Below are 67,298 nucleotides of genomic sequence, written 5' to 3'. Positions count from 1 at the left end.
CAACAATAGAAACGTACCGCGGACTCCTCCAGAGCTGTGTTCTCGCCAACTAATTTGGTGTTGGCCCTCTCGATCTCTCTGTTAGAGCGTGCCAGCTCAGTGTTGGCAACACACAGATCTTCGATCGCTTTGCCAGCTTGAGCAATGGCCCCATTCTTCTCCAGCAGCTCTCCCTTCAGACGGTCGATGTCGTCGGAGAGGCTGCGGGATCGAGCCCGCTCTGCCTCGAGGTCTTCGAGGGCCTTCTTCTTGGCTTCTTCCATGGCGCTCCTGGCGATCTCGCCGTTCACATGCTCCACCTTCATCCTCTGGAAGGATTCTCGAAGGGAGTCCAGGTCAGTCTTGAGGAGGCCCTTCTCCTTGTCCAGATCAGCAACGACGTTCTTGTAAGACAGGGCCTCCTCCCGAGCTTTGGACGCAGCCTCCTCGACCGTCAGAGCCCGCTCCCTCAGCAGCACGGCCTCTTCCTCAGCCTTCTTTGAGGCCTCTCGAGCCTCGGCCAGGGCAGCCACCCTCTCCTTCTTCTCCTCCGCGAGCGCCAAGAGATCTTTATAAGCTTTGAGGAGTTTCTCCTATGACTCCAGGAGTTGGTCTTTAAGGAGGGGGAGCTGCTCCCAGCCGCCCCTCGTGGCATGAATGAAGCTTGACTTAATACGAGAGGTCTCTTTCAGGTCCTGAGAGCCGGCGATCGAGCAGTTAGAACCCAAAACCAACAAGTTCTCTAATGATTAAAAGACTAGGAGACTTACAAAGTAGGCTGGCCCGAGCCCGTTGTTTACAACGTCCGACAGGAGCCCCACCACGTGCTTCATCCAGAGGCGGAGCTCCTCGACGTGCTCCCACTTCTCAGCCTCCTTCCGATCGTCCAGGAAGATGTTGGGCTCAGACGGATCGGTGGAAGCCCGGATGCGGATCCGATCGGGACACCAGTTCTCCATCTCCTGGTCAGCCCGCGCCTTGACACCACGAATAAGGTCCTCGACGGTATCGAGGGACCTCCCATGGCGCAGGAACAAGTCGACGAGGGAGGGGAACCGCCCGTCGTCGTCCACCATCTTCCAGGTGCTCGTTTTGCTGCTTCCGCCTCCGCCCGACGTCCCAGCCTCGTCCTCCTCGGCGGGAATGCGGTCCTCCCACGCCCGACGCTCTCGGAGGAATCCCGGGGCGATTCCGTCCATGCCGTAGATCGTCCTCTTGATCTCGGAATCAGGGTCGACAGGGGTGCGCATCATGCAGGCGAGCGCTACCACACCATCCGCCCGCCCCGACTCTACTGGGATCGCGGCGGGCGCCCCTAGACGGAGCCACGCTGGGGTTGGGGGTCCAAAAACCGGCAGACCCTCTTCCTGGTCCCCGGGCTCTTGCGGCGCCGGTGGTACTGGATGGGGCGGACTGTGAGGAGGAGGCTCGAGCGGTTCCTCCAACGGCTGGCCCCCCTGCTGCTGCTGCTCCTCGAGCTCCTGCGACTCTTGTTGGCGGTCCTGCTCCTGCAGCTGCCGTTGCATCTCCTGCTCATGCTCCTCCTCTTCTTTCTTCTTCTGCTCCTTGATGGAGCGAAGCCCGGCAGGCCAGGGCGTCCGTCTCACGACGAGAGAAGTCTGGGCCTCCTCGTCCATGGGATGGGCATCCCTCGAGGTCCCATCGCCGCCAGACCCATCACTAATGGTAATGGGATCCCCCTCGACCCCTGATCGGGAAGGCTCGGGGACTCCCTCCTGCCCTTGGGGCCGAGGCGCCTCGGCTTGTTTTGGCGACGACGAGGCAGGCTCACCCGCCAGGGGATGGGGTGGGGCGCTCTCGGTGCCGATCGACAATTGCGGGTCGGAGGAGCCTGTAAAACAAAAAACAAAGGCCAGTCACTATGATGACCAACGTAAGAACAACACAAATCCCATGAATAAGCTACTGACCTGGCTCCTTGGAGGCTGCTCCCACCTTAAGCCTCTTCGCCATCGAAGGCTGGGCCTGCTCAAGCGTCCGCTTCAACCTGAGGAGGGAAGAACGGGCGTAAAGAAGACCGCTACATGAGAAAACGCAAAGAACCAGGAAAACAAGAATAACAGCATCGGAGAACTTACCCCACAGGGAGAACGGCTTGCCTACCGGTGCCTCGACTGATGGGCCTCGAGCCGCCCAGCGTCAAGGCCCTCGACCCCTCGAGGACAGGCGCCGGTCTTGGCCCCGCATCTCCAACCTGGCGAGCGCCGGGACTAGCGCTCCTGCGGCCGGTCTCCCCCTTGTCGGAGGCCGCGGCGCGGCCACGGGTCAACGACCCCGTCACCTGGGGCTTAGCCTGGCTACCCGCCTTTGATGTAGGGGGAGGTTGAGGACGCGGGACGGCTCGACTCGGCGTAGGTGCAGGAGGAGTGTCATCGCGGGGGCGGTGAGATCCGCCTGGCCCCTCCTTTGGCACTCCCGTCCGCGGGGCATCGGCGTCGCCTCGAGGTGGACCCTCGAGGATCCGGTCAAGGCGAGACGCCATCCCCTCGGAATCGTCGCTATCATCATCGCTGTCCCCACCATCATCCTCACTAGGGGATTCTTCTTCAGGCTCCCCCCTCTGCCTGGATTTAGCTCGACGCGCTTCTAGCGCTTGGCGGTCAAGATTCTTCTTCCTTGTCCCTTTCTTCTCAGAGTCCTTGGCGGACTTCAGTTTCTCGGCAGACTGGCGCCGTTTGTCGTGGTCGACCTCGTCCCCCTTTACTGGAGGCCTCGAGGACTGGACATCAATCCGTCCCTGCCAGAGCAAAGGTAGGCTTAAAAAGAGATCGAACGAAATCCAGAATCGGAGCGATGTATGAGAAAAGAGCGTACCAGGTCGATCGAGCCCTCGTCAGGCCTCATGGGGAAGCCATTGATGTGCTCCGACTTAAAGTCGCCGGCAATGGCCGCCCTAACCCGGGCAGCGGTTTCGTCGTCCGCCAGAGCCTCGTTGGACATCCGGCATGCCTCGAGGTCCCGAGACGAAACGCCCGGCCCCATCTCGTCCATCCTCAGCGGCCGAGACATCAGCGGGAGAACTCTCCGACGATGGACGGCCGAGAGGACAAGAGCGGCGGACAGGCCCTCCAGGCGCAGCTTCTTCAGGGCGTCGAGGAGGGGGTCGAGCCGCGACTGGTGGTCTTGGATGACGCTGTATGTCTAGTTGTCCGGGCGCTCCGTAATCAGACGGCCGGTGTAAGCAGGAAGAAGATCGTCGTCGTTCCTCAGGTAGAACCACTAGGAGTCCCATCCAGCGTGGTTCGATGACAACCCCACCGGGATGTACTCGCGTGGCCTCTCTGTCTTCTTCGTCTTCAGCACCAGGTTGAGGCACCCGGCCCACACGGGTTTCCTCACGCCGGTGGTCCCGGTGGGGGTGTTGAAGAGCTCGCCCCTGTAGAGGTGGAGCCACAGCTCCCAGTGGGGCACCATCCCCAAATAGCCCTCACACACCACGGCGAAGACCGCCGCAACGGTGATGGCGTTTGGGGAGAAGTGCTGGAGCTCCACCCCGTAATGGAGGCAGAGCGCCCGCATGAAGCGGCTCGGAGGAGCGCCCAGGCCGTGGCGGTGGAACTTGGCGAACGACACCACGTAGCCCTTGGGCGGTTTGGGCTCCCGGTGGTCCGCTGGCGGCGCGATCCACTCCGGCGATGACAGCGAGGTGCGGCGGCGCAGCAGTCCCTCCCTCTCAAGCTCTAGCAACCGACGCTCCGTCATCGACGACGGGTGCCAGTCGTCGACGGCGACGAGTCTCACAGGCATCTTGGACGGAAGGAGGGCGGTTTCGCTATTGCTCGAGGAGGTGCGCGCGCGAGAGATGGCAAGAGAGCTGAGACGGCAAGAAGGCTAAGGCAAGAATGGAGACGGAAGGCAGAAGGGAGAATGGCAGCCATGCCATAGGATACTTATAGGCAGCGACCCACCAACGGTCAGATCTGATAAATGAGGTAACTCCCCCCATAAATGCGTCGTCTAACGGTCCTTTTCCTAATCACAGACGGGACGCTCCAAATTCTGCGCCAACACAGTGCCGCAACGGCTCCCACTCGAAAAGACGCGCCCAACGGGTAGAAAGGCGAACCGCCACGGCCTCTTCCTTCCTTTGAAAGCTAAGGTACGCGCCCACCAAAGCCTCGAGAAGTCGCAGGCTGACCCGCCGAAAGGGTTCGACAGCCGATCTCGAGCCCCAGAGTCAGGGATGCCCAGCGAGTGGTCGAAAATCGAGGCCCGCCTCGAGAACTCATTGGGGATGTCCAAGGTAGGGTCGAGACAGTCGAGAGGAATCCCCCCGACAGGAGGCATCGAGCCACTGGACTCTATCGAACGAGCCCAGCATCCCCGACCACGTCGACCCCACTTTATGAGAACGCCTCCGGGCTACAGCTGACCCCCTCGAAAGGGGCACAGGTTCTCACTTGGATTACACGTTAGGAACTCAATCTGGGGTGGATGACGCTCGCTCTATCGAGAGTACGTTGAAACCCTCGCGCAAAGCGTGCCAATCAGGACCTTCCACCACCGGTGTCGACAGCGTTTCTCAGAATTAGGCAATATAACCCTCGAAGGAGTCAAAAACTCCTCCAAGGGCTCGGGGGCTACCCCCGCGGGGTCGCTCGCGCGCCCCCACGGAAATTCGACCGCAAAATAAAGCCTCCACTCGAGCGCCAGCGCTCAAATGGAGACTCGGGGGGCTACTGTCGAGGGTATCAGTAAGGGGTGCCCTCACCGATGCACATAATGAGATTACCCGTACGCAGGTCGAGGCCCTCAACTCGACGCTCTAGTCAGACATACATACGGTCATCGACGTCCGCAGCCTCGAAGACAAAAAAGGCATCGAGCGAATCGATCAGAGCTCGAGCGCGAGCTACGTCGAATACAGAAACAGGCTCGCGCGAACCGGGAGGCGTCGAGCGCAAGGACGCCACCCGCCGCCTGACGCGCGCACGGGAACCAGGGCATTTAAAGTGCCTGTCGTGTTCTCACCTAACGCGCCAGTCACGGGAAGCGTGATAGGGAACAGGCACCCGTCCCATCATCCTTTTTGCAGCCTTCCCCACCAAACGACTCACATCATGCCAGGACGCGAGAAGCAGGGATGGAACATCTAATCAGAACCCCCTCGAGACATCCAAGGTCAACGTTTTGGACAACAAGGCGCTACATGGCGTCTAACCCTCGACCAGATATGTTCCCTTCCAGGAGAAGGGTTGGGCGTCGACTGACAGCACCGCAACCACTCCGCCGGATCTGCCGCTATACCGTACAGGCGTGCAACCGGTGAACCAGTCCAAGACGACGCGCAGGGCGGGATACAGGGGCACGCGCAATCATCATCAAGCTACCAAGACGAGACGGCTCGAGACCACGCCGGTACGGAGGCCTCGAGTGGGTCCGCGCGCCATGCCCCTATCGACCCCTACTCAGATACCTACATATGTACCCTGGTCTTCCCCTTGGAACTATAAAAGGGGAAGCCTGGGAGCGACCACGGCAGGACATCAACCACACAACACTACACTCATATGCAGTAGAGTTTCCATACTCCGCCTCGCTCCATACCACGCTTGTATTCACCCCTGTACAAGCACTTAGGTGCAAAATAATACAAACTCTCTCCCCCCGCTGGACGTAGGGCCTTCTCTTGCCCGAACTAGGATAAATCTTTGTGTCTTTTTGCATCACCATATGGAAAAGGGAAGCACGCATACAAATTCACTCGTTGGTGTGACCCCCATGGGAAAAACACCGACAAATTTAATTTCTATATATTGTTGATCATGAATCTAGCTTGCCATAGACACTTAAGTGGATATCTTATTTTACAGTATATATCTACGTGGAATAGATGCCACACATATTATAAGTGAGTATAACACTTTGTTTTAAGTTTTTGTGAAAGTTTTTTCAATGGATGCAGTATTACCCATGTGATAGGCACTAATATTTATATATATACTCAAACTTGTGTGACAGAATAGTACGAAGATGTGGCAGAACTTATTATGGATTTATAATGCATGAAAAAATGGATATTAGAGATTTCTTCCTGACGCTATTAAACATTATCTTATTCGCATCATAGAAAGGTCTATGAAGTAGAGTTTGTAAACCTACGACACCGCACCCTTCGTGACTATGTTTGATTTTAGATAATGTCACTTTAACGTTGGTGTTTAATTTTTACAGTATTATTATCTTACCGTGCGATCCATATGTATAAAATACAAAATGTAAACTATCTAGTAACAACTCACAGGCACGCTACCTAGTAGAGAAAGAAGAACATGGGGACTGGAATAAGGCCATGTTTGGTTGCCTTTGTTAAACTTTACCGCATGTCACATCAAATATTTGGACACATGCATGGAGTATTAAATATAGTTTATTTACTAAACTAAAAACATAGCTAGAGAATAATTTGTGAGATGAATCTTTTGAGCCTAATTAGTCCATGGTTGGACATTAATTAGCAAATAAAACAAAATTACTACAGTACCTGTTAAACTTTAACAACCCTAACCAAACACCCCCTAAGAAGGGATGGCGAGCGAGTCAGTCACTGCTCCCTTCCCTCCTCTTCCTCTCCCACTCCACTCCACTCCACTCCACACTACTGGAATTGAATCGAATAAAGTAATAGTTAAGAAAAAGAACAAGAACAAGAACAAGCAAGAAAAAAGGAAATTGTTTCACTTGTGACAAGCCTAGACACTATGCTAGAGAGTGCGAGGAGGCTAAGTGAAAGCCAAACAAAAAACAAGAAACACAACTGAGACTGATATAGAAACAATGGGGTACGATAATTTATTGCTTACTGTTCTTTCAATTTGTCATTTACCTAATTAATAGATTGATACTAATGTAAATATACATGTATGTGCTAATGTTTCTTTGTTTTCTTCTTATGAGGTTGGATGGACTTGCTCCTTGTTGATAGAAAACAAAGCGTGTGCGACTATATGTGGTGTTGGTACAATCGACCTAAAGCTTACTTCATGAAAGACCGTACAACTGAAGAACACGCATCATGTTCTCTTAATAAAGAAAAATTGATTCTTAGTTCTTTACTTTGTTATAATGGTTTTAAACTTTTGTTGGAAAAGGATATGAGAGCGGAGGTTTGTTTCGCTGGTCTTTGACTAATACTTGTTTTAATTTCGTGAACCATGTGAGCCACGATAATGAGATGAATATTTGGCATTCACGATTAGGTCATATTATTTTTTGTTGTATGAATCGCTTAGATAGTTTAATTTTGAAATTTGAATGGTCAAAGGTTCTAAATGTCATGTTTGTGTTGAATCAAAATAACCTCGCAAGTCTTACAAGGCTGTTGTGGCGAGGGACTTGGCACCGTAAGAAATAATCCATTATGATGTGTGTGAGATGAATGAAGAGTTGACCAAAGGTGGCAAGAGATATTTTATAACATTCATAGATAATTGCACTTGATTTTTTATGTATCTATTAAAAATAAAAGATGAAGCGTTGCGTTACTTTAAGATCTATAAAGCTGAGATACAAAATAAACTTGAGAAAAAACTTAAAACTTTACAGTGTGATCATGGGGAAAATATTTTTATCGATATTTTACCACCGATAGCCTGCCATAGGAATACCCGGGATAGTTGTTCAGGGCGGCGTATGCTGAAACTCGACTGTTAATGCAAGAGAGAGTCGATTTATCCTAGTTCAGGCCCTCAAGTTCAATCTCGAGTAATAGCCTTTACGTCTAGTCGGCGTTAGCCTTTGCATTGTATTGAGTGTATTGTTTAGATGTTCGTTGTTACAAGGGGTGCCCTCAGCTTCTATTTATATCGATAGAGAGGGCTGAGGAACGTTTTCTTATCCTAGACGAATTCATGGATAGTGTTCTATTTCTAATATAGAAGGTACTTTCTATAAGAATCTGGCTAGTCCTGCCTGATGCTCGAAGTCGGAGACGTGCTTCGCTTCGCTTTGCTTCCTTCTGGAATCGTGGGGCCAGGCTAAGATTCACCTTCCTATATCCTGTCGGAGAGGAACCCTGGAGATCCTATGCCAACAATTTCTAAAATAAAATTGCTGAGTTTTGTGTAGTGTATGGAATTATTCATGAGAGGACGTCACCATAATCACCACAATCCAATGGGATTGTGGAGAGAAAGAACCGCATTCAAACTGAGTTGGTTAACGCCATGTCAGAGATTGTGGAACAATCTAAGAAAAATAATGAGGTTAGGCTACATTGACAGCGTGTTATGTTCTATGGGACAATCTAAGAAAAATGATGAGGTGAGGCTACATTGACAACATGTTATGTTCTGCATAGGGTATCCACAAAGAATAAAAAAATCAAACCATTCGAAGAATAGAAGAAGAAGAGATTAAATCTCTTACCTGCGAACTTGAGGTTGTTTGGGAAAGATGAATGTGCCACTAAAGAAAAAACGAAAGCTTGGACCAAAAACTATTGATTATGTCTTTCTCGTTTATGTTATTCATAGTGTGACTGTGGGTTATAGATTTTTAATAATAAACTCTAGTCACTTATACTTTGCATCCTTCTATGTGCCTATGGAAGAGGCCACGCATGTGCGGCTCATGTAATTGTAATGTTTAGAGAACTATTGTGTTTGAATATGTGGACTTTGCTATGTTTATACTAGTACTGAAGTCAGTGGCGGACCAAGAATTTTATCATAGGGTATGCCGCTCAAAAAAATTACACAATTCAGTAAAACCACTTCCAATTTGGTAAAACTACTTCCAATTTTGTAAAACCATATGCGTCAAATAACACGATAAGCCTTAAATTTAAAGATTAGCTAAAAACTATAACAAATTATGATATAAAAAAGAAATACAAATAATTCGAAATAATAGCCATAAAAGAGACTTACAACAAGATTGGATGAAAAGATAGCAAAAGAAAGGATAAAATATGTTATTTGTAGTTATAATATTTAGAGGCGATAAAAAAATAAAAATAAAGACACATAGGATCATGGGATACAACAGGAGGAGATAAAAAAGAATAGAAAAAACTAATTCATACTTAATTTTAAAAGTTATAAAAGAAAGTAGAAAAATTAAAATATCATTATATATAGCTATTAATAAGTGATAATAAAATGTAGCTGAAGTTACATTATTTTTATTTATTATTTTTTCATGATGTGTCCCATAACAAACAACAACTTGGGATATATAAAGCTAGAAAGTAAAGGACAAAACATATTATATTAGTTATTAATATTGAGAGAGGATAAAAGACTAGAAATTAAAAATTATTTGCAGTGAGGTTTTACAGGACATAACAAGATGGAATAAATATAAAAACTAAAGAAAAAATATATTAGATATAGTTAACTTTTAAAGGGGCAAAAAAATAGAGAATAGATAAATACAAAACGGAAAATGAAGACAAAAATTACAGCCAAAAGGTTTGAACTTGCGACCTCTTGGCTAGAGACCAAAAGACATACCATTGGGTAACAAGGCATAACAATATTAGCTGTTACAAATCTTTATATGTAGTGATAATACGCTGTTAATTAAGTAGAAAGTTGACCCACAGGGTATGTCGTGGGTCCACCCCTGACTGAAGTTCTTGATCCTTCTTTTGGTAGGTGGTATGGTGTTCATGTGAGTGGTAAGCTTAATTACCTACATTTTCATATTATTGTTCTTGGCCAATGAATTTGTGAATAGGAGAGGTGATTATATTGGGAAGTAGATCCACCGATCATAGCAAGGGGTGAGCATATCATGCTCCAGTCAGATAAACGAGCATGATCTTGAGGTGGTGGTTGATGGTAGTTATGCTAGAACCTAGCTCTTATGTAACCAAATAAACGAGTCCTTCTATGTGAGACATGACCACCAAACAAGTCCTTTTGTGTCCTTAGAGGTTGGCTGGGACGTCTTGGTCTAACTCATTTTCACAAACTAAACATATCTAGGCAAATAAAGAGGCCCTAGACTTCTATTTAGATGGCTTTTAGAGGATTTTGGTGAGGGGCTAAGTTGTTTCGCTATGTCCCTCAAATATTGGTAGTTATCTACTTCACCTCCTTATCTATAGAATCAGGTATCTACCCTCAAATTATTGAAAACCATCTAAATAACCCCTAAGGTAGTATTGAAGGTGGTTTTGTTGACGTAGCATATTTAAAAGTCTATATAACCCCAAAACATATCAAGGGTTGACTTCATGACCCTCTTAACTACAGAATATGATATTGTAGCCCTTAAATCATCAAATGATGTTCAAATTATGGTGGAGATCACTTGACGAGGTAGGATGGGTCACGATAGGCGGAACAGGGAAGTAAGGGTGGGGTTAGGTTTTGGGGCTCCTTCATATACGCTGACAGATATCAGATTAGGATTATATATCCACCATGTCACAATATACATTGCTTGTATTGGTGTACTGATAGTGGCATTCTATAAATCCATCGTAGATTACAAGGTTTGTTGTGTGCGTGTTTAGGCGGGATACAGTGTCCAAAGCACCCTAAAGACCATCTGATGAATCATTTGGATATTATTTGATGCTTTACGGGCTATAATATCATGTTTTATAGTTAAGGGGTCATGCAATCAACCTTTGTATCATGTCAACCAAAACCACCTTTAAAACCACCTAAAGGAGTTATTTAGACGGTTTTCAATAATTTGAGGGGTAGAATAACTAATTTTATAGGTGAGTGAAATAATAATAACTAATAGTTTAGAGGGTTAAGTAGACTTATCATTCTGATGAGATAAACAAGAAAAGCACATCCAAAATATTAAGGGTCTATTTGGCACAGCCCACAACCGTTTGTCAACGTCTTCTTTTCTAAAATAGCTTCGTGGATAAAGTTATTTTTCTTCTTCTCTTAAAGATATGAGTTAGATTAATGCTGAAAAAAGTAGTTTATCCTAACTCTCTTCTATTTTTTTATTCTTGTATGAAGCTGTTGATGAGATTATTTTGCTAAATATTTTTTTCAAAATAACTCAACTTTATAAAAAAAATTACTTATGAAGTTTTTTAAAATAACTTTAATAATAAAACTGAGCTATGCTAAATAAAACTGAAACGTAAAGATGATTCAACAGCCTCGCCTCAGTCGTCGGATGGTTCACAAACTGTCTGATCCCTACCGTTAGCGCTCGGACTATGTCTGAGCGCTAAAAGCATCTTTTAAAAACATATACGCCGTCTGCTTCCGTCTGTTCTTCCCCTCCAACACCCACGGCGGTTCTTCCTCTCCGACTCCGAGTCACCGCTCGCCGGACCTCTTCCGAGTTTCGGAAACTCGGGCGCTATTGACCATGAAGCCTGTATAGTTTTAAGCATGGAGATTGCCTTTAGCCTGCCTATTATACGTGCTAGCTCGTACTCTTGCACACAGCTTGCTTGCAGCCACAGTTGGCGTTTCTATTAGCCTTGCTCTCCTCGCAGCGCCGACGCTCCGTCTTCTGCTCCTTCCCCCACTCGCGCTCAGCGGCGCTCAGTCTCGAGCCCTCAGCGACGGAGGGGCGGTCCCAGGCTCGGCGGCGGCGTCAGCGGCTCCCCCTCCCGCTTCTCGCCAGTCACCTCGCGCCCTCGCCTCCGTCCTCCGCGCACCGGCCGGCGACCCTGCGTACGCACCTCCCTCTCCCCTCCCGCCTCTGCTGTACCGTGGAAGCCCGGCCAGCTTCCCAGGGTGGCCGGACTTTGGCTCCGCCGGTATCCATATTCTGACCTTCAAAAAAATTATCATTTTCTGATGCTGTTGTTTGTGCAGGCTTTGGAAGAAGCAAGGATTCACCCTCAGGCGCAAACTGAACTCAACTCCTGAAGACGCGGTAAATTTGACGCGGCCATGTCTGCGGGGAGAGGCGATCCAAACACCCCTGGCAACAGGCCTATGTTCCTGAGTGCTGGGGTGCCCAACTTAGGCTGTCACAATCTTGCGGCTCCAGCTGCAGCATGCAACACCGGCTCGATCGCCTCTCAAGTCTTGTTCTCCCCATGCTCCACGTCTGTCCTGAATACCATTCAAGAGGTTTCTGCTCCACAATCTGATCAGTTGAGTCTGATAAGCCGTGCAACTGAACAAGACGACGTCCGCTGCATCCAGCCATCCTGGAATATGCCTGGGGGTTGCACGCAGGTGCCTATTAATATCGTAGTGTTCCATAGGCAGCTCACTGGAAGGGGTTCGAGGGCGCAGTTGCCACCGTCGGCCACCACTGCCTTGCCTGATGTTTCAGAGGGTAAGCATGTCCTTATCTTATTATTCTTTCTAGGTGTCATGTTAGTTCAGTTTTCTGTGGCTGTATTATGAATGCACTGAACCCTCTCTTTTTGCTGTTGCGCTATATATTCCGAAGGAGCTTCCATTCGGCTTGCTGGGAGTAATTTCTTGTCACTTGGAAGAACATCAAATGTCGTTGCAGGTGATATGACAACGAATTCTTCACAGCTAGCCACTCCAGATAAATACAATTCAGAGCATCTTCGGTTGAATTGTATATATGATGAAGCATCCAAGACTGAAAACGGAACAGAAACTAGCCAGCTTCCACAATTAGCAGCAGCAATTTTCCGCAACAGCTGCAATGATTTGGAATCGGTGATTCCTGCAGCTACCTGGGAAACACGAGTTCAACATTCTCAAGAATCAACCACCCTTCTTGCAGAAAGTACCACTGATGACAACATTCATATGTACCAATCTATGCAAAAAAGGCTCAAGACACAAATCAATCAAAGTGAACACACACCATTGTCAACACCAACTGTACCCAAGGAGAAAACACTAACTCAAATTGAGATGCAGATAGCAAGTGCTGAGAAAACTGAAATGTTCAGGAATGAGGAAACCCCAGCACTGAAAATGAAGGCTCGGAGGAAAAAACATAGACCAAAGGTAATCAGAGAGAATAAGCTAGCCAAAGTTCAAAAACCTGATTCAACACCGGATGGAACATCTCCGAATCAAAAAGTCAAGAGAAGTTATGTCCGGAAGAAAAGAAATCCCAGCTCTCTGGAGAAGTGCTCTGATCCTGTTAGTGATCAATCAATCTCTAGAGCAACAGGAGTTGCAGATAGAAGCCGAACAGCATCAGTTCGACGAAGTCTGCAATTTGAACCCAAAGAACAAGGATTGCAAGGAGGCCATTCGTCAATGACCAACTCACACCATCACAACTATGAGAAACCTGACCATGCTCAAAGTTCTTTCTACTCAGAATCAGAAGTGCAGACTGGACATGCGCTGCAAGTAGGTATGGAGAATTCACCAGGAGAATTAGCTTTCGACATGAGTCTCAGACTGAACAAATTTTTAGATGAGTACATGCATTTGCCAGAGATGCCAAAACCTACACAAGAAGTTCCAATTGCAACTTCTGGGTCTTTTGGTACTGAACTAGCAAGGGAAGAAGATAATCTGGGAAGAACTTGCCTACCTGATGGCAAAAGTAAGTGTAGTTTGTTTACTGAGGAAAGGGTGGTAAAACCCATAATAGAGGGGAACAAAAAAGACCTGGAATTAAACTATTCTGATGCAGATGGTCTTATTTCCTCAGCTAAGTCCTTACCTGAAATGGAACCCACAGGCAGTCAGATGGGTAAGGTGTCGGAAGTGGAGAACCCCACACACCATAGAAACGGTTCCCTACCTGGCACACGGGACTCTGTTGTCTTGAGGACTGCAGCTGAGATGCTATCAGTTTTCCATGCTGGTGCAATAAAGAAGAAGCGATCTGCCCGGCTCCGCAGAAATTCCTTCTTTTCTATTATGGATCTTGAGAATAATACTCTACAAGCATCAACAAGACTGCCACAGCCATGCATGGATGCTCTGTATAAAAGTTCTTGCATTAAGTTTATGACCAAAAAACGTTCAGAAAAGGCACGACCACACTGTTCCAGTTCCATTCAACCAAATGATGAGCTGAAGAACAGGCTTTCAGCTGGAAGCATTTTTTATAGTGCATCTAATGCATCCAAAATATCAGAAGACAGTTCTCCAAACTTTTCACCTCAGACCCTGGACAATGAAAGAATCAACTTTGATACTCATTGTGAAATAGCAGAAGGGAGATCAGCAAATACATCAACAGGACCCTATATGGATTACCTTCAAGGAGTTGCATCAAAGTTGAAGCATCTTGATTTGAATACTGAACAGGTGCACAGAAATGAGATGCATTTCTCTCTGACCGCACCTGCTGTTATTTCTTTTGAGGGAACAAGTGGTCCTTCAAATGCTCTTGTCCCATACGGTGGTGCAGTGATGGTTCCATATGAAAGGCCCTTGCAGTTAGTAAAAAAGCAGCGGCCTCGAGCTAAGGTTGACTTGGATTTTGAGACGACAAGGGTTTGGAACCTTTTGATGGGGAAATCAGCTGAGCCTGATGGGACTGATGTTGAGAAGGAGAGATGGTGGCAGCAAGAAAGAGAAGTATTTCAAGGCCGTGCTAATTCGTTCATAGCACGCATGCGACTCGTTCAAGGTACTTCTGTAAATAAGTCTAATGTCTTTAGTATATGCTAAAATAAGTTTCCCTTTCTGCTATTAACACCTGTCTCGGACATGCCAGCTAAAGAGTATCTGTTTACATAGTCCTTGAAATAGGAACTGAGCCTATAGAGTGGGTGTGGTTTGAGTCCTCTTTGATTTCAAATTTGGGTGCCTATTTATTCTTAATACAATGCTGCCTTGTTCCTGCTAGGCTGGTCCAGTTTGCATAGTCTTTGAAATGTTTCGATTGAACAATCTAATTTTAAAAATATCCTGCATGTGATTTACTTTCAAGTTTATCTTTGGCAATATATTGCCACTTGAAGTGTTAGTTATGTGAAAGTGAAATCATATGATTGCAACAGTGTAGACTTGGTTCTTGTTCTTGGTTTGACCATATAGAGTTATACAGGAAAGAAGTGCGAGAACATGACATCTACGAGTGACAATTTGGAATTTACTTGAATCCATGGCTGAAGCTTGTGGCTAATTTCTCAACCACTTGTTTACCAGGAGACAGGCGTTTTTCTCCTTGGAAAGGATCTGTAGTCGACTCTGTAGTAGGAGTGTTCCTCACTCAGAATGTAGCTGATCATCTTTCAAGGTATGACATTCACAACAGGTGTCTTCAAAAATATATCTTATGTACGAGCTCTCTTTATGACTACTATTTTGAAAATCACAGCTCTGCCTATATGGCCCTTGCCGCAAGTTTTCCTTCACGGTCAGTCAACAACAGTTGTAAGGATGATGCTACCACAGAAGACAATGAACAAACTACCAGCACGAGTGCACTAGTAGGAGAGAAAAGTGTGTTTGACCTTTTCTACAATGGTGCTAGACCTGATCTAGAAGTGGGCTGTGAGGAGGTATCAATGACCTACAAGAAGACACATATGGAACCAAAGGACAATACTAGGGATAGTGAATTGGTTGAAGATGAAACCTATTCCTTTGATTACAAATCAAAATATGGAAGCGTTTGCAATCACCAAGGGACAGGTATAGAACATAAAGAAAAAGAACAACAACTACCAGATTTCTCCTCAGTAGAATTAACTGCGTCTACAGAACTCATGCAGCAGATACAAATCCAGAAGATCTCATCCTCCCAGATTTTAACTTCAACAACTATTCAATCAAAATTATCTTTGAGTTCTGAGATACCTAGAAATTTTGTTTGTGGTGGTTCTGCTGCAGCTTATAAGCAACTGGGAAGCAATTTCGATCAGGGAAGGTCATTAACAGGAAATGATACCACAGTCAGGGAAATTGAATGCCACAGACTCCAAATGGCTGCAAGGAATGATTATGGATTTGGTAAACCTGAGATTCCTTCTAGTTCTGCAATGCCATTTTTCTTGACTGTTGATCCTCAACAGCTGAAATTGAGAAATGAGACAAATGTTTCTTCAACATCTTCCAACAGCCCTTCAGATTCTGCATCACCAAACTTGAAAAATGGCACGAGTCCTCTTTTTATGCCATTTAATTCCTACATGGCACTCATGGCAGAGTGTAGCAGCAATAAGATCGCTTACACCACTCTGAACACTCCAAAAACAAGCACAGAACTTCCAGGTCAGTATGCATCTCTTTCTTCCATTATTACTTAAATGAAATTTGTCTGACAGCAAAAACTTAACCATGCAGTCAAGTTACGCCATGACAAAAGGAGTAGTTTTGAAGCACCAGACTTAAAGGAGCATGAATCAGTCTTTCCAACACATGAAATAGCAGTAGAAGCAACAAGAAAAGAATATGAATATACATCGAAATCTGGTTTTACTTCCTGCAATGGAGTACCAGATACAGCTGCACAAGCACCAAAGGCAAAGAAAACAAGAACCGCAACTAAAAAGGATGCAGAGAATTTTGACTGGGATAAATTACGAAGGCAGGCTTATAGTGAAGGGCAGATGAAAACAAGAAGTGTTGAAAGAAGAGACTCTGTAGATTGGGAAGCAGTAAGGTGTGCAGATGCACAAAGAATATCTCATGCCATTCGGGAAAGGGGGATGAATAATATTTTAGCAGAGCGAATCCAGGTAATAGTTCAGTAGTTACTAGGATTAATTGTGATTTATATGAGCCACATCGAAAGAAAATACTCTGTAGGTTTTGAGCAAATCCAGAATAATATTTTATCTGGTTGACATTTAACCTCTCCCTCCCCCTCCCCCTCCCCCTCTCCCTCTCTCTTCATGAGGTTCTATCATTAGATGACTTTACCATAAGGATATCTTCTACTTCAGCATAATAAGTTTTATAATTTTCTTAACAGTAAATCTGGTGGTGTTACAGAATTTTCTGCCTTTTCTCTCTCTCTCTCTCTCTCTCTCTCTCTCTCGCTTTTCATAAGTTTCTATCATTAGATGACTTTACCATAAGGATATCTTCTACTGCAGCATAAGAAGTTTTATAATTTTCCTAACAGTAAATCTGGTGGTGTAACAGAATTTTCTGAATCGTTTGGTTAGAGATCATGGGAGCATTGACCTTGAGTGGCTAAGATATATTCCCCCAGACTCAGCGAAGTAAGATCCTATGTTTGCATCGACTTACCTCTCAGTGATGACATTTCTTGTGCTGTATTTTTTTGTTCATTTTATTTTTAGTCACGATGAACATTAGACCAGAATCATTAATGTCTGTGAGCAAATTAAGTAGAGCAAGAGGTGCGACATTTTGATGTCAGCATTGAAAATCAGCATATAAAATTCATCAATGTGCATTATAATTGAAGTTCTGTGAAATTCTAACTTTATAACTAGTATACAAATGGTTAGAAGTTTTAGTTGAAACTAAAACAGCAAAGGATTCTCTACGAAACTACATGCATTTACGAGCCTTATGTACTTACCAAGTGACAAGTGTTTTTATTAAAATATATTTGGTTTGATGTCAGGGATTACCTACTAAGTATACGTGGACTGGGGCTTAAAAGTGTTGAATGTGTTCGTCTTCTCACACTGCATCATCTTGCTTTCCCTGTAAGTTTATTTCTTTTGTCCTCTGATAGATGTGCGGAAATCAGCAACCCACATACTTGAAGTCTTGAACCATTAATACCTTTTTAGATTAATATTACTATTATTAATTCATTTCTTTAGTTTATATAAGTTGTTTTCCTTTTTGGTGGAGGTTTCATCTCTAGCCTTCACCAACTTGTTTGTGGAGTATTTAATCTGTCTCTAGTAAATTTAATATTTACATAGCAGTGCTTTTACTGCTCAGGTTGACACCAATGTTGGTCGTATATGTGTAAGACTGGGATGGGTGCCCATTCAACCTCTTCCTGAATCTCTACAGTTACATCTTTTGGAGCTGTAAGTGTTCTTCACTGTCCATACCGTTTAGGTCATTTATGGATTTTTGCCATTTCGGTTTAATCTGATTCTACCACTTTCTTTTTTTGCTTTCTCACAGATATCCTATCTTGGAAACTATACAAAAGTATCTTTGGCCTCGCCTTTGTAAACTCGATCAACAGACACTGTGAGTTACAAAAAAAAAACATTTGCTTCAAAGTGTGAATAGTATTTGGTTTTGTGAATCAATGTGAATTGCATTTAAATAAGTTCCACAAGTAATAATTACCAATATTATTACATTTTCACAGGTATGAGCTACATTATCAGATGATTACATTTGGAAAGGTACTTAATGAGCATCTGTTTTTTGAAACTAGCTGAATAGGTTGTGCATTTGTACAACCAAATATGATTTTACAGTTGTATTCATTATATAACTATAATGCCTCTAATTTAAAATAAAATTGTGCTTACTATAAGACTATAATTCCTACGATTAATATATACTTATATTTGTTATAGAACTTTAAGGTCTTAATCTACAAGAGTTGTAGATTATTTCTATTTTGTTCTTTTTGTCCCAGCTCAGACTTGAATGTTGAATCCCAAAATAAGAGGTGCCTTGAGTCCCACTTGTTGCTTTTATATGTTTTCCAATCAACCGTGCAGGTCTTTTGTACCAAAAGCAAGCCAAATTGCAATGCATGCCCAATGAGGAGTGAGTGCAAGCATTTTGCAAGTGCTTTTGCAAGGTACTGTTACACTTTCTGTACACCTTCAACCATACTGCCACAGTAGCTTATACTCATAGAAAGGAGCTTTGTGGGGGTCAATTGCTGAACTTAAAGACCCACCAACTGGCCTGCATAGTTAACTTTCACATTGTGCACACAAAAACCTTGTGATGGGTGCCCCACTTCCATTGGCTGAGAGATACTGCAATTACCTCCACTAAAGCAATATGACAATATATCCTACTGGCTCAGGGTGAAAAGAGCACTGTGCCCTCACCCCTCAGGGTCAATTTGATTTCATGTGACAGTTGTGAATCTATATGTCCTTATGCACAGACTACACAATTGTATCAATTTTGTATGCATCTCACGCATATTAGCTACTTCAGTTGATCTTGCTCAGGAGTTTTACTTCTGTTTACCTGAATATTGACTATTTATTGTTTTCTTTTATTGCATTTGGAATGAAGTGCAAGGCTTGCACTTCCTGCTCCTCAGGAGAAAAGCTTAGTGAAGTTGAGCAATCAATTTGCTTTCCAGAATAGCAGCATGCACACTATGAATTCGACTCACCTGCCTCGCCTTGAGGGGAGTCTCCATTCAAGGGAGTTTCTTCCTAAGAACTCAGAGCCAATAATCGAGGAGCCTGCAAGTCCAAGGGAGGAAGGACCTCCAGAAACCATCGAAAATGATATTGAAGATTTTTATGAAGATGGTGAAATCCCAACAATAAAGCTTAACATGGAAGTGTTTGCACAGAACTTGGAGAATTGCATTAAAGAAAGCAATAATGAACTCCAGTCTGATGATATTGCAAAAGCATTGGTTGCTATTAGCACTGAAGCAGCTTCGATTCCTGTACCGAAACTAAAGAATGTGCATAGGCTTCGAACAGAACACTATGTGTAAGTGGTGAATTAGTTCTGTTTGGGCAAATATCAGGTGAAAACGCATGAAAAATCAGAGTTAAAGTATTCCAGGACAATCTCTAAAATATAGCACCTTTTTTACGAAGAACTGTGGGGGAGACTATCACATTTGTGATAGAAGTTCAATTTTGAAACTCTTAGACATTGTTTACACATGATTTATCATATGTAGTGAAAAGGCAAGACTAAATATTTGTGTCTTCTGCACCTCTCAAATGCGATCAAATAAAGTTGACATTTTCTAAAGGATATAGAGCATTCCTTTCACTGCATCTGATAATTTTTTAAGCTTTCACCTTTAGTTTTTACCCATATGGCCTTTTCACTAGTTACAGTGCTCTTTTGCTCAGCTTTAACATGCACCGCTTTAGACTTAATAATGTTATTGTCCATGGTAACTAATGCCATGCATCTAGAAGATTTATTCTTTACCTGCAATTTATGTGCTTTCAGGTATGAGCTTCCAGATGCACATCCACTTTTACAACAGGTGAGATGCTGCGGTTTCTTTTTTAAGCATTTCAAACTATAGTTCCTGATCCAGCAATTGATTAACAGCTAGGACTTGACCAACGGGAACCTGATGATCCTACCCCGTACTTATTGGCCATATGGACACCAGGCAAGCTTATTTCTCTTTGAGTGCATGGGGTACACACTCAAGTTCATTTTCACTAATATATGACTACTTTGCAGATGGAATAAAGGAAATAACCAAGACACCAAAACCATGCTGTGACCCTCAAATGGAAGGCGATTTATGCAATAATGAAATGTGCAACAATTGTACTGTAGAGAAAGAAAACCAATCTAGATATGTTAGAGGCACAATTCTGGTAATGGAATCCTATAACCTAGCAATAACTGATCTGAATATGGTTTAGCTGAAGTAACTGTTTATTTATTTTTTCCTAGTTGCTCTGTAGCACAACAAAGATCATGGGAGTCGTCAAATAAAACTGATATTATGCATATGTGGCCCCAAGCTCATCCTTTAATTGTACCTAGCAAATTGTCCCTTTTTGTTGTATATATATACCTACAGGTTGGTTTAGACCTCAGAGTATGATCTATAAATTCATAATATTCATTTCCAAGAAGAAGAGCAGCATATATTTTGATCTGTTGAGCTAAACATGCATTTTTTTTGGCTAGACAATATGGACAGATCATAGTATAGATAATGCCTATTGGTTACAGAAATTCCATGCATGTTTTAGCTAATGATAAATTACTGGAACATGAATAGGTTCCTTGTCGAACAGCTATGAGGGGTAGTTTCCCACTTAATGGCACTTACTTTCAAGTCAATGAGGTAAACAGAGTGACATCTAATATCTTACTCCTAGTACTGCTCCTAAGCTTCCTGTCTCAATGGACACACTTTTTGTGACTCTGTATCTGTCCATACAGGTATTTGCTGACCACAGATCTAGCCACAACCCAATCCATGTGCAAAGGGAGCAGCTATGGAACTTGCAAAGGCGCATGGTCTTCTTCGGGACTTCAGTACCCACCATATTCAAAGGTTGTCTCCCTTGCATAAACAACTCATTGAAATTATATTTGTATTGGTACCAACTACAGTTGTTTTGGTTATGTAGGTCTAACAACAGAAGAAATACAACAATGCTTCTGGAGGGGTATGAAAAAATAATTTCCTTCGTCCTGTCATGACATTATATTCCTAGGAAACATCTTGCCAGTTGTCATGAGACAGTTCTGCAGAATGCAGATCCTGTGATAGACCAGTATTCTGGACCATAGTATATTCAATCTCAGTTTACAGTGTTTCGCTAGTTATACAAGATTCTCATGATTGTCACATGTGACTATTCAGTGATGAAGAAAATCGTTAATAGTCGCTACATGATTGATCTGTAGTCATCTAAGTTTTTAAGATAACCTGAGAATAGTAGAGGCATCTTGTAATAGTGGAATGATAATGCTAGAGAACAAAAACTGCCAATATGAATGCAGAGACAAAGGAATTGATGTGCATGCTTATTCATAAACTTACATTTCATACACACAAAGGTCATGAACGGAAACAGTTTCTAGGCTTCAACTCCGCAATGAATTTCTGACTGAAACAAGTAAACTGTGGCTGTCTTACGCAGGATTTGTCTGTGTGCGAGGATTCGACATGGAGACTAGGGCACCAAGGCCTCTCTGCCCTCATTTGCATGTTGTAGCAAGACCGAAAGCCCGCAAGACAGCAGCAACTGAGCAAGTACTCTAATCAACAAAGATATCAGTTTTATGAACATCGTGTTTATTGTGATATGATATCAATAGCTCTCGACCTGTGCATGGAATCATATTAGTTCCTGCCGGACGATAGCCATTCTTTAGGAAACATAAACCATGGATGGAGTCCGAGACTGTTAATTCTGAGACGTGAGGACTACTGAAGCATAAGGAAGAACCAATAGTTTTCACTTTTCTGTTTCAGAGTTACTATATGTAAATTATCATCTAGCTATTAATCCGTGTAATGTGTCATTGCAATCCTTTCTGAGACAAACTACCTTATCAACATTTCATTTGGTTAACATTTGTTCTGAGTACTGGACAGCCTGCCAAAACTTTGTTTACGTACCTGTATATTCCTGTTATCTGTACAATGGTTTAGTGACTTTTGGTGCAATCATTTTGAAGATCACCCAGAGTGTTGGGAGGGTTATGATGGTAATGATGAATAAGCAGTGTTATAATGAGCAGGAAAACAAAGATAGCTTATGAAGCAAGAGAGCCTTTGCCATCACGGAAAACTCACGATTGCCACCTAAAATATAGGGATATATGACATAAAGAGAAAAAAAAAACAGATCAGAACCCTTAAATACCATGAAAAGAGCAATACCTGACATGATGGGTGCGTACAACCAAAGAAAAAAGGATTCAGGAGATTGCAGACTTCCAGAGCAGTGTCTTTGCCTGTTTCTTGCATATTTCTCTCTGCAAATGCTTGTTCATAGGATGTTTCCGTTAAAAAAAATAGCTTTATTGCCATCCTAGTACCTTATCATAACTTACATCGGACAGACGGAATAATATTTCAAACACCAATACTGCTTACAAACAGAACTTGTTCTTAGTTTGCCACACTACATGGTATACATCACTACCAAATCTAAGACAAAATCGATGCAACAAATGGCATCTAACACCAACACAGACGTGAGATTTGAAGCATGGACAGGTACAGTTGAACTTTTTGATAGTTTTTTCAAAGCATGAACAGATGCGTTTGTACTTTCTGAGAGTTCCCCTAACCATGACCGTACTTGAAGGGTGTAGTTGTGTCTCCAGAAGGCATCACCCTAATAGTTGCCAGGCCGTGGAACTTCTCGGAGGAAGGAACCATCCCCTATTCTGAAATCTGACACAGGGACGCTACGCCCACCAGCAGCGGGCATGGATAGCAACATGGAACTTGGAGGATCATAGTATGGATCCAGTGACAACCCAGAACCATAGTCAGAAAAGGACAGAGCTGGCATAATATGATCAGCATGGTAGCTTGACCATACGTAGGATGGACTCATCGAGGTCAAACTGAACCTTGAACCATAGCCGTCCCTTGAGGCCATCTCATTTCTGGGAAACGAATCTGTTGGCAAACGAAACAAACCAGCAGGACCTACTGGTACTTTCACCTCATCATGTGGTAAGACCCTGTTAAGGTAGTCCTCTGGTGTTGGTAGTGCCAATATTTCCTGACTGAGAGGGGTTGACCTGCTGAGTGAAAGTTCCATGCCGTTGACTGGCAAATCATCCGGTGCTTGAAGTGCCAATATGTTCTGGCTGGGAGGACTTGGCCAGCTCAGCTTTGCTCTGAGAGACATCTTGGCACGTTGAAGGGCCTCTAGCACCCCTCCTACATCTTTGTTTGAGCATTGCTGAAATTGTGTATCAAGTTGGTTATCGGTATGGTTATGGAAGCATGAGGAGCTCCATTCTGAGACTTCGCTTTTAGGGGTATCACTTAGCGGGCTCCCAACTGATGATGTGTCTATGTATCGCTCAGAAGATCGAGCCTTCACATGGCAGCTTGAACCACTGTCTGAATTTTCATCTCCTTGACCCCTTCGATGTTCTACATTTAGTCTGTTATCACAGCTTCCCTGTGGTGGCAGAGCTGGTTTCCCAGGATTATTGCCACTTCCTTCAGGATTGCTTTTAGTTGTCAGCGCAGCCTTCCTAACCTGCAGTTCACCGTGGCTTGGAATTACTGCTGCAGTAGTCACTACACAATCATGACCAAACCCATCAGATTTGCACTGTTCAATAATACTATCTTTGGCTACATTTTGGGGCAATTCTGAAACAGGGCCGTTTGGTAGACATTCAGAGGGGTTGTTGATGCAATGAAGATTATTGTCACTTGATCTTGCCTGTTCACAAACCACTTCTTTATCTACAACCCGAGCAGTCTCCCTCCTCCCACAAGCAATTTCAGCCTGATTTAGCTTATTGTTTAAGTTAATATTATCCTGGAAGGTGGAGAGCAGAAATGAGTGCACAATATCAATATGAAAATATTAGCTCATTTGTTTTTTTATCCAGTCAAATGCAAGAACTACTAAATAAAAAAAAATGTTTCATATCTGAAATGGAAATGTGTGTACCGTAGCTGAATCCCGGTTCTTGCTGAATTTCTCCTCCCACTCCCTCTGAGCATTTTCTTCAGCCTCGAACTGTCCAATTAGCTCGGCCTGCTTCTCGAGTACCCTCTCCATCTCCCCATCCTTCTCATATACCATGGCACGATCATCACGATCCTCCACTCCTCCATTACTAGAAGACCCACGCCAATCTTGGCTCACCTCGCCATCAAAATCAGCCGGCTCATCAGTGCAAACAGTACAGTCTGATCTCCCCTGCCCGTCCTCCGTGCTCTCCACTGCATTGTCGTTGCCCTCCTCCTCGCCTCCTGTCTGAGATCTGTCAATCAGAAGAGCATGCATGTGTGTGAGTGTGCCAGGTAACTTATGCACAAACAACATGCCAGCAATTGGCATGGAACTCGAGCAATGTGCAAAGCCTGGACCTCGTCAGCTCCTTCTTCTTGATCTTCCGGCACGACTGCCCCGGGTGGTACTTGGGCGACGAATCCGCGGCGCGGGAAGAGTAAAAGTAGCCCCTCCTGTGACCGTGGCCGTGCCTCTGCCTTGGCTGCCTGCTCCTGTGCTGCTGGTGCATCGGCCGCCGCCTCTCGCATTCGTCGGGGCTCGCGGCGCGGCCTCTCCATGACAAGCCCCCGGCCTGAGCAGCCGCCGCCGCCGCCGCCGCCGGGGCTCCCGGCTCCGACCCCGACAGCGCGTCCTCCGCCGCATTCCCGCCGCCCCCGTCCCTCTCGGCGGCATCGGGGTCGCGGTCGCCCGTGCCAGCCTCGTCCTCTGAGCCTGAGTCGTCCCCGGCGTCGGATAGGCGGCCGAAGCCCTGGGCGTCGAGGATGGCGAGCACCTCCGCGGCCGCCCGCTCCGCCTTGCGCCGCTGCGCCGTCACCGTCCGGAGCTGCTCCTCCAGCTCCACCACCTGCAGCGACGGGCTCGATGACTAAGCCGCCGGGAATGCGAGGAGGAAGGAAGGAAGGAAGCCTGCCGACGAAATGCGCGCGCGCGCACTTACCCGCTTGGCAAGGTGGTCGGCCCGCTCCTTGGCGGCGCGAGAGACGGAGCGCTCGGAGAGGAGGCGCGCGCGGAGGAAGTCGATGGTCATGGCCGTCGTCGCGTCCGCCGCCATCCCCATTGCCGAACCCGCGTGGCGGAGTCTAGCGGTCTTGTCTCCGACTCCGAAGCCGCGCGCCCTCAGTCCTCTCACTCTCAGTGCTCACCGCGGCATGCATCCCTCTCTGCTTTCTTCTCATCTCAGGTCTCGGGAGCCCCGTGCTGCCAGTCGCATCCAAAGCGACGCGGAGGCGATGGTGTGCCACTGTGCCGCGACCGACCGCGACCGAAAGCCTACGCTTTGGCTTTTGCCAACCGCCGCCCGCGTGCCGCGTCCCGTGCGCAACGAAGCTGCCTGTGTCTGTGTGGCTGTGGCCTTGTGGGGTGCCCTCGCGATCACGTACTCACGTGATGCCATGAATCCGTGATGACCGGACGGTTGGACCCTTTTGCTTTACGCCACTCCCGTGTGTGACACCCAGTAGCGGCAGTGCCCATCGGGCGCGCGAGGCGTGGCTCGACGTAACGTAGAGGCCATGCCAATATGCCATGGAGTCGCCGGTGTCGGAACAGGTTGGTGCTCCATTCACCACACACAGATAGCACCGCTCCAAGCATGGCAAATGGCAAATACCCCACAGGTGCAACGTACTACTGCCATCAAACTTGTTGACGGTGAATGCAGTGGCGAAGCTATAGCAAACTAGAGGGATGCACATGTCTTATGGGTGCCTAGATATGTATTTTAGGTCAGTCTCAATATATGTTTCATGATAATGTCATGAACATTAAATAGGGTTGGTAGGGTCATTAAGTGAATGAGTTTTATCAAATGAGAGAGGAGTTTTATCCTCATGAAACTCTTGTGGCTCGGTTACCTAGTTTACAGTCTTGGTAACTGTGTCATGAAACTATGCATTGAGACTAGCCTTAGAGCAAGTTAATAATACAACTCACTTGTTGACCGTAAGATTCCTTGCAGCTTTCTTCCAACTCACTCATCATACAATAGTTAGCTATTCACTATTAATACATGACACACTTATCTCTCTCACAAAGTTTCTTAATTAGCTATTCACTATTAATACATGACACACTTATCTCTCTCACAAAGTTTCTTGATTCTTGCGTCTAAACTGGCTGTAAGCTTATAGTCTGCTTCTTCTCTCTTTCCTCTCTTCTCTCCTCTACCTCAGCATTTAACCGGCTTACAGCCCACTATAATACTTGCTCTTATGGGATATATGTATAGTAAAATTTTAACCAATTATATTGTTTTTACAATTTTTGGGGGTGCCTTTGCACCCCCTCTTCAAGTTGTAGCTTCGCCCCTAGGTGAATGTGATCCAAGCCAACACACCTGTAGGGCCTTAAACGCTCAAAGAGATTACAAATTAACTTGCAATACAGTAAGAACACAGCGTAATTAATCAAAATCGATCTAGAGACCAATAAAGCCGATGTAGAGCTCGTCCTTGGCCAAAAACGCTCCCGAACTTCTCCCAATAAGACCCATCAAGAAAGAACACGTGAAGGATCTCCTAAAACTAGCAATGCCGCCTAGGATGACGATAAATCACGCGGGAGATGTGGCGAACAACAGGAGGGGTCGAGAGATGAGTAAACGGGCAAAAGGAGTTGATAGATTGATTTTTTAACAATTGAATAGATAGAAACTCAATCGGGCATGATCCTTTCATGTAAACGGGCAAAAGTTTAGCTGATCCATACGGGCCGTAGTCCATTAGCCAAGCATAACTAGTTCATCATTATGGATGTATATGCACCTTAGCAAAGGATCCAAACATGCACAGACGTAGTTTGGCTAATTTTTACTTAGCTCTAACTAACAATTAAACTTAGTCGATCCCACTACAAGAAATGTGTGGTTTTTTGACATTTTGTTATGTCATAATATATCAAATTTATGTCACAATTTAAGATTTATGACAATTAGTTGACAAAAATCAAAACGTCAAAAAACCACTGTCACAAAATTAATACGTGACATTTGTATGTTAAACGTCACAACATATGACATCAATTTATTGTCACAAATCCTTGCACCATGCCATGTAGGCAGCTGATGTGGCAAGACAGACAAATGTCATAAAATTGAAATACGGCCTGTTAAGGTCCATATCAGAGGAAGGCTTGTAATGGACCACAAATGTTATTTGGGCTCATCATTTTCAACGTGGCCAAGTTTATTTTTAATTTATTTCAGTCCATATTTTTTAGTTCCAAATTAGTCTATTTTTTCCCTCAAATCATCCAGGACCATTCACAGATCTGTCAGTACCAATTATACTTTTTTCGAACGGTGCATTCACAGATCTGTCAGCCTAGACCATTCATACCATCACATAAAAGCCCAACTTAATATATTGAAATAGTTCATATACATAATTTATTCAAACGGTGCACATATAAACATCCCCACATTTCTTTTCCAAACATATATGTTTACATACGCATCAGCAAAACCTGCTCCACCTAGGACTTTGTAACTAAGATGAAAGTGCTTCTCCAGTCCTACAATTATTATGTTGAAAATTCCAACTTGGTCTCATCCTGCAAACGTTTGATACATATCATTTTTTTTTGCAAAGAATTTGATACATATCAGTTTATTATACAAAAGCATGAACAAGTAAGAAGTGGCTTGTACCCGGATCTGGCCGGGTCACCGCTGCATGACCGAGTTCGTACCCAGATCCAGCCGGGTCGCCACTCCACCCAAGGCCACGCAGGCCAGTCACGCTCCAGATGCCGTGCGTGTCGAGCCGCGGAGCCACAGGCAAGGGGGCGCCGTCGCGCGAGCGCCCTCACCGAGGCCGCGGCCGCACCGCATCAAGGCCCGCTACGCGGGGACGGCGAGCCGTGGTCCGCCACCGCTCAGAGCTGCAAGGTCGGGTAGCCTACCGTGTGCCTGTGCGCGAGACACAAGGCCGGATGGTGCACCATGCGTCCGTGGGCGGAGCCGCCGTCGAGGCCGAGTGCTTGCGTGCTGTGCGTGCCTTTGGGGCTGCGGGAGCTGGCCGACCATCACGGCTCATGCCTGAGCTCCCAAGCTGGGCAGCCATGGCTGCCCTGCTCTCCCTGTGCGTTGGCTGCTAGAAAGGATGAGGAAGAAAGAAAGTGTCGGCTGAGCAGAGTGGAGAGTGCAACGATTGAGTGTGAGCTGTCCTTTTATATGAGTCCAGAATAATTTGTGACCATTGGATCAAGATGAGTGGCTCAGATTCATCAACTATTAAGTTTTGCTTAAGTGGGTTTCTACTTGGCTTCAAGGGGAGGCCGAGCTGGCCATCGCCTGTTCCTACTAGGCTTTCAAGAGGAGGCCGAGCAAGCCTAGTAGGTCATGCCTGCTATTGGCTGCAATAGTTTTATTTATTTATTTATTTCCTAAGGCCAATTAAGTTTTCTTTTTTCCTAGAATTTATTTTTTTTATTATTTAACATCAGTGCATTCTAAGTAATTTTATGATTAATTTAATTCAGTTACAGGTTTATGCTTTATATATATTTATTCACTGAAAATTATTTAAAATTCACCTGTACTTTTAAGATGGTCTCTAATTAAATGGAACCAACGGGAAATTTCATTTATTTATTTATCATATTTCACATTTGAGCTCTAAAACATCTAAATAATGTATGCATTATAATCATTGTGGAGCGCTTTTCCTAATGGTGTACTCTAATTTGCCATTTGAGAATAATTGTGATAATGATATATTTAAAATTATTTCTAACATCTATTTGTACCAGTTTTGCGTACGAACAACAATGTTTTAAAAAATCAATAAATTATTTTGTGATACACAAACTCTACCATAGGTTGATAGCATTTGCAAAATTAGCCTTTGTGACATAGAAAATGTCTCTATGACGTAGCAAACATTGTCATTGGATGCAATTAGACTAGCTATATGACGTTTTTGTGATATACAATTTTTTATTGTCACAAAGTCGAAATGCCTTAAACAGAATGTCATAAACCGGATGATATAATGACATTATGAACTATTGTCATACTAAATACGTCAAAAAATCATGCATTTCTTGTAGTGTCCAAACATGCCTTAATATATGTAGATAACATTCAACTTGTGATTCTTGATGATGCACACTGAGATATCATGATACCAAGGTACGTACTAGACATATACAATTATACATTGTTACCAATATTATTATGGGACCATTCGACTTAAAGATTCCTGAAGAAGATGCACACTCGTATATCACACGCAAAATAGCATAAGTATGTAGTAGCTATTGACACTGTTATTTCGTGGACACCGGCCAATATTATGGGACCATTCGCGAGAGAAACTGGAAACGGGCAGTGGTGCTTTAATCGAACAAGCTGAAACCCATATCCTGCAAGAAATTCAGCAAGATTGACAGTCAGCAAGGATGTAGGAGTACTCACAAAAAGTGATTAATGAATAACATAAAAGGGAACAGTGTGGCACGAATTAGTATGTTGCTTGTTGAGTGAAAAGTTTAGGAGTTAAAATATATATGTAGCCAGCGAGGCAGCTGATCACAATTGCTGTGCCAAACTAGAAAGGAACTCCTTCAGCGCCAAGAAGCAGACAGACCAAGTAGATCGTCCATTGGTGGACAATTGACGTAGAACTAAATGATTTAACTTTTTTTTGGTGAGAGATACTTACTTCATCAGACTCTTCCTTCTCTTCGACTTTCTCCTCCTTCTTTGGCTCTTCAGCAGGTGCCGCACCACCAGCTGCAGCAGCCGGAGCTCCCATGGCAATTGCACCACCACCTGAAGTCACAGAGGATAACCTTTCCCTTCCGGCTGCAATCACTTCTGTTATGTCCTTGTCTTTGAGTTCTGTGAGCAGGAACTCCAGTTTCTCTTCATCAGCTTCAGCACCAACTGTAAGGAAGACAGATATTGTTGTTAAGGCAAACAAGGTCAAGCATAGTGTACAGATATAGTTTTTCCCACATAATTATCCCAACATCATTGCGTTGCAAACAGAATGAACAACTTATTGTGCGGTGACCTAGACAACTTCCACAACGATCGTATCATCTGTTCTAATACAACTTGAAATCAGATCCATATCGTGGCTAGACACGCAATATTCTAACTCGTATCTGATATGGCTGGGGAATTGTCCTTATTAATCTGGATAAGAGTAACAATGGCAGGGAATGGAGTCTGTTCGCCCTCCCTAGGAGGTTCTGAGGGCCATTAACTATAAGGCAAAGCACACTAATAAACTCCCTAGCTTGACTAACAGAAGCTAACTTTAGTAACAAACCCCAAGACTCAATAGACTTAAACTAAACTAATCAACCTCAGCCACCTTCTTGCATGCAAAATAATTAATCAACCTCAGCCACTAGTGGACACCTTCTTGCATGCAAGATAACTAATCAACCTCAACCACTAGTGAAGGCAGACTTCTTCTCTTGCTGCATGCAAGACAACTAATCAACCTCAGCCACTAGATAACAGATAAAAGAAAGTTATGACCAAATTTAAATCTGAAGAAGCAGCAGTTATTACAACCAGTCACCAGAATAGCAGAAATACCTGATTCCAGAATGTTCTTAACATCATCAGCAGTCGGAGAAGTGTTTCCACCCAGAACAGCAAGCAGGTAGGCAGCTATTACCTTCATCCTGAAAACTGCACAAATGCCTAGAACAACTTTATCTCTTAAAGACAAATCAATGCACTCGGGTCAGCATATACAAAACATGGTGCAACTTAAATATCGTGGGACAGAAAAACAGGGCATCCTACCTCTTAGCAATTGAGGATAACGAGACAAGCAAACACATCATGCGATTGACTAGATTACAATAACACAAGCCCAATTCAAGTAGGCATATAACGATCTATTTGGATCCATAATATCTTTAGGAATAGGTAGTTGATAGCCAAATGTTAGTCAAATTCAAACATTCCTCAAGCCATACAAACAGCTCCACAGACCCTAAAGAGCAGCTTGGACACAGGGCTTTGGACCCGAATACTAAGGGCTCGGATAGTCGGATTTAATCCCAAGCGACCCCCACCACAAAAACCTGTCCCTACTCATCCTAATCCTACCTAATCCCTTCGATCTCAGATTCGTGCCATGGAAGGCGCAAGTTTCTTTGTCAGGGAAAAGAAAACTAAATTTGCAATACCGCATAATCGTTGCTTAATATGTACCGTCTCCCTCCGAAACACGCATAAAAAAAATCGAATGGAAAAGGCTAGCCGTGATCTTAGAAATGAAGAACTGGAGACACGGAGTATACTATACCATACCACCTCAGGAAGAGGCAACAACATGCCAAAGATGGATCGATGAGACAATCAAACAAATAATAATAATAGGTCTAAATCCACTGACCCCTACGCAACATCAAACACAAATTTCACTGGCAACCTAAACAGTTGTCCATTCTACCACGGAATCGTGAATAGTTGCAGAACACAAGACCTCTGTTATGCGCTTCGGGTGCAAATACAGAAAAATCGTTTGGGATCCGCGGACGCGTACCTCGAGAGCTGAACCTGAACCTAGGATAAGAGAAGAAGCGGATGCCTGCGGCGGCGGACAGTAGCACAGCAGTCAGCAGTGTCCCGAACATTCTTCTCAATAATAGAGCTATATATATATATTCTCGGTTGAAAACGGCCAGGATTCAGTCCTCCTGGTCCTGGGGCAACCGAATCTGGGCCGCTCGACTCGGACAAATCACTGGACCAAGAAAAGCCCACACACACACACCGGCCGAAAAGAAAAGCCCACACACGACCAAGAGGCTAATCGCACATGTGGACTTGGGCCTAGCAAAGGAGGAGCAAGTGTTCGATTCATCTTTGGGCCTCAGATCATGCACGGGCTGAGAGCCCGTGATCAATGGGCCATATGTGTCCCTCTTGTATTTCTTTTCCTCTTCTAGTCTAGAGAAAAGAAAAGGAAAAAGGGTTCTCTCATATAAAGAAAGACCTTTTTTTGCTAAAAAAAACTACAGAAAGACCTTTCTTTGATGCCTTGCTGCGCTCCATATATTCATGATGAACTTGGCCAAACAAACAAACAAACAAACAGTGAGCACCAACGCACACTTGAAATTCCCACCACACCTGGCCACCTTCCTATACATTAATTAATTAATTAATTAATTATGTACAAGAAAAAGAAAAAGAAAAAGAAAAAGGCAACGATTACATTCCACTAGCCGATAGCCCGGTACGAGATGGAAGAAAAAGTCCAAAGAGCCAAGCATATTCTCATATTACGGTGCGGCGTATGCATAGCGATAGCGTACGTTGCCGAAACAAACCCGACAGGCTTGGCTAGCTGAAGGCACGCACTTTGACGGGCAAAAGAAGGCAACTAATTGCCCACTGACGACCGTCCGCCACTCATTCGGTGTAATCATGTGCCGGCGGCCGCCGCTGCATACTGCTCCTTCGTCTAAAAAAAAATCGTTGTTGTTAATTTTTAAATATCTTATTTAACCATCCGTGTTATTAAAACTTTTTATATAAATATCATCTATTTTGACGAGGGGTCAAACATAATTCCTCATCACTCGCCATTCGCCACCCCAACCGGTGGTCACTGGCCGGGCAACAACCCAGACGCCCGTTCCCGTGGCCGGCCGGGCGGCCGGCGGTGATATATCACCGGTGTGTGCTGCATGCGTTTGTCGGCTTTTTCGCGTGCGCGCCGCGCCATGCATGCAGATGCATCCTTTTCCTTTCGACCTAGCTAGCACTTGGCAGCAGGCACATGCATCCTTATCATCCTAGGATACGGCCTACGGTGTTGTACGCGCGGCGCGGGTACGGCGAGCGACGACGGACCACACGGCCAAGGCCACCCCCACCCCCCCCTGGCGTGGTCTGGTGCTAGTGTTGCTGCCTTGCTGGTGCGTGCGTGGATTCGATCATGGGGGGACAACCGGTGGTCGGTCCATTCGGCGCCCACGTCTGTGCTGCCGCTGCCGGGGGTCGTCGCCTCGCCGCTGCCTCGCTGGGGGTTTGGGATGGCAGTACAGTACCACCAGTACTGCATGCTAACGACCTGACTGAGGCCTTGTTTAGTTCACCTGAAAATTAAAAAAAAAATTCAATATTTCTGTCATATCGAATCTTTTGGCACATACATAAAGTATTAAATATCGACGAAAATAAAAACTAACTGTACAGTTTAACTGTAAATTGTGAGACGAATTTTTTAATCCTAGTTAGTTCATAATTGAATAATATTTATCGTAAACAAACGAAAATACTATACAAAATCTTTTTATCTAAACAAGGCCTCGGCTTATGCCTGCCAACCGGCCTGCATGGCTGCCTGGCGTAGTCATGCCGCATGGCCCTGGGACCTGCTTGATGCATGATGGGATCGGATTCGTCCGTGCGGCTTCATGTCGATCGAGGTGTCATCGTACTGGCGAAAGCTGCAGCTGTTCAGGTCGCACGTGCTACCTCCAGCACTTTGATCGAAAAAGGATCTCGCGCTGTCTTTCGCACATGTGGTGAATGGGGAAAAAAAAATCCAGCTCAAAACGAAAAGACTTGAGTAAAGTGCTACTAATTCAGGATCATCTTGCAGTTGTAGATATTAGACATTACGAAAGGAAATACCAAATGGAAAAAGAAATCTAGCTCCCGTTTGGATGCACACATGTACTATATATTCAGTAAAACTTATTTAAATATTTATATATCCACCTCAATCTATATGTAGTATTCTCTAATGAGACCTTAAGTGTGGGACAATATCAAAGCTTCAATCCACGCCTTTACTCGATGCATGTTGGCAGTGCAAAATCATTTTTAAACCTTGTTTGGTTAAGGAGGTGAAAAATTTTTAGATACCGTAACATTTTCGTGTTTATTTAATAATTATTGTCCATCTATGAACTAACTAGCTAAGTTCAAAGATTTGTCTTATAAATTATAGATAAATTGTACAATTATCTGTATTTAATATTTTATGCATGTATCTTAATATTTAATGTGATAACAAATCTTAAAAAGTTTTCGATAGCACTTTCGTTTGTATTTGACAAATATTGTCCAATCATAGATTAACTAGGCTCAAAAGATTCGTCTCGTCAATTCCGACCGAACTGTGCAATTAGTTTTTATTTTCGTCTATATTTAATACTCTATGCATGCATCTAAATATTCGATGTGACGAAGAATCTGAATAATTTTGTGAAATTTTTTGGAAACTAAACAAGGCCATGGCCTCAGCCCTAGCGTTTGCAGTAGCTAGCTTCTTGTCGCTCCCTCGTCAGCCCCACGCGACGCGACCCACGCCTGTCAAATGCAGCGCAGCGCAGCACAACTTTTTAATAATTAATTAACGGTAGTGCGTGTGTGCGTGAGTGAGTGCGACCGAGAGGGAGAGCATCTTCCTTCTTCAGGCCGGCCGCCGCCACTAAGCACCTAGCTTTGCATTGTGCCAAAAGGAACAATAATGGGTTTCTTACACAGTCATAACCATCCCGATTAGTGGTAAGCACGCACGCATTTTTGAAGTGCGCGCGGGTGCTCGATCAGGCACTTTCTGCTCCGATCCACGGGCACGGGGCGTTGATGTTCTCGACCCGACACCATGTGTTCGGAAAGTTGCACCACTTTATATTCCATTCATTCATGCTGTTGCAGCAGGAGTAAGGGGACGACACGGGGACCATATATATATATATATATGTTTTGTTGCATTCCAGTGGACTGGAGCGCCGATCGAGCGCGCACGCAGGACGAGGACTCAAGGCGGTATTGCGATGTTCGGTGAGAGGCTGATGAGATAGAATGCGATGGAACGAGTTTTTATAAACTACTGTGCTAATCACTTTACATTATAGTACGATACGATGGGCGCGCGTGTGATGAGATGGCATCTCGCACCTGTGCTTTTGTCCGTTGCGCGCGCGCATCGATCTGTAGTATATATATAATCGTCACACAACGAACGGTGGTGGTACAGTCATGATCGAGAAGCCCTCGTCCTCACGGAAAACTTTAAAGAAATACGGCGCAGATCTAAGAGAGATTCTCTCTTTCGGAAAGCTAACCATCCAGCGTTTTTTTTATATAAGGCCACCCTGACCGTTAATCACATGAACAAACCATGGTGTCGACCAGCCGGCTAGCCATCCGACGGAGTTTGCCGCCTTTTTAATTACTATCTCCATACTAAACAAATAGAGTCAGTTTTTTTAGCGACACGGTCTCCAAAACATAACTTTAACTTCTTGTGTTTTATAAAAAATAGTTATCAAAAATAATATATGTATATTTGTATGAAAGAAATTTTCAAGACAAATCTAGTTTTGACATTTTTCAAACTCAACAATTTAACAGTTATTTATGTTTTATATTTTCAATCTTTGATTCAAGTCTTATTCAAAACGATTTTATTTTTGAGCATGGAAGGAGTATTAGGTAATAAACTAATAATCAGGTTCTACGTTGTTCCAGTGCGTTCCGAGAGATCGATGGATCTGTTTAGCCTTTCATTCATGTCACCGCACCGCATGCATGTGGGTTGTTTTTGTGCCTTTGTAGTGGCGGGATCACAGGTGGAGACAGAAAAAAAAAAGTTATCCAGAGGGAAATTAATTAGGTGGGTTATCCAGAGTTTATTAGGTGGGGTTTTAGTAAAGATATAGAGCTTATTAAGATGTACTCCTACAATTTTCATACAAAGTTTGTATTATATGTAGAAGTTATGAATTTTTTTTCAACTATTTCTAGGGACGGGTATCTTAAAAGTGTCATTTTTGTTAATCAATTTCTAAATACGAAATATGAAATGCCCGCCTTTGTTACTAGCTACTTTTAGAGGCACATGTTATCTCTATAAATAGTCTATTAATGTAATACTCGATTTTAAGGACAAAATCAGATACACACCATATGTGAGTTTTAGAAGTCAAATCTCACATATAGCTACAGATAAGGGGTAATATCAAAAGACAATGCATAAATATATAACATACTTAATATAAAAGAGATAACCTTTCATAGCAAACTACGGATAGACAACTCCAAACTTCGGGTATTAACTTCTCTCCACAGGATCCAACTGACTGGTTGATCACAAGTCCAAAACTTCTCCTGAGGTGTGGGGGAATTGCAAGAGTGAGCACATATCGTACTCAACAAGTATAACCAGGGGTTCATGAGGCTCAATAAGCTGACACTGCATTTAGCTTTTATATGTAGATATCATATTTAATCGTTGGATAGCAAATATCAAGGTAGCATATTAAATCCCATAACCACATGATCAATGTATACAAGAATTAAGAATAACACATATAAACAACATAATAAACCATCATTTATTATCATTATTCACGTTCATCAGTGTCCATCTATTCCGTCAGTTTTCCGGGCCGCCCGTATCCGTGGGCACGGCTAGTATACCAGATTTAACACTCTACAGAGGTTGTACATCTTTACCCATGAGTCATGATTTACCCTTTCGCCCGAGGCCCGTCGACCTCTTAGCTCACTTCCAAGGAAAGCCGGCAGGGTTCACTATGAAGTCTTTCAAAGGTTCGTCTAACAAGTTACGGCCGCAAGGTTTCCTTTGCGCGCAGATATAGATACCCCCCCTTCCAAATGGCACAATGACGCGCAGCCTATACACATAAGGACAGGGGCTCGCACTATACCCAAAACGGTTCAGCCCCTCCGCCCTTTCGGGTAACCTCTAACAAGCTAGAAAAGCTTACTCATACTTGACTAAAGCCAGAGCCATATAGCCCTCATGGTTGTACGAGTTGTCCCAGCTTTTACCAAGGGATAAGTTCTTATGGAGAGTCAAGATCAATCTAGCAAAAGCCAGAGTTCTTTCCACCCTTTATGTTCAAGTTGCTAGAAAGCTTATTTTATTGTTTATTGTATATCCAATATTCATGTTACAAGATCATGGATTATAATCAAGCACTAGCAAGAACTACCCAAATGCATATCCAAATAGATAACAAGGAATTCAGGATAACAATCATCTATGATTTTGCTAAGGTCATCAAGGTGGACACATGCATATGATATATGTATTAAAAGTGTGTAGGTAACAAGGATAGTCCCAAGTTATACTTGCCTTGATCAAAGCTCTCCTAAGCCTGCTGCTGGTCGTCAAAAGATTGACCTTGATCACCAACGTATCGCTCACCGTCTATACCCGATCATCAATCAACAACACGCAATCCAATATAGACAGTCATACACGAAGCAAACAAGCTATAATTAGAACAATACACCAAACAGTGGTAAAACAAATATAAAAGTTTATCAAAATATTCTACGCAGCGCTACGATCACATAAACGTAAAGTTCACGAAAATCGGAATTAAACGGAGAAGTTATGCATTTTCCAAGATTTTCCTATAGAGAAATAATTAATTAAATGCTACTGCAGAAATAAAAAGTTTCAAAACAGTAAACTAATACTTCTAACATGTAGAGCTTGTGAACACGAATCTAACGAAATTTGAATGGACAAAAACGGAGTTAAAATGAGAATTTTATGACCAAAACAATTTGAATGGCAAACTTGTAAATACAGGAAAACGTAATCTGCCTAAGCCGAACGGGAATACGTTTTTAAACGGAGAAAACGTACTCTGCGCAAGCCGCCAAGGACTGCGGAGTAAAAGCTGAAAAGTTTCTGGGACTCTTTATGAAGTTTCGCAGCGAAGGGGTATCTTCTATTTTTGGCCTTTGATCTCCAATCCAATGGCTCAGATTTCTTCCAGGGGTTCCGGCGGCGGCCGGCCGTCTTCCTGCGCTCCGGCACGGTGGCGCGCCAAGAGCACCGCCGCGAAGCTTGCCGGCGCACGCGAAGGAGACGTCTCCAAGCACCAAAAACACAACCGAGGACATGGGCGCGTAGAGGAGGAAAAGGCGAGCTCACCAAGGGGATTAATTCCGCCAGAGAGAGAGCGAGGAGCTCGGTTGGTGATGGAGAACTAAGCCGGTTCGGCGAGATCCAAAACGCGACGTCTAGGGCATGTATTTGCGGCGTGGGTGGGGGAAACAAGGCGCGAGGCGTTGCTGGGATCTTTATAGGGCTCAGGTAATCAACTTGGCAAGGAAATCTCGGAAGAAACGGAATTGGATTCGGCGTTCACGGCTTCGGCTGAGTCCAGCTCGCACACGGCGAGAGGAAGACGACGGGCGCCGCCAGGTGGGGCCTGGGTGTCAGCATGTGGGAAGAGGGGAAGAATGGAAAGGGGAGAGGAAGGTTTGGGCCTCCGGGCCAGAAACAGTGGAGAAAGTTGTTTTTCTTTTTTTTTTCTTTTCCTTTGTTTGTTTTTTTATTTATTTAAAAGCCTTTTCAAACTCATTTAAAAATCCTTTTTAAATCTGTTTGAAATATTTTGAACTTTTGTCAAACACACACACATCAATAAATCAAATGCAAAGGCATGAATTCTCAAACATATTGCTAAACTCCTATGATAAATTTTATTTTGATGAAGAATATTATTTCCTATGTTTCATGAGCACAAAAAAATCATAATTAAATCATTTTAGCTCTATTTCCCAGAAAACAATTTTTAGGGTGTTACAATTAACAAAAAGACAAATTACTTACAATGTCTGCCCCTGTAAATGTTTAACAGATGTGAGTGCTGTTTTAGATCCGCTTTTTCATCATTTATAGAAGTGACTTCTAAAAATGTTTAACAGATGCGAGTGTCGTCTTAGATCCGCTTGACTATTTATAGATAGAAGAGTGACCTCTGTGAATAAAGGTGTCTCTTAAAATCCTACTTTAAGTAGTGTTTATCTTGTCTCTTGTGGTTAGTCTCCATTCTAGTTCTTGTAGCTCTGTTAGTCTTAGCGTATTGGCGCAAGAGAGAGGTACCTCTTCATATGGATGGTTGGTCTAGAGGAAAAAAAGATGATATTTTGTGTTATAATTGTGCAAGCAACAAGAAAGAAGAGTCTTACCAATTGTGTATTGAGCGTATCTTAATTGATTAAGATTTAAATCTTTGGTCTAACACAGGCGATAATATTTCTTTGAATTTATTATAGCATTTAACGACGTTATTCTTTCATACTACTAGAAAAATAATTTTAGGAGATAATATCACTAATTAATGGAGACGGATACATCTAAAGACCGTCTCCATAAATGGTGAGACAACCCTGCCTATGTTAATCATTTTTAGAGCTAGGAATCTTAAGGTGACCGCCTATATTAATAGTCAACTAACAAAGGCGGACGTTTTAGGCGCCTGCATCTGTTAATCCATCATGCCTCTAAAATTCACTATTAACAGAAGGAGACATTCTAAGGATCCATGTCCAAAAATTGCTTAAAAAGGGACCGATAACTTTAGAAGCCTACCTCTACAAATAGTTGTATCTAAAAATAATTTATAACTTTTTTATATGAAGAAGTAGGATAAAGACAAACTTTATATAAAAAAATTAGCTCTTGATGCGATTTACAACTTTGTAGTTGAGAAGTTTTTTTTGAAACTAGTTGGAGCTCTAAAATGTTGTTTTAAGTTCTTAGATTTCACATTGTAAAAAAATCTAAAATTTGAAAACAAACTCACATATATGTTACAATGATATATATCAAAACTATATAGTTCTTAATACACTCTACAACTTTACGGTTCCACTTCACCCAAATTCAAGCATCAATTCACAGAGGCACAGAGCATTCGAGTCGGTGCCCAACTAATTTATGCCCTGAACCGCAACAAGACAGATCGATACAAACGAATGTGGTACCCGACACATGAGTGAGCTAGGATTCAATAATGATTTTGTTCCTCGACGCTTTATTCCCCAGCTAAAGAAAACGTGCACATTTAGCAAACGGGCTGTGGGGATGAACGACGGTTGGAGGGAGCATGCACATGGCCGTCATCATATTATGCCAACTATCAGTTGGCAAGAGAGTTTGTGAGAAAAAAACTCCATGGTACTTAAAAAGGTACTAGGATCGATCCAACAGTAGTACCAGCCCCACACATGAGGCCCGGACGCCCAGGAGCATGTGCACTGTTTCCCTTCCGGCTCTGGCTCATGCATAGGATCCGGCAAGCATTTTTTCTTCCCATTTTCCTATTTTTGGATCCAAATAACCACATGCATGTCTCCACATCAGTTTTTTCTAGATCTCCAGCTCTTTCCTTAGAGGGCGACCATAGTTTCTCTTAATTTGTTTTTGTAATTCAGACAGTAGTCTCCTCTCCTTCTCCATGTTGACTTTTAAGCTGAAACAAAAAAAAGTTTCAACAAGGGTTCATATTTCAGATTATGTTAGTTTGAGTATGAAGATATGTTCTTTTGGTCTTTGAAGATATATATTAGGATAGAGGGAGTATCTATTTTTTGACACGTATGCAATGTGAGATTGTTAAGCTAAGTCAAATAAGAACCTACAATACGGTGCTCAGCTGAAACTGAAATACCAGTTCTGTTCCACGTCACATGCACCAATTAGTCTAGTGCTTGTATGAATTGTAAGAAAATTAGACCCTATGGGCCATGAGGTTTGATTTTGTTGTCTGATGAATAACATGACCATTTAGATTAATGATGTTTGCTAGTATATAAGGTATAGTTCAAATGAATGTAAAGTGAACTTGGACTTAGGCAATGCGGTGGTCTAGAGGTAAAGTTTTTTCTGGCCTTAGGCACGTGCTCTTATCCTCCCACTTATTAGATTTGTATTGAAAAATGTACAAACGCATATCTCAATGCAACCTCAAGCAAGATATTAGAAGACACATGGAAGACCTATAAGTGTTACTAAAAGTCCAAAACACAAGATAGAAAGAAGCCTGAATGAAGGCACACGAAGAAATGATGTTCATTGCACACTTTCTCTGTGCGTCGAATAGGTCCGGTGACAAACAAGGTGATGCACTGTTTAGCGGCCGACTGCAATAGGGCAATCGGATTGCTCCTGCAAGGAGCTGAGGAGAATCGGAACACAAGGTGCCGGTGAATGGAGAAGCACATCGCTATGTGGATGGCTCTTGATTGCGCATGAGACTGATAGTCCAGGGCAGATTGCTCCTGCGATAGCTCGACAGCACCATTGCAAATTGCATGCTATTTTTAGCAATGGGATTTCAGTGTAAATCAAACTTAGTTAATTTTTTTTTATTTTGTCCGAAACACATTACAAATTGCATGCTTACACCACATTTTCACCACTTTGAACACACCCTGGACACTATGAACACCTCTCGAAGACAGGACAACAAACCCATAATATTGGACGGGTAGCTACACTGAGTCAAAAACTGGAACATGGTGTGGATAGGTTTCCACCGTAAAAATCTATCCAACGAGCTGAGCTGGAATAAAGAATATATCAACTGCATGCATTTTTCTAATTCGCTGCCCGACCACCTTGCAATAATTCAAGTTCCCTAGGAAGCTACAACATCTAGATGTGCATGCATTCTGCAACTTTGAATCTGCAAAATTTTCTTTTCGACAATTCTGCTTTGAAAGTTGGAAAGAATAGCACACATGCTGACATGCAGAGGCGACTTTACGCCGCCCCCTTTTTATGCATGTGCCAGAACTAGTGCCGTCCGTCGGGCATCGGATTAGACGACTAATCCCTTCCTCCGCCTGTGCCATGACCAGATGACCCTTATCGGAGGAATCTTCAGACTCCAGTGGAGGCCAAGAACCAAACTGTGTCGTCGTCGCGATTCGCGAATACAAGTCACGAAGGGGAAGAACACGACGAACAAATCGTGCGTGCATGGTGCCGTGGTGACGTTATCTTGGTGGTCGTCGGAGCTCGCTGACACGAGCTCTCGCTCGCCGCCGCACTCTGACAGGCACGCCCCCGGCGAATGTGGCGGTAAGGCCTGGCGCGAACTTTGGCCGGTGGGAGCTCCGGCCGACCGCCTCTATGTCGAAGCTCTGCACGACGGAGACGATGACGGACTTCATCTCCATGATGGCGAGCTCCCTGCCGATGCAGACGCGCACGCCGCCCTGGAACACTGGGTACCGGTAGGGGCTCTCCGGCACGAACCGGCCGTCGTGGAGCCAGCGGTCCGGCCGGAACTCGGCGCAGTCGGGGCCCCACACGGACTCCATGCGGCCCATGGCGTAGGCGTGGTAGGTCACCCGGGTGCCCCTGGCGACGAACGTGCCGTCAGGGAGCATGTCGTCGCCGGCCGCGAACTTGGAGTCGAACTGCACCGGCGGGAACAGCCGCATGCACTCGTGCAGCGCCGCGTGCACGTAGTGCATGTCCTTGAGCTTCTCCGAGCTGGCGGCGGCGTGGCCGTCTCTGTCGTCGTCTCCGGCGACGCGCGAGACTTCGTCCCGGATCGCGGTGGCCACGTCGGGGTGGTCGGAGAGCAGCAAGAAGAAGGCGGTGAGAGCCGAGGCGACGGTGTCGCGGCCGGCCAGCATGAAGCTCACGACGATGTCCCGGAGGTACTTGTCGTCGTTGATGGAGCCCATGAAGCGCGACAGGAGGTCGTCGCCCGAGGCGGCGGTGCCGAGCTTCCGGCGCTGCCGGATGACCTCAGCGGCGAGCGTGTCGACGAGGCGGATGGCGTCGCGGAGCTCCCGCTCCTCCCCGACGTTGAGTAGCCGCTTCAGCTTCCAGAGCACGTGCATGGGCGCCGTCGCGCGTCGTGCGGAGAGCATCGACGCCGTGTCGAACGCGTCGGCGAACGCCGACATGGGCAGCGAGAGCTCCAGGCAGCCGGGATCGAGGCCGAACGAGATCCTGCATATGCAGTCGAAGGCGAAGCGGCGGAACACGTCCTGGAGGTCCAGCAGCCTGTCGCCGCTGCTGTCTCCGTCGCCGGCTGCAGAGTAGAGCAGAGGAATGAGTCGGCACCGGAGCTCGGAGGCCACGACGCCGGCCGCGAAGCAGCGCAGCGCTGGGGACGCGAGCTCGGCGGCGGCGAGCTTGCGCTGGAAGAGCCAGGAGTCGCCGTCGACGTTGAATATCCCGCGGCCGAGGAAGTCGGCGAGGATGGCCGAGAAGGGGGCGCCCTTGGGGTAGTTGTCGAAGCGGCCGCGCAGCATGTGGTCGACGGTGGGCGGGTTGGCGGTGAGCACGTTTCCGAGCACGTGCACGTGCACGGTCCGCCCGGGCGCGCGGCGCAGCAGGTGAGCGTACCAGTCGCAGAGGTTGTCGAACTCGGCTGCCCACGACGCCGTCACGTACGCCTCGCACACCGCGCACGCGCACCACCACGGCGGGCGGAGCCGCAGCAAGGCCAGGAGGACGGCTAGGGCGACGGTGCACGCGGCCGACGTGAAGAAGACGGCGGCCACCGCCTGCGGCTGCAAGGAGCTCGGCAGGCGGGCTGCTTGAGCTGCCACGTACAACGTGGTTGCATATGCATATGCGACCATGATGAAGAACAGCCTCCGTCCCTTAATTGGGCTTCTCCTCGATGGCTCCGCGTTTTCGCCCGCGCGCGTGCCTTTGAGAGCCTCTATAAGGTGCTTCACGTCTGTGATGAGTGAGCTTGCTTTGTGCTGTGGCAATCTCAGAGCACACAGCGTTTTATACACGATATAGCAGACATTTTAAATAAAACTGTTAAATTATACAAGGAGAGTGTACTGCATCATACAATATAGTACGTGCCAGAACTTGTACGGTTATTCCCCTATTCTATGGTTTACTTTGGACCCTTGCTTCCATTAACCTTTCATGCCCATTCTCTCCTCCCCTTTAGCATAGTTTTCTTTTTATTTTTCTTTCTTTCTTTCTTCTTTTTTTTTGCTTCTGAAGTTCTTGCAACAGCTTCATCAAAACGAGTTGCCGAATCAGCTAGCCATTTAGTAGTGTTTATCTAAAAACGAACTGTCAAATCAGCCAGTCATTTAACAATGTTTATCTCTCACAACAAATCTGCGAAAAATACTTTTCGCCATATATTTTCAGCAAAGCAAACAACCCCATAGGACTTTATGTTATTCAAGATCATTTAAGGGCTCAAATATATATTTTAAGTTCTTATATTTTGAAAATCAGTTTTTTTTTTGAATTTTTCGATGACCTAAAATGGAGACATATCCTATATCAAAGTTGTAGTGCTCGGCGAATCCTAAAACTATGTAGCTGTAACTTTTCATTTGAGAACCTTTAGGGGTCAAAATATCCAATACAAAATTTGTATAAACTAATAAACATGAGACACTATATCTACAGTGACTATATGTTGTGGTGGTAAGAGAGATCATGGGTTTTGCATCCTTGTGGATGCAAGTTGATTTTTAACATCGATAGTGTAGTAGTAGGTTTGAAAATAAACCTCAAAATTTGATTTTGACCGTGTCTAAAAGTGTTGTTTGGTAGTGGTGGCTGCTTTATCAAACTCAAGATACTTCAATTTATGACTCCGTATATAGATGTTGAAAGGGACAGGATATGCATGTCTCCATTCACGTGGACGAGTGTGCATGCACATGTAACGACTGGCTTGGCGATAATCGTCAATGTATACAAGCACCTGCAACGTAAATAAATCGATTGCAATAGGCTTGTAGCTCTAGGTGCTATATGTATATCTTGTGTAAATAAGCAAATTGCAATAAGGTGCTACGTACGGCCTTCGTAAAAAAAAAACAATTCTAAAACATTTTTTAAGTATCTAAAGTTTGATCAAATATATACATAAATATATTAATATTTATAAATTAAATAAATATATTATAAGAAATATATCTCATAATAAATCGAATGATACTTACTTGATATAATAGTATTCATACTTTTTATATAGATAGTCAAACTCAATATTAGCTTAGGATTACTTTGGCAGGGCTAAAACTCCGACTCCTCTTGTGAAGCTAAAGTCGTTTAAAAAAATATTTAGCAAAAACACTTTTAGTGGTAGTTTTATAATAACTTATCTTAAATTTGTAAGGAGTAGCCAAGAGAAGTCAATTTTTTTCTCTATCATTAGTAAAAAAACGGCTTCGACTCCTTTTGGTTCTTGCAAGGAGCCACATGAAGTCGGAGCCGAAGCAATACCAAATGAGGGGTTTAGTATTATACTAAATTACATTCTTTTCTAAATAAAGGGACACTGCTAATAAATGATGTTTGAGAAGTGGCTAGAATTAAAGTCTATATAGAGGCGGGCTAGAACAAATTTATTTTGTAGGGACAGCTCGAACATACTAGATAAGTAATCGTTTAAAAATCATAAAATCTGGCCAAAAAATAATCTGGAGAAGTCACAAGTCACGCGACATACGTACACGTGCTGCCAACGAGATTTGAACATACAACATATGGCCTTGCGTGTAGTTTCTCTAATCACTTCACCTATAGTCACTTATGACTATAGGGTAGATATATTTATTTTGTATTCACTTTATCGAATATTGAAATCGATATTTGAGAACATAAACAAATTCAAAAAAAAAATATTCAAACTAAATATTTGTAGATATCGTCGATGTCACACCCATATTTTAAGAACAAAATAGGATGCATAAAAGACTCATGTGTGCCCCAGAAACAGTCGCACACATAAGTAGACAAATCTCAAATGTACCATTGCAGTGTTTATTACATAGCGGAATATATATATCACATAGTCTCATAAAAATTGATAGTATAAAGTAAACAACGCTCTCGACGGAAGCTCCACACAGAGACACTGTTGACTGGTTGACTCCAAACCTAGTACTCATAACGGTAGTCCTCATTCCAAGCATCATCATTATCATAACCTGGGGTGTTGGGAAATTGCAAGAGTGAGCACATATCGCACTCAACAAGTATAACCAGGGGTTTATGAGGCTCAATTGGCTGACACTGGTTTGACTGCATTTAGCTTTTAATGGTGGATAGCATGTTCATAAATTAAGTAGCAATTATCAAGGTAGCATAAATAATCTATTAATCCCATGATCAAGTGTAAGCATAATTAATTCATAGCATAAACGATAATCAAATGAACATAACAACTTAATAAGCTCATCGTCGTCGCAGCAAGAACCCCCAAGGCCGCTCATAACCGTGAGCATGGCTAGTATACCAGTTTTACACTCTGCAGAGGTTGTGCATCTTTACCCATGAGTCATGATTTACCCTTTCGCCCAAGGTAGCTAATCTCTTAACCCCTTCCTAGGGAGATCGGCAGGGATCACTATGAAGCCTTTCAAAAGTTCGTCTAACATGTTAGGGCCGCAAGGTTTCCTTTGCGCGCAGATATAGAGCCCCCCTTCTGATGGCACAATGACTCGCAGCCTATACACATACCGACAGAGGCCACACTATACCCAAAACGGTTCAGCCCCTCCGCCCTTTCGGGTAACCTCTAACAAGCTAGAAAAGGGCTTCATACTGAGCTAAAGCCAGAGCCATTATAGCCCTCATGGTTGCACTGTTGTCCCGGTGATCACTTACAGACAAGATCTCATATAGTTATTTGTCATCATTTAACGTTCATTGCATAGCTATTAATCATCTTACAAGATCATGGATTATATCAAGCACTAGCACATCTACACCAAATGCATATCAAGTAGGTAACAAGGAATCCAGGTAACAATCATCTATGATTTTGCTAAGGTCGACAAGGTGATAGCATGCATATGATATATATGTGTAGTTATAAGTGAATAGGTAACAAGGATGATCCTAAATTATACTTGCTTTGATCAAAGCTCTCCTGAGCCTGCTGGTCTTCAAAAGATTGACCTTGATCACCAACGTATCGCTCACCGTCTATACCCGATCATCAATCAACAACACGTAATCCAATGTAGACAATCATACACAAAGCAAACAAGCTATAATTAGAACATTACACCAAACAGTGGTAAAACAAAGATAAAAGTGTATCAAAATGTTCTACGCAGCACTACGGTCACACAAAATTAAAGTTCACGAAAATCAGAATTAAAACGTAGAAGTAGATTTCTATAGAGAAATAATCAATTAAATGCTACTGCAGAATTAAAAAGTTTCAAAATAGAGAATAAATAATTCTAACATATAGAGCTCGTAAAAACGAATCTAACGAAATTTGAATGGACAAAAACGGAGTTAAAATGAATATTTTATGAGCAAAATAAAATCAGTGGCAATTCTGTATTTATTGGAAAGCGCATTTTGCTCAAACCGGCCAGGTTTACGTTTTCGGAATTGGAATACGGGTTCTGCTCAGGGCGCCAGGGACCGCGGAGTAAATACTAAAATACTTCAGGGACTCTTTATGAAGATTTCTAGGCGAAAAGGTATCTTCTAATCTCGGCCCTTGATCTTGCATCTAAAGGCTCGGATCCAACAGGGGGAGCCAGGCGGTGGGCCGGCCGGCTTCCTCCCCTCCGGCGCGGCGGCGCCATTGCCGCGGAGGCCGAGCTCGCCGGCGTTGATGAATTTCTTGATTCCGTGCACCAAAACAGAAACCAAAAGCACGGGAAGGGAGAGGAGCATACGGCGAGCTCACCTAGGGGTTCGATTCGGCCAGGGAATGCGCAGGGAGCTTGCGCCGAGGTGGAGATCGATAGCGGTTTTCGGGATGGAAAGTTTTAGCTCGGGTCGTCTGCGTCCTGTTCGTCCACGGCGCAAGAAGGAAGAGGAACAGCGCCCGCCAGGTGGGGTCGCCTCGTCAGCGAGAGAGAGGGGCAGGGCCCGGTTGGCAGTGAAGGAGAAGAGAGGGGAAGTGGGGCGCGCGGCTGGGCTGTTGGGCCGAAGCAAGCTGGTCTGGGCCGTGGCGTGAAGAAGGGAAAGGGACCAGGGGGCGGCTGGGCCACCAGACCGACAGGGAGGGCTTCCCTCTTTCTCTTTTTTTTTCCAAATTCTTTTCTGTTTTCTTTTCTAAAACATTTTTCCAAATAGCATTTTGTGCAAAACAAATAAAATAAAAACATAAACAACACACAAAATCACTATGCTCCAGCATGAATGAAAAATTCAAGTTTCTAAACTTATGATAAATTTTATTTTCCACCAAAAATTATTTAAGTGCTAAATTTAAATGTGCACAAAAATGCTTAATTAATTCAAATTAATCCCTATTAATTTAAAACAGATTTTTGGGTGTTACAGTCGAGCACTATAACTATGAAAATGTGTCAACTACGAAGTTGTAAAGCTCTTTGAGATCTACACCTTTGGCTATGTGAGCTCTTAAAACTGAATTTTAGAACCATAGATTATTTCAAACATGAGAACTTCAAACAAAATTTTGTTAGATCTAGATAATTTTAAATGGAAAAATTCATCACCTATAGTTGTAGATCTCTTTGAGATATACAATTTTGATATAAAGTTTATCTTCTTCTAACTTTGTTTGAAAAATGCTATAAATTTTACAGCGTTGCATCTATTTCTAGAAACAGCTCTACATCTAGCCGTATCTAGAAATACTTTTAGAGACGGCTAGATCTAAAACCACCACTAAAAATAAATAGAGGTGTCTCTACTAATGGATATGTTTCTAAAAATGATATGTTTCTAGAAATCATCATCAATTATGTAGTAGTGGGAGTATATCTTGTGTGTGGGCTTGTGACAAGTGTCGTAGATTTCACATAAATAATCAGGGAACTATGCACCAACGACTAACGACTTTCGATCATAAGTGTAGTCTCAGGTCTCTTGTGGTGCTAAAAGAAACTAGAAATTTTGTTAGTTCAGGTTGATTGTTCAGTCTCCCCCATTTCTAACGACTGCATGTGCTTCTATTTCTGCTTAGTTGGTCTCCACAAACCAACAACAGCATGATTGGTCACTGGTATTAATCAGTGCAGTACGAGCTGTGCTAAACTCATATACGAGGTGTGTGACGAGGAGAGCTCTAGGCTTTCTTCTACCACACCATGATTGTTGCCGAGCTGTCCTTATTAGTGTCATGCGCATATAATATACCAAATCATTGTCAATGCAATGCAAGCATGTGAGACAGATTCCTAGTGATTATCTTTCGAACAGTTATGCACAACACAAGCAGCGTGATAGATTTGCTACGCCAAATCATGTTCTGCTTGATCTATGATTCCAACACCCCAAAGCACAAGTGGTGAAGCACCTTTGTTTGTATCTGTGTGTTTGTGTGTGGTGGGGTATAGAAAGAAACATGCTGAAAGTGGATCAGTTATTATGATCTTATATAAAGAAGTCCAAATTACTGCCAGCAGTTGTCTGGATAATCCTATATAACTTATTTTCTATCCAGATAATTATGCTCTAGCTATTTTAGTTTGTCAGATTTACCCTTTACTAAAATTACTCCCTCCAATTTCTTAAAGGATGTCATTTTGAACAGCGACACGGTCTCTAAAAATACAATTTTGTCTATTAATTTTTGCTAGTATAAAATATAGCCAATATATACTTTTATGAAACTACATTTCGAGATAAATCTACTTACATCACTTTTAGATTTTCAAATTCAACTCAAAAGAATTTATTTATAGTCAAAGTTTAAAATATTTGACTTAAGACAACCTCAAAAGAATATCATTTAGGAAACTGGAGGGAGTATTCTTTACTGTTTCTCCTCATAAAAGTTGAATAGACGAGGTTGTGGTGATTTGTGATCAAATTAGCATGGCAGGCTTTCCTCATCGGATCATCGCATGAAGCTGTCAGTCTCAATAGAGAGTTCCATTGCATTATTTTCAAGACTGCTATATCGTATAGAATGAAATGAAATCTGGATGAAACGTCTATTATCAATGTTGTGGTTTCATAGACATTTAATTCTGACTTATAAAGAGTTAGTAATCGTGCCAAGTGAATTTCATCTCCATGAAACTCAATTATTCTCTCTTCGTTAAAACATTGGCATATCATCAAAAATACATATGTGACCGGCTATTAAATGCAAATGAAACTCTTGACGAGACTTACCTTACTAATGTGGAAGGTATGAAAACTAGCTATTGATTTCAAGGGTTAGGATTGCTCTAAGGTAAATATTTCTCTAACTTTTATTTAGAACAATCATTTGAATTACGCCGTAAATTGTATAAATGAATTTGCACAAATGATTAGTGCCAAGATTGATATATCATTAAAAGCAGATTAAATAAAGGAAGATAAAGATGCCAAAGCTAATGATTTTCTTTATTAGTATTAGGGCCTGTTAGAACAACTTCTCTCAACCTCACTTGATCAAAGCTAGCTCCTACCCCAACTAGATTTCATAAGAATCATGTGGCGGATGAAAAGCTTACCATTTGCTATGCCAATTCTACGCAAGAAGAAACGTTGAGGCGCGATATCCCCTCACCCACCATCAGCAGGCGAGTTATCCCCTCCCATAAAAAGAGTCTCTATAAAATTCGTGCTAGTCAAACTTTCTTAAATTGATTTTTCTTTCTAAAAAATAATAATAATATTTGTAAGAATATTTATATTCAACAATGTATCTGATGATAATAATTATGTTAAAAAATAATAATATTTTCTTATATATATATATATAATTAAATTTAAAAATATTTTACCTTACGAAAAGTGATAATAACATTTATGATAGGAGAGAGGGAGCCTGCCTACTGTCCTTCTATTGTGTTTACCTATAATAGAAAAGTAGAATAACACGATCACTGCTTTGTCCAATAATAAGATCTTGATTTGCCCAGTGTAACTTTGGAGAACAATCTTACTGTACTAGAACGAAGGAAACTTTCCATGACAGTGACGAGGGGCAGCCGGACAGGGAGCTGTAAAGAGGGCGATGCACTGACTCGACCACATCACAACTCACATCGACAGAGGATGCATATAAAAACCACGTGCCAACTGAACCACGCACATAACCACTGCGACGTTTGCGTACGTACGCTCTTGATCGACATCGACCAGCAAAAGGTTTGCCGTGCAAACGTGTTTCTCGTGCTGCTGCAAGGACTAAGGAATCGCCGGAGCCGACCAGCGACCACAGTCCTACTGCCAGTGTAGTAATCAAAGCTCACCAGACGACCAAGCACGACACGAATGGCGTACCGGTACGACAAGGTAGTAGTAGTACACGGAACGGACACGACACACCACCAGCACAGGCACGGAGAGCGAGGCCAATCAGTTCGCCGAGCCAATCAGTCATCCATCATGCATTGCACCGGCAGTGCAACGAGTGTACTAGTAGTGAGGCCACACCGCCACTCTGGCCGGATGTTCTTCGGTCGATCGACATGCCGCCGGTGGGGGCCTGCTGCCTCTGCCAGTCTGCCTGCCTGTTCGCTCGCGTGCACTGCCCCCCGGCCTCCCGCGAGAGGACGACCACGCACGGCGCTGGCAGCATCGCACGTTGCCCGCACGACGCGCCGGCGGCGCCGCTGCCAGCCCGGCAGCCCCGGCAACAAGGAGCCCCCGACGGCCCGACCCCAGGTCCCCCGTCCCCCCGCGCGCCTGCCGCACGGGGGCACGGCCTGTGCCAGCACCAGCAGCAGTGCCAATGGGCAATGGCGCCGCGCCGCGAGCCACGGTCGGCGTCCACCGCTTGATCGAACAACCCACCGACTCGAACGCAGTGCGAGCCCGTGAACGGCGGGCGCCCGCGCGGGATCCGTCCAGACGTCCACCGAGCGGGCAGGGGCACACGTGCCGAATCGGCTTTTTCCGCCGGGGGGGCTCACGAGCTAGCGGACAGCCATACGGGACGGGACGGGACCCGGTGATTCTCGGTGCATTGTACAGGGGCGGCGGATTCGGCTAGTCTGTGTGCTGCGCTACGGGCGTCACTCGGTTGGATAGTGTCGGGGTACTGTGCAGATAAGGACGTGTGATTGGAAAAGGAAAATCCGTTCCATGTGTGGGAATTTAGAGTCTCCATACGTGTCGACTGATGAATGGAGCTTACATGGGCACATGACAGCCTCAGCCTGATGAGAGTGGTACAGGAAAATGCCGTATCGGGTACGAGTACCGACCGAGGCGTTGTTTCCAAAAAATTTCAACAATCTCATCACATTAAATTTTATAGCATATATATACAACATTAAATATAGATAAAAAAAGATAATTTATTACATAGTTTATCTATAATTTATGAGACGAATCTTTTAAATCTAATTAGTTTATGATTGGACAATATTTATCAAATAAAAACAAAAGTGCTAAACAAGACGCGAGGTCGTTTTCTTATTATGATACCTTTTTTTTGAAAGGTCATTGTTTTGGGTTTTACCATTATAATTTTTAAAATTTGAAAAAAATATATCTATTTACCTGTTTTGAAGCATACCATTATAATTATTTGTCTAAGAGTATCTCCAGAAGTTTAGTAAAAACAACTTTCTACCTTGATTTTTTAGCAAAAAGAGAAAAAAAAAATCTCCTCCAACAGATTGGTAAAGAAGTACTTAAAATAAAAAATTATCAAATATTCTTCTCAACTCATAAGTTTGCAAAGTAGATAGAACTCTCTAATCCTCTAGTAAAAGATATGATCGACTCTAGCAAACCAAAAAATAACAAATAGATGTAAACCCTACTATAAATTTTAAATTTTAGAAAGTTATTATAGGTTACTGTTGGAGAAGAACAAAATTTAAAATTGCTACTTCTTTTATTTACTACTATAACTATTAGTTTAGCAATTAAATTATATTGAACTACTGAAGATGCTATAAGTGCCACTGAATACGTATGAGGACGACTTGGGTTCAGCTGTAGCCTGTAGGCATATACAACAACATGTATTTCATTGCAGCCTCTCTCTCCCTATCACTGATACGCCGGCTCTACATGTCATCATCTTCTTCCTCCTCATCTCATCTTCCCGCCGTCAATGGACGAACTAGCGAGCTATAATAGAAAACCGCACTCAAAACTAGGTTGTAGAGTTTCCTATTCTCTAAAATAACATCTACTTCATCTATTCCTGAATAAATAGATTTCTAAGTTATTTTAAGTTAAACTTTTTAAAACTTTGACCGAACTTTTAGAAAAATCTATCCAGATTTACGACATAAAATTAATATTATTAGATATATTATAGAATATACTTTTATATATAATATGCTTATTTATGTTATAAATATTATTACTCTTTTTAATAAATTTAGTCAAATTTAAAATAGCTTAACTTGCACGGATTCTACGAATTTATTTGGTAACACAGAGAGTACTATGGAACCGGAGGAACAAGGGATCGATGTCCAATTATAGCTCTAAAGACTGTTTTTTGTATTGATGGCCAATTATAGCTCTCAAGACTTTGTTAAAATTAAATTTGATTTTGCAGTCTTCGATCACAATATATGACACATTTGATTTTGTAGTCTTTGATGTATATCTTTAACCATGATTTCTTCTAGAATATATTCCTAAAAGTACTCTAGATTCAATAGCCTTTATAAGTTTTTAAAATACAAATATACACTTATAATTTAAGTCTTTCCAAAAAAATCTGATTGTTATTGATGTTTATAGTTTTTAAGATTTTACTAAATGTTTTCTAAACAATATTTTGTGAGAAGTATTAATTAATATGACAATAGTCAGACTCTGAGAGAGTTTTGTTTACATGATCACTTTCATATTTTTTTATTACTAATTAGTATCCGTCCCAATGTATAAGACGTAATCACCGCTGGTTCAAAGACTAAAAGATATGAGCTTTGCTGTGGTACTCCCAAATAACTATGAGTCGTTCATTGATTTATATCGGACGGTTACGATGAACTATTACCTCCTAGGAGGTAATAGATAAAATGTATATCTATATTATAATTGAAATCTTCTCCAGGCAAATCTCACCTGCAAGATCACCGACTCACAACACATGTCCTATAGATTTAACGGCCCAGATTAGAAGTATGATTAGCAACTCCAACAGTTTTGCAAATAGGTTTGGCATTTTTGTTTTTTGCCAAAACTCTCAAAATCTTCTATCCAACAGTTTGGCAATTGGGTTTAGCATTTATAGCAAGTTGGCAAATTCTTCTCCTTTCTTGGCATTTATGCACACCTATAATAGGCTTGACATTCTGCATGCGTGTGCTTTTATAGCAAGCTGACAACTTGATGATTTTTCGTTGATCTTCAGAACTAGTAGAATTTTGTTTTTGCCAAGTCAAAATTGCCAAACACTTGGAGATGTCCTTTTTGTTCCCTTCCCATATCGTTTTGGGAGTTGGCAAATAACAACATTTGCCAAACAAAATTTACAAAATTGTTGGAGTTGCTCTTACACACCCTCAACCTCGTGTCAAATCAAACCTCCGTCAGCCGCATCGCGGGATCGATTCTTCCGATCGCACAAATAAAAGAAAACCTCCGTGAATACTAAAAAAAGGCCGCAACCTAATGTCGTGGGATCGATTCTTGCTGATCGCACACCAGCAAAAAACCTGCGTCAATTACTCGGTCCTTAGGAAATCCACCTCTGTCAACGAGTCAAGCACGATTCAATTTTTGAATACACCACAATTTCCGCCTCCTTCATCTACCACAACTGACGCCCGGCCGTGGAGGACCGTCGTCGGGCTGGTGCCGCAGCTAGGTCGCGCGATCCACCTCCGTCTTCCAGCGATCGCCGCGCTTGGGATTTCAAAGCATCGACTGCATCACGTCGGCTTTGTCATCACCGTCGAACTCCTTCGCTAGAACCATGTTCGACGCCAATAGAGATCTCTGAACGCCGCATGAAGAACCAGGTCTTTCCTTCATTCGTATCTTGCTTTCCTCATCGCTATGTATGCATGGATCGGAGGTGCAGTTGTGCATTCCACTGTGCTTCTTCTACTACTGCAAAAAAAATATATATATTATAATATATAATAATACTTGGCATCGACTGAAATTTATAGATTTTGAAAACATCGACTCTCTACCTGCATTAATCTCTGTTTATCTCTCTGAATTTATGCCTGCGTTATTATTTGTTTCTCTCTCTAAATTTGTACATTCTGATTGTTCTGTTGTGGGACAACCTTGATCCTTTGAAAAATCAAAAGGTGTTGCCTCCTCTCCTACTAAATGTCTATGCCGCGAGATACGCCCAATGCACTAAGTGACATCACTAACATCGCAGGTAAGGGTACATGTATAGTATTTGTGGGTGTCTATTTATTTCCTATCTCTCTCTAGATGACGCACGAGGGAAGAACAGAACTTGCGGCTACGGGCTCGTCGAGCCGAGATGTCCAACGAACAAAAGGAGATGAGAAGGAAACAACGTGAGTACTCGCAATATTTATAAATGGAAGCGAGAATATCCACTTGTAACAAAGGTTACAGATAATAATAAATACTGATAACCACTTGTAATACATTTCACATTTATCAGTAAATTGGTTATTTTATTCATTGTGCACATCAATAACAACTGCTCTTGTCCAGAAAATTGGGACGCTTTCTTGTATACAACTTCATGAAGTTGTGGGACGGCAAAAATTTGCCACAAATCAACAGTGTAAGCATATATAGCCTATAACAATACATATCTTACACTATAGAAATAAATAATAACTAATTATCATTTGACATGCACTGCACTCAACTTCGCTGAGGATGGAATTTTTGGCGGACATTTTGGTGAGCAAAGTAAACGAATGTTTCGACAACATCCCTGAATATGTCCAATACATGATTAGAGAGTTAGACAAAATGTAACATAGATGCTCATAATACGACAAATAGCTCTATTATGCCTTGTTACATGAAAAAATATTTTCGAACTATAATTTTTTATTTTTAGAAGCATCCTAAAATTAAGCCGTAGTGTTAGCACGGGTATTATACTAGTTTAGTATAGTGTTTTATTTTATAAAATAGGTAAATAAGGAAAGTTTTAGATATAAAAATCTTTTTTCTAGATTTGATTGATGCATGCGTGATCTCTAAGTGATATGGTAAATCTTTTTATTTTATGACTTTGGACATATTAAATCTTTTATTTTATACATGATCTCTAATTAATTGATGCATGCATGGGTAAATATTTTATTTTATGATTAAAATTTATAGCGTGACATGATGCATGACATGGGTAACTGATGTATGCATGAGTAACTCATGCATGACATGATTTTATACGTCCAAATTTTATAGCGTGATAGATTAAAGTTTTATGTGGTTTGCATGTTCGTGCTTGTGTTAGCGTGTGCTTGTGTATGCATTTTAAATGAGTTGATACGTGACATGCGTGCATAGTGTTAGGGAGTGGGTAACATGTTAGTGCATGTAATGTAATTTCATTTGTAACTTTATAGTTTGAAAAAAAATATCCTTGTAACTTTATGATTTGATAAAAGTTTCTATGTTATATATTGATTTAGTGATATTTTGTTTTATTTTATTAGAATAAATAATTGTGTATATTTAAATTTAAAAAGTATTTTATTAGGGGAATCCGCATGCGAGATTTTCCTTGCCATCATTAGTGGGTTGTGGGGGTTTTATTTTTGTTTTTCTGAATTTATTAATTTATTTAGTAATTCATTAAATTGTAAAAATCAATGGCTCAGATTAATTTGATATATTACTTCCTCATAGGTAAAAGGTGTACCATAGCATTGCCTAAAAAATATATTTAATTATTTCAACATTATTATTATTATTATTATTATTATTATTATTATTATTATTATTATTATTATTATTATTATTTTATTGTTATTATTATTATTGTATCTATATATGTGTCTCTGAATATAACAATTTTATATTATAGGGCATGAATAAAAAATAGTTATATTTTATATATTAGGGTGAAAAGAGTACTTTGGGCCTTGTTTAGTTCCCAAAATTTTTTGATTTCAGATACTGTAATATTTTCGTTTTTATTTGACAAATATTATCCTAAAATTCGATGTGACGGAGAATTTTGAAAAGTTTTTAGTTTAACTAAACAAGCCCTTGGAATCATTGGCGGATTCAAGGGGGGGGGCTGGGGTGGCTGCAGCCCCCCTCTTGGACTCAAAATTTTTTTTAACAGACTTTCTTTTTAGCAAAAGACTCCATCTATTTAGTATTTTTCTATGTTTATTTTATAAATATTTGCTTTTGAGCACTTTGAATCAATATTGAATTATTAATCTTAGCTATATCTATTAGTGTACTGGATTGAGCGAGAATTTTTTTTAACTATATTATTTAGCCTTCCTCTTGATCCGTTTCTGGATCCGCCACTGCTTGGAATGACACACATGCCATCTCACATGCACCTGCTAGGGCACGTATCACACACTCGTGACTTTTTATGTGTAACATCTGTAACTCCAGATGCCAGGATATATAGGACTCGTATCATCATCATGATGTCTCCTCACCTGACAAAAGGCGTTCCCCGTCTATACAACATTCATATACTCCTAATGCATGCACACACATTACCCAAATTTAAGTGGAGAGTAAATTGCCAGGCTTTGCTATTTCAGTTATGTTTTTGGGAAGAATTTAGCACACTCAGTGACGGAAGGTTTCTACTTTTGCACCCAAAAAAAAAACGTGATTGGACACCGTTTGCGACTTTTCTTCCCATCTGAATAATTCATATGACTGCATTACTTTCTTACGCTGATAAGCACGAACACATGTCCCTGGTAGGGGCCTACCGACACTATGATTGCTTGTGTGATATGCAGGAGGATCCAGATCACTCTTTCTTACCCCTTTCGTATTTTCCTGAGACATTTGTCGCTAGATTCGTACGACTGAAAACTACAGGGTGATGATTGTCCTTCTCTTTGTTTCCCCCCTCACAAAGACATCATCAGAGATTCACAGGTCCTCCCATGCATGGTGGTAATGGAGAGCGCTATCCCTGGGCAACGCTGATGCAGCAACCTTGCACCCAGAGTCTCAGACCATTGGCCTTGTTTAGTTCCCACCGAAATCCAAAAAGTTTTTAAGATTCTCTGTCACATCGAATCTTGCGGCACATGCATGAAGCACTAAATATAGACGAAAAATAAAAACTAATTATACAGTTTGTCTGTAAATCGCGAGACGAATCTTTTGATCCTAGTTAGTCTATGATTGAATAATATTTGTCACAAACAAACGAAAGTGCTACATTAGCGAAATTCAAAAAGTTTTCACATCTAAACAAGGCCACGATACGAGTGAAACATCTACTCGATCTGGTTGGCCTCCAGGGCCTTTCCATGTATTATTATAATTTTGAGTAAAATTAATTTTTCCTCCCTAAACTTGTCTTCAATTTTTTCAAACTCAAATATCGGACAACTTACCTCTCTTAACTTTTAAAATCAAATAAATTCCACCCCAAAAGAAATAGTTTGATGGTGGTGTTCACAGATGTGGCGCATGAACTCCTTTATGTTTTTTTTGTTTATTTAGTTATGCCATGTTTGGACTCCTAAATAATCTAAAAAAATCAACTTGGAAGTTATATGTTGCATGAGTGTGTCTTCAAACACTACAAATTTGACATGAGTGTGTCTCAATTCAAGGTTTTCCAGAAAAAAAAAATTGAATTTCATAATCAGATTTTACAACATATTTGGGCTCAAAACAAATCTAAAATTTAAAAAACCAACCACAAAGTTATATGTTGCATTCATATCTATAGCTTTGGTTGATTTTTAAAATCATGCCCATGTTTGAGGTTGTCTGGAAATTTTTAAAAATATAATATAAGAAATTGAAACAAATATTTGGGCCTATAAATGATCTCATATAAAAAATGTCAACTATAGAATTAAAAAAATAGAGTACAACTTTAGTATAGACCATGTTAGCATTAAGATCGTTTAATTTTTTAAAATAGTTTTAAATCTTATAACTTAGAAGTGAATATTTATGCCTCTACATGATCTCAGATAAGAAAGTTTTAAACAACAAAGTTGTAGATCCAATCGACAGCTGCAGCTTTGGTATAGACCATGCATCTTAGGTGGTTTGAAAATTTCAAAAATTTAAGTTTCATAATTTTGATAACTTAAAACGAATATTTGAGTCTCTAAAATATCACAAATAAAAAAGTTTTCAAGTATAAAATCTTATCAATCTCAGAATTTTGGCATAAAGTTTGAATTCACCTGAGCTCATATGAAATGTTTATGATTTTTTTAATATAAGGAAAGAGATATCACCTGACATGTGGGTTCTACCGCCATGTCGTAAAACCACCAAAAAACATTCCTCTATAATTTTATTTTTATTGTTCCCGTGAGTACCTTCATCCTTGCAATTGGTACAAAAAGTACCAACTTGAGTCGTTATGAAATAGTATATGCCTCCTCGCAAAAAGAGAAATCAAATCAAATAGTATAATATATGCCATCACACCGGTAATGGCCCTTCGGTCTTTTAGAGGCCAAATATATAAAAGGTACTCCATCCGTTCCATAAATTATTATATTTTTTTACTTTTATGATTCATGTTTGACCGTTCATCTTATTCAAAATTTTTTAATAAATATATTTATTTTTTCATGACTTATTTTATTATTAGATATATTTATATAATAATTTGTTTTTTATTATTTACATAAAAAATAAATAAGACGAATAGTCAAATATGAATCACAAGAGTCAAAGAAATGCATTTATTTATGGGACGGAGGAAGTATATAATAGGAGATGGTAACACAGTACTACGAAATGCACATAAGCAGCCATTCCAAAATATCTGTGCGATTAAGCATAGAAGTTGACTGGGTGAGTGCTCCACCAAAACACACTTTGTGTGGATTACATCCGGTGGCTCTTGTTCCGATCTCTGTTTGCAGTGTACTAGTTCATACCACGAGCATATATGAGAATCACTGTCACACCCATATTTTAAGAACAAAATAGGATGCATAAAAGACTCATATGTGCCCCAGAAACAGTCGCACACATAAGTAGACAAATCTCAAATGTACCATTGCAGTGTTTATTACATAGCGAAACATAATAAATCACATAGTCTAATACAAAAAGATGATAGCATAAAGTAAACAACGCTCTCAACGGAAGCTCCACACAGGGACACTGTTGACTGGTTGACTCCAAACCTAGTACTCATAGCGGTAATCCTCATTCCAGTCATCTTCATTATCATATCCTGAGGTGTTGGGAAATTGCAAGAGTGAGCACATATCGTACTCAACAAGTATAACCAGGGGTTCATGAGGCTCAAATAGCTGACACTGGTTTGACTGCCTTTAGCTTTTAATAGTGGATAGCATATTCATAATTAAATAGCAAATGCCAAGGTAGAAGAAATAATCCATTAATCGCATGATCAAGTGTAAGCATAATTAATTCATAGCATAAACGATAATCAAATGAACATAACAACTTAATAAGCTCATCGTCGGCGCAGCAAGAACCCCCAAGGCCGCTCATAACCGTGAGCACGGCTAGTATACTAGTTTTAACACTCTGCAGAGGTTGTACATCTTTACCCATGAGTCATGATTTACCCTTTCGCCCGAGGTAGCTAGTCTCTTAACCCCCTTCCTAGGGAGGTCGGCAGGGATCACTATGAAGCCTTTCAAAAGTTCGTCTAACATGTTAGGGCCGCAAGGTTTCCTTTGCGAGCAGATATAGATACCCCCCTTCCGAATGGCACAATGACGCGCAGCCTATACACATAGGGACAGGGGCTCGCACTATACCCGTGTCGGTTCAGCCCCTCCGCCCTTTCGGGTAACCTCTAACAAGCTAGAAAAGGTCTTCATACTGAGCTAAAGCCAGAGCCATTATAGCCCTCATGGTTGCACTGTTGTCCCGGTGATCACTTACAGACAAGATCTCATATCGTTATTTGTCATTCTTTTATGTTCATTGCATAGCTATTAATCATCTTACAAGATCATGGATTATATCAAGCACTAGCACATCTACACCAAATGCATATCAAGTAGGTAGCAAGGAATCCAGGTAACAATCATCTATGATTTTGCTAAGGTCGACAAGGTGATAGCATGCATATGATATATATATGTAGTTATAAGTGAGTAGGTAACAAGGATGATCCCAAGTTATACTTGCCTTGCTCAAAGCTCTCCTGAGCCTGCTGGTCTTCAAATACTTGATCTTGAGCACCAACGTACGGCTCACCGTCTAATCCCAATCATCAATCAACAACACGCATTCCAATGTAGACAATCATACACGAAGCAAACAAGATATAATTAGAACAATACACCAAACAGTGGTAAAATAAATATAAAAGTTTATGAAAATAATCTACGCAGCGCTACGATCACACAAACGTAAAGTTCACGAAAATCGGAATTAAAACGTGAAAGATATGAATTTTCTAAGATTTCCTATAGGGAAATAATTAATTAAATAGTACTGCAGAATAAAAAGCTTCAAAATAGTAAATTTATGTTTCTAACATGTAGAGCATCTAATTACGAACCTAACGCAATTTGAATGGACACAAACGGAATTAAAATGAATATTTTATGAGCATTATAAAATCAGTGGCAATTCTGTAATTTCTGCAAAGCGTATTTGAACTCGGCCGACAGAAAATACGCTTTCCAGTGGAGAAAGCGTATTCAGTGAACTACGCAATGGACTGCGGGTTTATTCCTAAAAACAGCAGGGGCTCTTTAGCAAAAACGCGATTGAAGGGGTATCGGTCGATTTCGGCCGTTGGATTAGAAACGGAGGGTCTTGATCCATTCAGGGGCACCAGCGGCGGGCCGGCCGGCTTCCTGGATTCCGGCGCGGTGGTGCGCCATTACCGCCGCCGTGAAGCTCACCGGAGGCCGCGTCTTTCTACTTTCCGAGCACCAAAACACGAAACGAAGCCATGGGCGCGTGGAGGAGAAAAGGGCGAACTCACCCCCGGGTTCGGCTCGGCCTGGGAAGAAGCGAAGGGCGCGCTCCACAGAGAAAACGAGGCCGGCCGCGGTGAGATCCAACCGAGCTTCACTGGGGCGTCTAGGGCTGGATTTTTTTGCGATTTAGATGCAAACGGAGCTGTGGCTTTGGAGGGGGAGCTTTATAGGGCTTGATTTCACAAAAAAAGGCAGGGAATCCGCGGTTCGGGTTCGACATCGGGGAGGAAACCTTCCCTGCGCGCGTCCCGGCGGGGGGGAAGAAGAAGGGAAGGTGCGTGGGGAGGCTGACGTGCGGGGCCCGAAGGTCAGCCAGAGGGAGGAGGGGAAGAAGGGAGGCGCACCTACTGCCCAGCTGGGCCGCGGCTTGCTGGGCCGCGGGGAGGGGGAATTGGGCCGCGCCCGGCCATGAGAGGGGGAAAGGGGCAGGCCGGGGCCTGGTCTTCCAGGGAGTTTTTTTTTTTTTTTTTATTCTTTTCTGTTTTCTTTTCTCAATTCCCTTTTCCAAAGAAACTTTGAAACAAAATACTCACAATAAAACAGAACATACAATACAAAATAATTATGCCCCAGCATGAATGCAAAATTCACGTTTCTAAACTTAGGATAAATTTTTAATTTGCACAAAATTATTTATTTTGCTAGATTCAAATGCTCACCCAAACTCTTAAATAAATCAAATTAATTCCTATTAATTGAAACTCACGTTTTGGGTGTTACAAACTCTACCCCCCTTAAAAGAATCTCGTCCTCGAGATTGAACGGTGCTTACTCGAACAGATATGAGTATGACTTCCTCAGATCGTCCTCTCTTTCCCAAGTTGCCTCCGCTTCCGAATGCCGATTCCACTGTACTTTGCACATTCTGATGACCCGACTTCTGGTGACCCTCTCTGCTGTCTCCAATATTTTGACCGGATACTCTTCATAGGTGAGGTCACCTTTAACGGAAAGTTCTTCCAATGGTAGTTGCTCCTCCGGTACACGCAAACACTTCTTAAGTTGTGACACATGGAACACATCGTGCACACCAGATAAACTTTCCGGCAATTCTAACCGATATGCTACTTCTCCACGCCTTTCTAAAACTTTAAACGGACCAACATACCTTGGAGCTAGCTTTCCCTTCATATTAAACCTCTTCACACTCCGCATAGGTGACACTTTCAGATAGACATAATCACCCGCATCAAAAGCCAGCTCTCGCCTACGCGTATCTGCATAGCTTTTCTGACGAGATTGAGCAATTCTCAAGTTATCCCGAATAGTCCGCACTTGTTGTTCTGCATGTCTAAGCACATCTGTCCCAAACACCTGAGTTTCTCCTGTCTGATTCCAAAACAAGGGTGTTCTGCACTTCCGACCATACAGTGCCTCAAACGGTGCCATCTTAAGACTTTGCTGATAGCTGTTGTTGTAGGAGAATTCTGCATATGGCAAACTCTTGTCCCAACTAGTCCCATACTGCAAGGCACAAGCTCTCAACATATCCTCCAATATCTGATTTATCCTCTCGGTCTGCCCATCTGTCTGTGGATGATACGCTGTACTGAAATTCAACTTTGTTCCCAAGGAATCATGCACTGCTTTCCAAAAGTGAGATGTGAATTGAGTACCCCTATCTGACACAATCTTCTTAGGTACTCCATGCAAACAAACAATTCTTTCCATGTACAACTCTGCCAACCGGTCTCCACTATATGAAGTTTTGACAGGTATGAAATGAGCAACTTTGGTTAAACGATCCACTATCACCCATATTGAGTCATACCCTCTTTGTGTACGTGGTAATCCCACTATAAAATCCATACCCACTTCTTCCCACTTCCATTCCGGAATCTTCATTGGTTGCAACAGTCCAGCTGGCCTCTGATGTTCAGCTTTCACTCGCTGACAAGTATCACACAAAGCAACATACTCAGCTACATCTCTCTTTAAACCATACCACCAGTACTTCTGCCTCAGATCTAGATACATCTTGGTGCTACCAGGGTGAATGGAATAGGCTGACTCATGAGCCTCTCTCAGAATCGTATCACGAATAGTCTTCACTTCCGGAACACATATCCTTTTTCCGAACCACAATACACCATTGTCATCTATTCTGAATCCTGGTGCTTTGCCTAATGCCACATTCTGTGCTATCTCCTTTAGTTTCTCATCTTCCAATTGTCCTTTCAATATCTCTTCCTCCAGGGTAGGAGTGACCTCAATTTCCATAGCATTTACTACAATTCCCAAGTTCAAAAATGCAAATTCAGCACACAACTCTTCAGATTCAGGTGTCGCCTGAAGTTCATTAACATATTTCTTTCTGCTAAGTGCATCAGCTACGACGTTCGCCTTTCCAGGATGGTAATGCACTTCCAAGTCATAATCCTTTATCAGTTCCAACCATCTTCGTTGCCTCAAATTCAGATCTGTCTGGGTGAAGATGTACTTCAGACTCTTATGATCCGTGTATATGTCACTCTTATGCCCAATCAAATAGTGTCTCCAAATCTTCAATGCATGAACCACAGCTGCTAACTCTAGATCATGAGTAGGATAATTCAGTTCATGTTTCCTCAACTGCCTAGATGCATAAGCAACAACTCTACCTTCTTGCATAAGAACACAACCCAAACCCAGACGAGAAGCATCACAATAGATAGAGAAACTCTTACTCAGATCTGGCAATACCAACACAGGTGCAGTAGTCAATCTCTTCTTAAACTCCTCAAAACTAGCTTGACACTTATCAGACCATACAAACTTAGCATTCTTCTCCAACAGAGCAGTCATAGGCTTTGCAAGTTTTGAGAACCCTTCAATGAACCTACGATAATAACCAGCCAAACCAAGAAAACTGCGAATTTCACTCACATCGGTAGGTGGTTTCCAATTCAACACATCTTTCACCTTACTAGGATCCACTGCAATACCACCGTTTGAGACAACATGACCAAGAAAAGAAACTTCCTCCAACCAAAACTCACACTTACTACGCTTAGCATACAACTTATGTTCTCTAAGTTTCTGTAAGACCAATCTCAGATGTTCAGCATGTTCTTCCTTGGTTTTAGAGAATACCAGAATATCATCAATAAAGACCACCACAAACTTATCAAGATACTCCATAAATACTTTATTCATCATGTACATAAAGTAAGCTGGTGCATTGGTCAAACCAAAAGACATAACTGTATACTCATATAACCCATACCTTGTTGTGAAAGCTGTCTTTGGTATATCGGAATTCCGAATCTTCAATTGATGATAACCAGAACGCAAATCAATCTTAGAGAACACACAAGCACCTCTTAGTTGATCAAACAAGTCATCAATCCTAGGCAATGGGTATTTGTTCTTGATAGTAACCTCATTAAGTGACCGATAATCCACACACATCCGCTGACTACCATCCTTCTTATCAACAAAGATAACTGGTGCACCCCATGGTGATGAGCTAGGACGAATGAACCCTTTATCTTGCAATTCCTTAATTTGTTTCTTAAGTTCTTCTAGTTCTTTAACCCCCATCCTATATGGTCTTTTAGCTATGGGTGCAGTACCAGGTAGTAATTCAATAATAAATTCAATGTCTCGGTCAGGTGGCATACCTGGCAATTCGTCTGGAAAGACATCCGGAAACTCATCCACTACCAAATTCTGAGGATCCACATCATCAGTCAGTTGGTTCACTTTAGCTGTGAGTGGTGCTTGCATTGTTACATCAACACTGATTCTTTCTCCCTTTGGTGTTGTCAGAACCACTACTCTCTCTTTGCAGTTAATATTTGTCGCATGTTGCTTCATCCAATCCAAACCCAAGATCACATCTATGCCTGAAGTTCTCATAACCATGGGACTGATAGGAAAATCTACCCCCCTTAAAGAAAGACTTGCTGAGGGGCAACGTAAAGAAACTGGTATAGTCCCACCCGGTGAATTAACTAACATAGGGGTGTTCATTGCAACAAGAGGAAGGCTATGAACTCTAACAAATGCTTGCGATATGAAAGTATGTGAAGCTCCAGAATCAAATAAAACTGTAGCAGGGATAGAGTTGATGCTGAACGTACCCATCATGATTTCTGGTCCCTCCTGAACAGTTTCTGCTGCCACGTTGTTCACCTTTGCTGAATTAGGAGTGGATCTCCGGTCATTGTACTGCGGATTAAACTTCTCTGGGCAATCATAGGACATATGTCCTTCCTTCCCACAACGGAAACACCTGGTAGGAGTGTTAGAGGCACTTCTTTTTGTGGAGTTGGCATTTGGGTTCCCTGGGCGAGGTGCCTGCTGGCCATGCTGCTGTTGATTATGGTTACGTTGTTGGAATGGAGGACGTTGGTTCCCACTCTGTGACTGGTTCTGGAAACGCTGGGGTTGTTGGTTGCGGTTCCACTGACTAACTGGTCCCTGGAACCTCTGCTGATGACCTTGGTGAGAACTGAAACGCTGACGGTTGTTGCTCCCAGAACCTTGTGCCAGCATCCTTCTCTTCTTATCCTGACTCTTCCGCATATTATCAAGCACGATAGCACGATTCACAAGAGCCTGGAAGGTAGGATAGGTGTTTCCAGCCAACTGCAACCTGAGTTCATAGTACAAGCCCTTCATGAATAGACGCTGCTTATCAGCATCTTCCCTGACATCATTCGGAGCATAGCGAGCCAACTGTTCAAATGTGTCATGATATTCTGCCACAGTCATGGAGCCCATCCTAAGTGATCTGAATTCTTCTTGTTTGAGCTCCATCACTCCTTCATTTATATGTCGAGCTCTGAAGTCCCTACAGAATTCCAGCCATGTGACAGGAGGAGCGTTGTTGGGACGAGCAGCTTGATACGACTCCCACCATGTCTGAGCTGCACCTTGAAGCTGTCCAGAAGCATACAACACCTTCTCCAAGTCATTGCACTGTGCTATGTTTAGCTGCCTCTCCACAGCACGTAACCAATCATCTGCCTCCATGGGATCAGCTGAGTGTGTAAATACCGGAGGTCTTCCCTTCATAAACTCTCCACGCTTGTCCCTCACATGAATAGGTGGTGGTGTCGGTGGAGGTTGTTGCTGCAGGTGCTGCATGAAAACGTGCATCATCTGATTTTGGGTTTGCATGAGTTCCTCCACGGTGATTGGAGCATTGCCACCATTGCCATTGTCATTGCCATTGCCACGGCCTCTGCCTCTGCCTCTTCCCCTTGCTGCCATCTGCATTCCAAGGTATATAAACACATCTTAGTAATGTCCAACATGACAATTACAAGAGTTAACCGAATCTGAAATTTTCTGGGTAACATCCAACATCAGCAGATCAGAAAATCAGTAATATCTCGAGTTCCAGAATTCAAAAGGACACATGCTGTACACCGTTGGAAATATAAAGAAATTGTCTACAACTTTCATTTAGATCATATTACCAGATTCCAACGTTAGTTTAATCAAAAACTGTGTACAACC

General features: G+C 42.8%; 4 protein-coding genes across 7 annotated transcripts; 1 reads left to right on the top strand and 3 right to left on the bottom strand.

Moving 5' to 3' along the window:
* LOC8072510 lies at positions 11,179-22,114 on the top strand. 2 transcript variants are annotated; one of them, XM_021447302.1, is made up of 20 exons: positions 11,180-11,606; positions 11,751-12,222; positions 12,340-14,469; positions 14,991-15,081; positions 15,163-16,058; positions 16,131-16,525; positions 16,935-17,014; positions 17,386-17,470; positions 17,715-17,806; positions 17,907-17,975; positions 18,100-18,136; positions 18,461-18,543; positions 18,996-19,430; positions 19,908-19,944; positions 20,013-20,076; positions 20,151-20,290; positions 20,704-20,769; positions 20,868-20,982; positions 21,059-21,097; positions 21,575-22,114. In XM_021447302.1, exons 2-20 carry the CDS (start codon positions 11,829-11,831, stop codon positions 21,694-21,696), a joined length of 5,370 nt encoding a protein of 1,789 aa, XP_021302977.1. In that variant the 5' UTR covers positions 11,180-11,606; positions 11,751-11,828; the 3' UTR covers positions 21,697-22,114. The 2 variants fall into 2 exon arrangements, with proteins under 2 accessions (XP_021302978.1, XP_021302977.1); XM_021447303.1 differs by lacking the exon at positions 18,996-19,430 and having other exon boundaries at positions 11,179-11,606.
* On the bottom strand, positions 22,438-26,191 carry LOC8072509. The gene is made up of 4 exons (XM_002439837.2): positions 25,092-26,191; positions 24,511-24,998; positions 24,089-24,404; positions 22,438-23,953 (listed from the first exon to the last, which is right to left on the bottom strand). Exons 1-4 carry the CDS (start codon positions 25,209-25,211, stop codon positions 22,781-22,783), a joined length of 2,097 nt encoding a protein of 698 aa, XP_002439882.1. The 5' UTR covers positions 25,212-26,191; the 3' UTR covers positions 22,438-22,780.
* LOC8072508 (60S acidic ribosomal protein P2B) lies at positions 29,168-31,783 on the bottom strand. Of its 3 annotated transcripts, none has more exons than XM_021447306.1 (4): positions 31,669-31,783; positions 30,708-30,803; positions 29,818-30,041; positions 29,168-29,518 (listed from the first exon to the last, which is right to left on the bottom strand). In XM_021447306.1, exons 1-4 carry the CDS (start codon positions 31,757-31,759, stop codon positions 29,492-29,494), a joined length of 438 nt encoding a protein of 145 aa, XP_021302981.1. In that variant the 5' UTR covers positions 31,760-31,783; the 3' UTR covers positions 29,168-29,491. The 3 variants fall into 3 exon arrangements, with proteins under 3 accessions (XP_021302981.1, XP_021302980.1, XP_002439881.1); XM_021447305.1 differs by having other exon boundaries at positions 30,708-30,815; positions 31,669-31,761; XM_002439836.2 differs by lacking the exon at positions 31,669-31,783 and adding an exon at positions 31,609-31,652.
* Positions 41,264-43,773, bottom strand: LOC8061737 (cytochrome P450 94C1). The gene has a single exon (XM_002439835.2). The coding sequence runs from the start codon at positions 43,527-43,529 to the stop codon at positions 41,922-41,924; it is 1,608 nt and encodes a 535-aa protein (XP_002439880.2). The 5' UTR covers positions 43,530-43,773; the 3' UTR covers positions 41,264-41,921.

The sequence above is a fragment of the Sorghum bicolor genome, chromosome 9 (assembly GCF_000003195.3).
Source record: "Sorghum bicolor cultivar BTx623 chromosome 9, Sorghum_bicolor_NCBIv3, whole genome shotgun sequence".
Lineage (NCBI taxonomy): Eukaryota > Viridiplantae > Streptophyta > Magnoliopsida > Poales > Poaceae > Sorghum > Sorghum bicolor.
This window is presented reverse-complemented; position numbering and strand designations above follow the sequence as displayed.

What these genes read in the sequence shown, in the direction of transcription:
- LOC8072510 (XM_021447302.1), top strand. Translation starts at nt 11,829, where the DNA reads ATGTCTGCGGGGAGAGGCGATCCAAACACCCCTGGCAACAGGCCTATG. An exon ending in CACATCCACTTTTACAACAG is followed by an intron (nt 19,945 to 20,012) that starts GTGAGATGCTGC and finishes ATTGATTAACAG; the next exon opens with CTAGGACTTGACCAACGGGA. An exon ending in ACAACAATGCTTCTGGAGGG is followed by an intron (nt 21,098 to 21,574) that starts GTATGAAAAAAT and finishes TGTCTTACGCAG; the next exon opens with GATTTGTCTGTGTGCGAGGA.
- LOC8072509 (XM_002439837.2), bottom strand. Translation starts at nt 25,211, where the DNA reads ATGGGGATGGCGGCGGACGCGACGACGGCCATGACCATCGACTTCCTC. An exon ending in CCGACCACCTTGCCAAGCGG is followed by an intron (nt 24,999 to 25,091) that starts GTAAGTGCGCGC and finishes CCGTCGCTGCAG; the next exon opens with GTGGTGGAGCTGGAGGAGCA. An exon ending in AAGAAGAAGGAGCTGACGAG is followed by an intron (nt 24,405 to 24,510) that starts GTCCAGGCTTTG and finishes TCTGATTGACAG; the next exon opens with ATCTCAGACAGGAGGCGAGG.
- LOC8072508 (XM_021447305.1), bottom strand. Translation starts at nt 31,759, where the DNA reads ATGTTCGGGACACTGCTGACTGCTGTGCTACTGTCCGCCGCCGCAGGC. An exon ending in GTTCAGGTTCAGCTCTCGAG is followed by an intron (nt 30,816 to 31,668) that starts GTACGCGTCCGC and finishes AAGTTGTTCTAG; the next exon opens with GCATTTGTGCAGTTTTCAGG. An exon ending in AGAAGGAAGAGTCTGATGAA is followed by an intron (nt 29,519 to 29,817) that starts GTAAGTATCTCT and finishes AATTTCTTGCAG; the next exon opens with GATATGGGTTTCAGCTTGTT.
- LOC8061737 (XM_002439835.2), bottom strand. Translation starts at nt 43,529, where the DNA reads ATGGTCGCATATGCATATGCAACCACGTTGTACGTGGCAGCTCAAGCA.